At 35.1% G+C, this 72089-nt stretch overlaps 4 protein-coding genes across 5 annotated transcripts; 1 reads left to right on the top strand and 3 right to left on the bottom strand.

The window, feature by feature from the left end:
- Nucleotides 1-32416: 32416 nt before the first annotated feature.
- Nucleotides 32417-42853, bottom strand: LOC128237389 (uncharacterized). The gene is made up of 12 exons (XM_052952887.1): nucleotides 42673-42853; nucleotides 41547-41657; nucleotides 41167-41235; nucleotides 40807-40906; nucleotides 40567-40683; nucleotides 40027-40121; nucleotides 39716-39837; nucleotides 39067-39290; nucleotides 34059-34169; nucleotides 33629-33685; nucleotides 32955-33067; nucleotides 32417-32599 (listed from the first exon to the last, which is right to left on the bottom strand). The coding sequence occupies exons 1-12, from the start codon at nucleotides 42742-42744 to the stop codon at nucleotides 32474-32476; spliced, it is 1317 nt and encodes a 438-aa protein (XP_052808847.1). The 5' UTR covers nucleotides 42745-42853; the 3' UTR covers nucleotides 32417-32473.
- On the bottom strand, nucleotides 35826-38541 carry LOC128237388 (uncharacterized). Its single transcript, XM_052952886.1, has 2 exons — nucleotides 37736-38541; nucleotides 35826-37598 (listed from the first exon to the last, which is right to left on the bottom strand). Exon 2 carries the CDS (start codon nucleotides 37588-37590, stop codon nucleotides 36133-36135), a length of 1458 nt encoding a protein of 485 aa, XP_052808846.1. The 5' UTR covers nucleotides 37591-37598; nucleotides 37736-38541; the 3' UTR covers nucleotides 35826-36132.
- A 91-nt stretch (nucleotides 42854-42944) lies between the features above and the next one.
- LOC128237390 (putative protein 2) lies at nucleotides 42945-54315 on the top strand. Of its 2 annotated transcripts, none has more exons than XM_052952888.1 (5): nucleotides 42945-43095; nucleotides 47792-47925; nucleotides 48555-48648; nucleotides 48873-49004; nucleotides 51624-54315. In XM_052952888.1, exons 1-5 carry the CDS (start codon nucleotides 43009-43011, stop codon nucleotides 51792-51794), a joined length of 618 nt encoding a protein of 205 aa, XP_052808848.1. In that variant the 5' UTR covers nucleotides 42945-43008; the 3' UTR covers nucleotides 51795-54315. The 2 variants fall into 2 exon arrangements, with proteins under 2 accessions (XP_052808848.1, XP_052808851.1); XM_052952891.1 differs by having other exon boundaries at nucleotides 48873-48992.
- Nucleotides 54316-56079: 1764 nt separating this feature from the next.
- LOC128237608 (uncharacterized) lies at nucleotides 56080-56457 on the bottom strand. Its single transcript, XM_052953196.1, has one exon. The coding sequence runs from the start codon at nucleotides 56455-56457 to the stop codon at nucleotides 56080-56082; it is 378 nt and encodes a 125-aa protein (XP_052809156.1).
- Nucleotides 56458-72089: the final 15632 nt, after the last annotated feature.

Below are 72089 nucleotides of genomic sequence, written 5' to 3' on the forward strand. Positions count from 1 at the left end.
TGTTCTTTTTTTCGTTGTTTCCAAATTTGTTTTGACTGAGTTTTTACTTGCTGATTTTTATTCTTTTAACTTTCGTTTGATTTTAATAATCTCATTGTGTGAACTAACACATTACTAAAAGGAGCACTCTGTATTAACTCTTCGTCATCAATTGCTGTAAATGGTAGTGTGTCTTGATGCTCATCAGGCTGAGTTGTATCTGGTGTGGTTGGTTTGAACAGTGGTGCAATTACTTCAACTGATGACACCGATGCTGGTACAGAGTGTTGTTGTTGTTCTTGTGGCTGTTGCTGTTTTTTTAGAAGTACATGAAGAGGCATAATGACCGTACTTCCTGCACTTGTAGCAAATCCTCATAAGTGCTTTGCAGAAATGTGTAGATCCGGAATAAAAAACACTGCAATGTCCACATCTTGAAACCTGTTCTGTATTTCTTTTGTGCCATGATGTCCATAAGGCACGTTTGTTTAGGGGAATGCTTGGCTGTGAGCGTCCGGGAAAGTTACCTCCGTGTTCTGCACCATATTTTATGCGACAGTTCGGGGCATGGCATTGTGCGCCTCACACCCGCAACACGACATTGCTTGTGTCTGCCACATAACTTTACTCCGACAAAAAGGAATGTGCAGTGCCATGTTGTTTTCACGTTTTATTCCAGTAACAAATAACAGAGTATTATGAATAGTTAAATTAAATATAGAAGTCTAATTATTAGGGATGGCAACGAGTAGTAAAATTAATACTCGAGTACTCGGACAATCGTTCGATCGAGTACTCGGGTACTCGATTACTCGGAAAAATTGATTATGTGTTCGCAAAGACAAGATTGTGTATACATGTATCGTTAATGAGGTATATTGTGCGTTGGTCGTATTATTGGTCATTTTCACCTTTAAAGTAAACTTTCAATACGTATTTTAACATAAAATGATATAAAAAGAAAACAAATGTTGTTTCAGGCTTTTAATTTGTCTTATTCGTTTCATTTTATACAAGTTTGCACTGCAGAAATGAACAAAAATTAATAGCATACATAAAAATAGTGAACGAAATTCAATACGAAGTTCAGTTGTTTACTCTACAATTTTCTTTTTAAATGATAGTTTTTCGTACTGTTTTTGTTTACCTCATTAATATTCATAATTCTTGATTTAAAATATCAACCAATCAATTGTGATAATCATTGCAAAATTAGTTAAAATACGCCCATTAAGAAATCAATTCTCGATACTCTTTCGCTCGTTAGCGTCCATTGTTTGGTGAAAGGTCTCTAATTGGTATACAATAGAATTGTGTAGGTGAAAGTACCGCTTTCAAAACTTTGCTTATTGACATCAGTGCTAATTTGAAATAGGGGTCCTTTGTTGACAGTTTACAACAACTGTCAACTAATTGATTAAGGTCAATTGTGTACACAGTGGGGATTAGAGGGACCTTAAATTGTCTTCTTGGCAACTAACCAGATCTGATATTTTGTCTGTAAATCGTGTATTAGGTGATTTTTATAGATTTTTTTTTCCGAGTACTCGAGTAGTGATTTGGTACTCGAGTACTCGGGACGTTCGATCGAGTACTCGAGTACTCGGGTACTCGTTGCCATCCCTACTAATTATTAACTCATTCAATTGAATTAAGTCACTTGGAATGTTCACACAGTTTAAGATGCACACAAAGTATTAAGCACAAAGTTCTACACAGAGAGAAATAGAGTATAATGTCCTTCACAAAGTTACACAAAGTTGTTACGTTATTGATAATTAAATCTTCCCTCTTTAAATGAAAACATTTATGTGTTTATATACTCCTAAAATGAGATACAGAGTTTGATAAAATATGACAGGTGATGAATGTGATGATCAAAAATGAATATATTTGTCTTTAAGCAAAATAATGACATAATAATGTCAATTACTGAAAGATCATTTAATGATTATTTAGACCCTGTCTCAAACTTAGAGATGTAAGAAGTGATAATTACTTAGGTGTCCTATAAGAAATATCTCAGTATTTGAGGAAATGCCATTAATATCTAATTATGATCTCCTGCATAATTGCAATTATGTTTTACTTTTTATGTGCTAAAAATCGAACATTTAGTAGGCTGAAAATGAGCGGCATAATAATCTTACCAGTATGTGGTACTGAGAACATTCATCATATTCAATCTCACAGATGCAGTGTTGTTACTTGCTATTAACTTATTTTAATGAATTTAGAATGTTTGTAACTTGTCATAAAATCACAATTTAAGAAAAGCTGCTATAATTATTGGCCAATGGAAAATTAACATCTTAAACCATACCAAGCGCTGAGGCCACTCTTGAGGTCACACATGTAAATACATAGGAAAATGAAGTTAAAGAAAGTAGTCCTCATTATGGGATCTCCTGAACCTTGAACTCTTTCTTTTAAGGTGTCATCACAACCATGTAATAAATGACCTTGTTACACAAAGTATATTGAATGAAGTGTGTCAATGAAGGAATGTGTTACACCCACCTGGGTTCAGTTTTGATTGGTGGCTATTGGTTTTCTTTTATCGGCCAATTTAGCTACAAATGTTGAAACCTCTCTTAGGTTTACATCGACTCCAGCTCGCATATCTACCATGTGGTATAGCTGGTTGGCCGAGTGTGTTGTCTGTATTTTAGATTTCATGCAATTAGTACTTGCTTTGTACTGCTTGACAAGACTTTATCTATGTGATAAATATTGGGGGGACTGGATTTATATTTGGCTTTTACGTGATTCTGATTTGAAGCAGGATCATTTGGTGACAATCTATTAACAATGCATCCTTTTCTGCTATTTTCCTGTCATAATTTCGAGGTCAATCTCTGCAGTTTCTGAGTGTGGCTGTTGATATTTTATGGAATAAGAGCATTACTATTCGAAGAAAAGGTGGACTATACTACTCGCCCCAGCGTCGGCTTCGGCGTCGGTGTCGGCATCTAAATTAAGTTTTAGGGCAAGTTGGGATTTTCACTTATAAGTCCAATACCCTTCATTCAATTGACTTAATACTTCACACAGTTGTTCAGGGCCATCACATGATGAGGTTAGATAACTACATGTTATTTTTTACACAGATTATGGCCCCTGATTGACTATGGAACTTCGGTTAAAGTTTTAGGGCAGGTTGGGATATTTATAAATAACTTCTATACCCTTTGTTCAATTGACTTAATACTTCACACAGTTGTTCAGGACCATCACACAATGAGGTTAAATAACTCCATATTATCCTTAATACAAGTTATGGCCCCTGATTGACTTAGGTTAAAGTTTTAGAGCAGGTTAAAGTTTTAGGGCAAGTTGGGTATTTCACTTAAATCTCCAATACCATTCATTCAATTGTCTTAATACTTCACACAGATGTTCAGGGCCATCACATAATGAGGTTAGATAACTCCATATTATCTTTTATAAAAAATATGGCCCCTGATTGTCTATGGAACTTGGGTTAAAAATTTAGGGCAGGTTGGGATATTTATTAAGAACTTTTTTTACCCTGATTGACTATGGAACTTGGGTTCAAAATTTAGGGCAGGTTGGATCATATACATTAAGAACTTCTTTACCCTTCATTCAATTGACTTAATACTTCACACAATTGTTCAGGACCATCACCCAATGAGGTTACATAACTCCATGTTATCCTTAATACAAGTTATGGCCTATGATCTTTTAATTTCTTTTGAAAGGCACATTTCAATATTCCTTACCACATTTTAATAAGGGTTAAACAATTATTATTTTTTTATTAACCAGGTTTTCACATAGTGAAACCTGGTTATTAGAATGGCGAACGTCGTTGTTCGTGCGGGCGGGCGGGCGGCGTCAAACTCACCTATGAAACTGAATAACTTTAGTAAGGTTGACATATCATGACCAAACTTGGTCTATAGAATGAGTTTATGGGTACCTTTCATGGGATTGTGTTTGGGGTCCCTAGGGTCAAGGTCAAGGTCACCATTACTATAAATAGAAAAACGGTTGAAACTGAATGACTTTAGTTAGGGATGACATATCTTGACTAAACTTGGTCTATAGGAAGAGTTTATGGAGACCTTTCATGGGATTGCGTTTGGGGTCCCTAGGGTCAAGGTCAAGGTCACTGTTACTAAAAATAGAAAAACAGTTGAAACTTAATGACTTTAGTTAGGGATGACATATCTTGACTAAACTTGGTCAATAGGAAGAGTTAATGGAGGTCTTCCATGGGATTGTGTTTTGGGCCATTAGGATCAAGGTCACCGTTACAAAAAATAGAAGAAACAGTTGAAACTGAATTACTTCTGCCAATCATTAAAAACCTGGTTTTGTCACATTGCGATTCTTGTTCACTTTTCAATTTGTTTTGTTTTATTGTTTTTGACAGGCACATATTACATTGTTATTGTATTCACTTTTAAGTCAAAGCAGGGTAGTCGAGCGCGCTGTCTTAACGATGACTCTTGTTCTTATATACAATAATATCTTTTAATGATAATGGTATGGAAATGTGACCATTTTTTACATAAGAAAAAGTCAGCGGAGTTCACATCTCCTTGATTTCAAAGGAATTAACACAGAATTAATTATTGAAAATACCTTTATAAATTGTATCTGAAATGTACAACACAGCTGCATAATTATGATAAATTTATGCATTACAACTAATTAGACGCATACGGAATATCAAGATTTTACCTAGACTGTTCATTAATTTGTGTACTACTAAATAACTTTTTACTTAAACATTACATGAGAAACACAGAAATTCTTTGGTAGTTGTTGAAATATCTGAGAGTGCATTAACAGAATATTTATGAAACCAACAGAAGCATTTGTCCCTTTGCACCATTCTTCTATTTCTGAGCATAGCTCTATTTTTGTTTTTTTTGTGAATTGAATTTTCCTCAAACTGTAGTTTCCTTTTTTCCAGTTTTGGAGTTCCTTGATTTTTATGCCCCCTTCGAAGAAGAGGGGTATACATGTGTGTATTGCTTTGCACATGTCGGTCGGTCGGTCGATCAGTTCGTCGGTAGACCAAAGCTTGTTCAAGTGATAACTCAACAATGCCTTGAGTTATGGTCATCAAACTTAACATGAATATAGGGCCTGACCAGTAGACGACCCCTATTGATTTTGGAGGTCATCGGGTCAAAGGTTAAGGTCACAGTGACCTTTAATGGTAAAAAGATTTGAAAGCTTGTTGAGTAACTGAACAATGCCAAGACCTTTCATCATCAAACTTGACATGGAGGCTGGGTCTGACTAGTAGATGACCCCTATTGATTTAAGGGGTCAAAAATACTAGGTCACTATCTCAAATTCTAGCTTTGCAAAGGTTTACCGTATTGGCGTCTTGTTTAAAAAAAAAAAGCATGTGCAAATCCTCTGGTTAAGGAACAATTTATGCCAATGCGATAAGGGTAAACACTATTTTAATTTACTGTTGTTCAAATATATTGGAAAACTGGTGGTACTTTGTCAATGCCAAGTTGATTTTTATTAAGTAGAGCAAAATAAACACCAAATACATATTTACTTCCATATCATGGCATTCTGCAAGACTATACCATATCATACTACCAAATTCAACTTACAATTTCAACCTCCACTATCTCTCTGGTCACACGAATCTTGGTAACTCTGAAAATACAAAATCAATTATTCTTCTAAAAAAACAACATTGAAGTATCTATTAAGTATACCATAATAAAGCTACAGTGTGACAAGATGTATGACAGATGTTGTTGTATTTTTAACCTAGAAATTAACATTGTTTACACACTGATTTGTAATGAAAGAAATTACATGCATGCAAATTTTTCATTTAAAAAATGTTGAATGAAAAAGAATGGTATTTTTCAAAAGGCAAACCTGTATTTAACCAATAAGAATATAAATACATTTGCTCAGAAATATTGTCAGTTGTAGTTCGTGGGAATGTCCTTTGGGATGTTTCTCTCAAGGCAATGTTCACAATCGGGGCATGGTTGACAGTGTCACAAGGAGACCGACTCAACACAAACACAGCTCTTACCACTGTAGAGCACTGCAACATTCACATTTAAGGAATACTGCAGCCAAGTATGAAACATGCTGAGCAGGGATGCGGAACAAGGAAAAGGAGAGGTGTGAAGCGATAGTGAGTCAAGTTGTTAAACGATTTGGATCCGAGATGTTGGAACAATTTTGATCTGAGATGTAGATGTTAATCTGGTAATATTTCTTGTTTTTATGATATTTTTTAGATGTTAAATGCTTTAACCCGGAATCCCGATCGGAATAACTACCCACTTTTGATACTGAACAATTTGTACGTGAAGGATTTGCCATATCAAAAAATGTAAAAAAAATCCGTAAACGTACAATTATTTGGACTAGGGCCAGTGGCAGCAGAGCTGCGGGCAGTTGTTGTAGTCCCTGTTGAGCTCCTCGCAGTTGCTGCTGTGCTATGAGCAGTTATAATGCGCACAGTTGTTGAATTACTTCGTGCAGTTGTTGTAGTCCTTCGTGCAGTTGAAGCTATAGAAACATTCTCCACAGGGAAGCCAGGTCTCGATCTGCGCACAGCTGTAAAAAGACTCCTGTGCGCAGTTGCAGTAATAGGACCCACTGGACTTTGGATCTGAAATAAGGACAAGTAAGATTAATGTGACTGTAAAAAAATTATGTTTTAACTCAGGCAGTTATATTCTTAAAATGATGTCTGAAAAGAAATGATTATTAAATCTTTGTAAACTAAATCAATCAAAACAGATTATCTATATAGTAATTTATAAATATTATAAAAAGTTGTATAATTATCTTACCCTGCTCTGTTCTGCCGTTTCAATTGAACGGGCCGTACAAGTATTGGCTCCTTCTTTGAGGACCTGACTTCCTCAATTCTGCAATCTCAGCTCTCATCCAATCCATCTCAGAGTGCCCTCATCTGTTCCATTGTCTGAATCTCCTCTCTCTGTTTTCGGCATTTTCACTCCAGCCTATTCCTCTCCATCTCTTTCTACTCCTGTTGCATCTTATACAAACAAGAGCAGGATTTTATAAATTGGTAAAACTTATTTCAATAACAATGAGTAAAAATTCTATAAGCTTACCGAAAATTGAAACAAGAGTGAAAATGAATTAAAAACTGATGGAACGAAATCAATACTGTACAATGTTTCCATGTGAGGTGATATCATGACAGCTGACCTTGGACAAATAACTGGGCCAATATGAAATCACCTTATTAACATTGTTATATCTTAAAATTGTTGTAAAAAGAAAAGTTGTAATTAAGCATTCTCAGGAGTTTAAATGTGCTTATAATAAGTTATCATTGACAAAAAAAGCCCAATTAGACCTTACATGTACCTTGTTGTGTTTTGTCACTCTGGTCTTACATGCCGGTCTCCATCTGATCTCAAGATTTGTTAACTTAAGGTGGGCTACCGTCTACATGACTTCAAACTTTATTGGCCGAAGCCCGAGCCTGAAAGCCTGAAATTCATTTAAAAACAGTTTAATCATATTCTAACACAGATACAAATAAGGAGGCATTTAACCTCAGCTTTATTTACAGGGGATCTTGTTTGAAATACCTATATTTCAAGAACTACTGAATTTTTAAAGTCAAAAATATTTTTAACCATGTAAAAATCTCATAAGACATAAGGTAGTAACCGGAAAACCTAGAGAAAACCCACTTGTCCGGTTTGGTGACCACAAACCAAATTAATTTAAGGTAATTTGTTTCATAGTATATAGAAATGTGATCGAAAAATTTCATTTCATGAAGAAAGCAATTTAAGTCCTACATCAGGGTAATATGATGTACTCACAGTTTGGGCAAGTAAAGGGTTGAAATGTTGCAAATATATAAAATCATCCACAAGTCAACTCCAATAAACACTTTGTTAATCAGGGAATAAAACCAGTAGCAGAATTCTATAACTTTTACATACCTCTGGAGCAGTGTATTAAGTTTCATTTTCATGGCTTGAATGGATTTTGAGTTTAGGCCAAGGTTAATTTTGCTTGCATAACCACTCCCAACACCCAAGTTTATATTACTACCACAACATTTCATTGAAAATCGGCCAATTATTACCTCGTTTCTGAACTTATATATGGGTTTGTGCTCAACATCCAATTTGAGTCCAATGGTCATCAACTACCGACCGTACCAAGTTTGAAGTTACACCTGATCATCCAAAAGTGTGAAGCCGACCAGCTCAACAAAGTATGTCTGGTATTCTTCACAAGCAAGAATGAATACACGGGTGTTTTACAATGTAGTTAATTTCTCACCCTGACTGCTTCACATGCCGAAAACAATCCAGAAGCTCATTGCATAGATTCTCGGAATCTCCGACTTGGAGTCTGTGGTTGTTGCGCAATCTGCAAAAAAAGAAAACTGTAAAATTGATTTTGTGACAGATCTTTTAACAGGTACTTACCTCTTTCCAAAGCAGAATGTCCCATTTGTTAAATGTATAGATGTTTAATAGATTAACACAGTTTGGAAAGATACATGTTATTAACTTAGTACATTGATAAATTACTCATTCTAAGTTGTGTGGTCCTTAAAAATTGTCTTCAGATTTTATCATTTGAGAGGTTTTGGATGACAAATTGCTAAAATTTAGTACAAGGTGTGTTGGTCCAGTTTAAATCATTATGTACAAGGTTTGTGGGATAACAATTGTCATACTTTAAATGTCAACATGATAATCCACAAACCTCAATCATTTATCATACATGGAGTCATGTCATTATTATCTAAGTTCAATGTATCATTTAGTTTTGATCAACACCAACAAAATGATATATTTTTCACAGTAAGCAGACTCCTGTAAGAAGGGTTGACTTGTCATATCATTCATGCATCTCAAGAGAATGACCCATTTTGATTAAGCAATAAGTGTTTCCCTCTTTAATAAACCCTCAAATGATGTTAAAATGAACACATATTGGAGCATGCATATAAATACAAATAGGAAAATAGGATTAGAGCATCGAGAACAGTGATAACACAAACCAGTTTTCCCGGCTGTACGGCCAGTCCACCGCACAAGGTTCCACTAGTTGATATACCACTGTAAAATGGTTAGTTGTTTCAAAAGTTGAAGTAGCAAAATTGTAAGTTGCAAAATATACAAGGGAATAACAGCTTTGTACAATGCGTAGTTTTTAATAAACAAACAAACTTGTAATTTATCTAGCAAGATAGGAGAAATCCTTTGAAAGTATTGCTTAGTGGTTTGATATGTATCATGTTATTTTGATATTACACCTATCACTGTAAAAGAATGTTAAATGAAAGAGTAAAGTCTTGACACCTCAACAAAATACTTGCCGAAAGAAAAACACAAGTAGTTGTATGTGTTTGACAGATGTTATATAAATTTGAACAATCATAATTAGATATTAGCCCTTGTAATTTTATTAGTTGTTATTTTAGTCCAAGGAGTCTGCTGAAATTTTTTCTGGTATTTGAATGCCATATTTGTCCAGTGGGTGTAAGCCATCCCACTTAAAAAACAAAACTTCTTTCTGTTAAGATTAAGGATAAACAGATATTCAGTTGTAACCGGGGCTCTTCGGGCTTGAAGTGTGGATGGAAGTGTATGTTTTAATCTCTAGGAAAAGGAAAAACTAGACTTATAACTCTTTCAAGTTTTTAATTTATTCTCTACAACCCCCCTTTAAACATCTTAAAGTTCTCAATTTCTTCTTTTAAAGGGTATTATTATCTCATTGAACAGTCACAAGAGAGACCTGTTCAGGTGCAGATCATCCTTAAATCCAGGAAGTTTTCAGAGACCCTTATTTTCTTTGGGAGGCTGCTCCATACCAGACTGGCCTCAAAGCGGAAAGGTTTTTTTTCATATTTAGTTGTTCTTACTTTTGTATCTCGGATTAAAATTACATGTCTTAAAAATTACATGGTGTTGAACATATTCTGGTGAGATACCAAATAGACATTTGTAAGTTTCAATAGCAATGTAACACTGCTCAAATGTTATGTTGGCTATTGAACTCTATGAAGATTTTTGTAAGTTGAGGTGTAATGAGATCCACTATATCTGTGGTAAAAATAGCACAAGCCCATGAGTCTTGCACTGGTGAATTGCATTATTGGCTTGATCAAATTCTATATTAATGTATACTGAATCTTGTTTTAACCATTTGATGCCAAGCACAAGTACAATAACTTTGTCTCCTTTCTTCCATTAAATGAACGAAACAGCTCTGGCATAAAGCATGATCTGTGTGTTTTTTAGTCGTTATCTTCAGAGACAACTAAAGACATCACATGATGGCATAATTGAAAGTGTGTGCAATTTTGGGGGCATTTACTATTTTTTATACCCCCCTCTTGAAGAGGGGTATATTGCTTTGCACATGTCAGTCGGTCCGTCGGTAGACTAAAACTTGTCCAAGTGATAACTCAACAATGCCTTGATGTAAGGTCATTATACTGAAAATAGGGTCAGACCAGTAGATGACCCCTATTGTTTTTAGGGCTCATCAGGTCAAAGGTCAAGGCCAGTGACCTCAAATGGTAAAAGGATTTTAAAGCGTGTCCGAGTGATAACTCAACAATGCCTAGACCTATGTTCATCAAACTTGACATGGAGGCTTGGCCTGACCAGTAGATGACCTCTATTGATTTTAGGGTTCATCAGGTCAAAGGTCAAGGTCAGTGACCTGGAATTATAAAAGGTTGTCTGATTTGTAATTTGACAATGCCTGCACCCATGGCCCTCAATCTTGACTTGGAGGTTGGGTTTGACCAGTAGATGACCCCTATTGATTTTGGGGTTCATTTGGCCCAGGTCAAGGTCAAATTGACCCTGAGTGATAACTCAACAATGCCTTCACCCATAGTCCTCAAACTTGACTTGGAGGTTTGTCCTGACCAGTAGATGACCCCTTTTGATTTTGGGGGTCATCAGGCCAAAGGTCAAGGTCACATTGACCTTGAATGATAAAAGGTTGTCCGAGTGATAACTTGACAATGCCTGCACCTATGGTCATCAAACTTGACATAAAGTTTGGGCCTACCAGCAGATGACCCCACTTGATTTTTGGTTTCGTTGTTAAGGTCACAGTGACATTAAACATGAAAAAGTCAACAAAGCTTCTCCCAGTGATATCTGAACAGAGCCTGGACCTATGATCATCAAACTAGACTAGGGGGTCAAGCCTGACCTGTAGATGACCCCTTTGAATTAAGGGGTCATCAGGCAAAGGTCAAGGTCACAGCGACATTGAACGCAAAAAGCTTGTCTGTGTGATTACTTGACACTGCCTGGGCCCATGGCCCTAAAACTTGGAGGTCCATGCATATTTCATTCAATTGTCCAAATAATCCTGACAATATGGCGCTCAGGACGTAATTGAAAGACGTTAATTGTTGAAGAATCACAACAAGAATTACATACTGTGTGAAGTATCTCTCAAGGCAAATAAACTGATATAGAAAGGTTGGATCGAGCTCCTCTTCGAGGATATACCACATCTTATGCTGGATAAAGGACAAACATGAATATGAAAAAGACTGAAAAATTTTACTAAATTTAAGCAGTTCAAAAGGGTTCTTATAATGCTAAAGTCATTTGTTTTTAGGCTGCAATATACAATCAAAGGTTTCTGTTACGTAGGAAATCTGGTCCATTTTATTCTCAGCATGCAGAACTTCAACAATTAGATTTAGCCACTCATGTTCCAAGCCTCATGTTAAGAAATATTCTATGGACAAAAGGTTAGAACTATTTTAATATACAATTGTTCAATTGTTTGCAGACTGGTAGTACTTTTGTCAATCCTGAATTGATTGCTACATAATAAGCATAATAAACACCTCATATATAATTATTTCCATATCATACATGTAGCATTCTGGAACTATACCATATCATATACGACCAAATTAAACTTACAATTCCATCCTCCACAATCTCCCTAGTGACAAATATCTGGGTAACCCTGAAAATACACAAACAAATATTCCTCTGAAAAAATACTGAAGTTTAAAGTAAATATAATAAGCGACAGTGGCAGGTAATAATATAAATGTATGACCAAATGTAGTGTTTTATCACCTTGAGATTAATATTACACACTGATTTGTAAAAAAAGATATTACATGAATTATTATTGTTATTTTCAAAGGTTATTCTGCATAAACTTGAGGGTGTTTTGACCGTACATACTTAATAATTACAAAATTGCAATAATAAATCAAATACAAGGATTCCGACATATTTGAAACACCTCAAATATTTCACTTTTATTTTACTATTTTTGGTACTTTAAAACTGCACTTACAGTCATATTAGCATGTCATTCCAATTCAAAATTTATTATATCTGCGTCTACCACGTAAATCCCAGTTATATATATAAAAAAAAACATAAAAACAAGTGGATTTTCCCATAACATCATAGTACATGAAAATACTTCCTCTAAGCCCAAGACAGTACAATTCCTCTACTTTTTTTCTTTATTTAAGACGGACCAGATAAAATGAAAGGTATCATCAGCTGATGAAATGACCTTAATTGCCTTTAAAGACCCTTTTCCCCATATCTAATTTTGTTTAATTTATTTGATAATTTTTGCTACATGTATCACGGTTTTGTCTCACTGTTTTTCAGACTCGCGTTCACGACTGGTAAAACCTGTACTCTTTTAGAATCGGTTTATGACCTGTTTTTTTTAGTTATGATGCATTGTTATGCTTTCATGATTAAAATGAATATAATAGCATTATTTAAAAGTTGTTTTAGTACTGATAAACTTGTCACCAACGTATAAAAGCAAAGTTTTGGCATTTTAATTGTGCCCCTTATTAATTTTAATAGTTGTACATGATGATGATTTGGAAACAGCTTTTCCCATTTATTATGTTTAGTTAACGTTATATAAATATATAACAGTCATCTTGATGAATAATTTTATTTATACATATACGTGCACTGTTCGATTCTGTAAACCCTAGAGATTTGATGACACGGCGTGTTGTTGATATGGAGTCTGACCCCCCTTTTCTAACTAGGTCATTGTTGACAGTCCGGCAGAACTGAAGCCCTTCCAGGAGTAGGTTCTTCTCTAGTTGGTCTGCAGCCTCTTCACTCATGGATGCAAAGCTCTGAACGGTCACACTAGCTTCTTTGTTGTAAGGCACAAACTCGCCTTTTGCGTACTGTCTTAACCAATACCTTACATTCTCTCTCGATTAGTCATTGCCAAGTCTCCTGAAGTCTTTAACAATCCTTGTACATGTTAATCCCTCTTTGTGCAGGCGTACTATCTCCAACCTTTGAACATGAGTTTCCTTCATATCATTGTCGGTTCCTATCACAAGTTGTGACACCTTGACACCAGAAAACTTTACTGTATGTTTCGTAATCACTATTATCGTGAAAGAATATAGGACCAACAAAAATAGGTGCCTGTTTTCTATGGTGAACAACAGACTGACATGTTCTTATAACTGGTGGCTTTGACATGCATGTTACAGAGCATAAATGTGTTTTGTGGATCGCTCAAACAGTTTGACCAGTACAGCACATATTTTTGATTTCTGATATTTACTCATCGGTATACATGATAATACAAGGGGGTATCAGGGGTATCATTAGATGCTGGGCATTCAATTTCATCATACTTTGATTTTAGGACATTCATGATCGCCTTTGGTTTGTCCTTAGAAAACAAATCTTTGATCTCATCTAGGACATAGCTAGGAACTCTAACATATTCTTTAACATGTAATCCATCTTCATGTGGACCAATACCAGGAAAGTCTCCGACATATTCTACAAGGGCAACAGAATTGGACGCATTATTTAACCATGTGATATGCTTTTTGTGATCTTTATTGAGTTTGAGGGTTTTGTAGTGTCGTTGAACCTCTGCTATCTGATCAGACTCTGGCTGAGTGTCCAAGATTACAAATACTCAATTGCTTTTGACTGTTTTCCATTTCTGTTACTGACCATCTTTGTAAAATCATTGGTCATTGTTCTTCCTTCCAAAAAAACAGAATTGCTTCCCCTGAAGTTGAATTCCACACCTCGGTCATCAAAAAAACCTGTGTTTTTTCTCCCTCTTTTATGTGTTCGCCTGTGCCAAAAAAGCTTCGCTAAAGCATCGCAAAAAGATGCGGTATTGGCCAAAAAAACAAAGCTTTAGCGAAGCTTTCAATTTGTTAAAAGCGCAGCTTTTTGCACATAAAAGCGCAGCTCTTCGCAAAAGCTGTGTTTTTGTTACATATATGAAAATTTAAATAACAAGTAGGAACATATCTACATCAAAGTATTTTCCTTGCATAATACAGAATATTAAACAATGTCAAAGCACTAGTTCAGGTTAAATTGATGAAAACAGAACAAGTAGCATATTTACATCAAACTGTTACCAAAGCACTAAAACCAAAATATGAAATAATAAGTAAGGGTCAAATAATTTATCTAATTGAATAACACAGAAGTTAACATATCTACAAGTTAACAAAAAAGTGTCAAAACACAGACATGTGAACAACCATCTAACCAGTGACCAAAAGAATAGAAAAGGGGTCAGCAAAATATATTTATATATATATATATATACATCAGCTTCTTAAATTGTGCTGCAGAGAAAAGTGTTCAGTCCACAATGAAATAAACATTTTCTTTCATCCCAGGAACATTTTTCAAAACTCTTTTTTTGTCTTCAAAGAGAAAGTCGATTTGATGTCAAGAAACCCTTCTGGTAATGATCCACACAGATCGCCATCAATGCCAAATTGTTTAGCTGGCAAAAGACTAGCAGTACCAGCAAAAACATCATCACACGACGAGTTTTGATGTTCCGGTGGTTATGTTGGCTTATTGCCAACATTTGTTACGCTACTTACATCAAGAGAACGTATGTCAAGATATTCTGTTAATACAGTTGAGCTCAATAGGAAATCATCCTGCTTTGATGTATCAACAACATCACATACATCATCATCTCCAACACCACCATAACCAACATCAACATCATTAACTACGACTACATCAACCTCATCATTCTTCAAATCACTTTCATCAACACTCATCCTGTAGCATGATGAGTGATTTTTTTAAAAACAATGGTACATCATATTGAACAGTGGTATTCTAGAAAGACTGGGAGTTTTCATTGATGACCCGCTCACATACCACTTTTCTTTGCTGACACAGACATATCCCACATTTCCACTCAATGCATTTGATGTTTGCATATCTGGCAAAGGTGGGTAGAGAGACCTGATCGGCAATTTTCAGACAGTACTTATTGCCTGAATGTGGACAATCTCTGAAAACCCACCAATTTTTACAGCATCTTTGATCAGAGAACTAACATCACTTGTCATTACATGAGGATGTGTCAATAGGCTATTTATGCCAGAGTTCTTGTTGTAGAATTTCCGGATGAGATCTATTGCTTGCAAAAAGTGCAGAACGAGAACGTCGCTAATTGTTTTCAAAGGCATAACGGTCTGTTTTACTACTGGACAGAACCTGTCTATTATTTTTGAAGCCACTTCGTTGAAGTATAAAGGATCAAGAGCTATTTCATTGTTATTTGACATTGGTCTTTTGGGTAGACGTTCAACATATGTATGGAGAAGTTTAATTTCTGACTTGTTGGCCAATAACACACTACTTTTTGATTCTTGGTAGTCTTTAGTCTGTAAATGTAATTTTAACAATTTAAAAACTAAAACATGTAAGTCATTATTGCGTATTAGGCCATCATTTTTTTATTATCTGATTTACAAGATTTTTTTCAAAAATGTTGAGTCGAGGGGGCGAAATAAAAATAAAAATAAAAGCTGAAAAAGTGAGCAGTAGTACAAAAAAATAAAAATAAAAGTACCGAGAGGGAGCATAAAATTTATTTTCATTTATATCATTTTCAGCCCAAAATGCCTGTTTATAGAGCTATATATCATGTATATGCATGTTTTGTGTCCATAATAACCACAGAAATGTATAATAAAACACTATTTTACTTCACAACATTTGCTCAATATATGCTTTTTTTCAAGTCTTGTAGATTGAAGCTAGATTAAGATTTGGAATGGATTAACAATTGAATTGTACAAAATAAATTGAATGTTTTGGCTTATTGTAACATGAACTTGTAAAACAAGAATGACATTTCAGATGAAATACTCGCTAACATCAAGTTAAACAGCAGTCAAACAAATATTGCAAACTATTTGATTTTACTTAGGTTGTAATGCACTATTACCAATAGTGAATGGTAAACTTTCTCTTATTCATAACAACTCAAAATTAATGTTCTATGTAGCAGTTCAAGGTGACATAAAACATCAGCTATTTCAGATACAGTAAAACCTCCCTTAAAGACCACTTCAATAATAAGACCACCTCAAAATTAAGAACACAATGTTCAAGTCCATTTTCCAAATTTTGCTCTTTCATTTAAGGTCGTTATTTAGGCCACCTCAATAATAAGATCAGTTGTAAAGGATCCCCAGGGTGGTCGCAAAGTGAGGTATACTGTATATTGTAAGTATTGTAGCAGTATAAATACAGACTTTGTGAAATAACTGAACATAATGACATCAAGTTCTCACAAAGTGGTCTACAATATCAACCAACAGATTGGTCATAAATGTTGACCACACATTCAATACATACACAGTAAAGTATTTTACTTCACTTCAGATATGTTAGTGTACAAAGAATGAAACAGAAAACTGTACACTGAGAAAGTTTGACAGCATTTAGGTAAAAAGCTGCTGAATAAGAGACAAAAAGGTCTGCATTATCTGAAGTGCATTGTTAAGTACTTGTCATACTTACTGAGTCATAAGAACATTTTAATAGACTGTCTAGATGGTAAACGGTTTTTAAACCTATTGAAACAAATATTGACGTCCAGATTTCAGCACTGTTGGCACAATTCATATACAAGTCCACCTTCCACAGTCTAATCTCTTATTACATGTTATAGAACTTACTACATGTCCTTGCAAAATAAAAATCTTCACAAACAAACTAGAGTTTGTTTATTTTTTAACTCAGACAAGCTAAAATGATGTTAGAAAATTATGAAGTCATAACAAGAGATGTACCAAAGCCTTACTATTGGTATTTTGACTAGAATAAACATTGATACATATACATTTTGTCATTTTTTCAACATATTAACAAGATTCCCCTGTTATACTGAGGATATAACATTAAATGCTATCAGCAAAAATAATATATTCTCATTTTATATATACATGCATGCATATATATATATATATATTTATTGTGCTAACGGCCGCCGGCCTATACACAAACATATGTACATATACAAAGAATCATGGTCAGTGTTTATACTAATATACATACATTGTACAACAAAAGCTTTTCACAAAAGAAGTTTGTAAAAACAATATTCATATGACACATGCCTAACATTATCAAATTCTAATATGGCAATTACCGTACATGTACCATAAGTTTACATTACTGTTGCATTGTCATATTCAAACCTTCGTTCTAAGTATTTGTCAGATTACTATATCACACATCCAACATACACAAATTTAATTATTTGATGTCTTGTCCAAATATTGTTACTATGAGATGATTAGCTATTCACTCAATATAATGGGAGTTAATTCTGTTAAAACGGTAAAGAATAGCTAATTTAGGTTATGTGGACAAATAAAATTGAGTCTATGTCACCACAGTGAGCACGACAGATTCTGCTCTAGCTTGACAAATACTTGGTTCGATTACGTGCCTGGAAATAATTTTTAAAATATACAATAATACATTATAGATCAATATAATAATTATAATCAGTTACATTTACATGAAAATGACATGGCAATCAGAAGACCCATGCTCAATTCCCGGTAGCGCCATTGACCGATTTTTATGTGGTCTACAAAAAATGACTTTTTTAAAAACATTCAATCATTGTTAAGTTGGAAAATCTTTCAGTTGAGAAGAAACCTAAACATTCTGTAGTTGCTTCAATACTGTATGAATTGTGGATTGGTTTTGTTTGAAATGTAATGCAATGTCATGCATCCCATTGATCAGTTGTTTCAATTACTCGTGATACCAAGCTCCAAAGTCACCATGTGAAATGTACCAAAAAGAAGAGACAAACGTCTCTAGACTGCCTGCATGGTGCACTAAACTGTATAGTACAGTTGATGTAAATTTATAATTGTAACTGCGCCACCATCTTTTGCTTGTGGTCTAGACAGCATTAATTGCACGTGACCCAAAAAGTGGGAAAGTAATGATGTCATCACAGTTAGTGTGTAAATCCAAATCACAAGTCAAAATCTGTCATGAAGTTTGATAAACATGTAAATAGAAACAGTTTTACATGAAATGGCTCCATCATCTTCTTTGATATGTTTTTTTTTTTAAATCAAAAATGAATCCATTCAAATGTCCATAAACTCGTCACTTTAAATAATGTTATTCATAGCCCATCGGTATTCAGGGTCATCAGTACCGTATATTCATCTCACTCTCAGCCTAACTCGCATTAATTTGGGGAAATATTACTCGTAGTCGTTGCATCATTGTTAATCCCGATAATAAATTGCGTTTTGTAAAAAGTTTCAACTGGAATATTTCTCTAAATGAAAAGGCGTGTATTTTTAAAATTCAATTACCCGAAATCATTCAGAACCCAGAACGGCGTGTTTAAATCCGTGTCCGCATCATCCCCGGCCACACGCTCGATATGGACGTCTTTGTCTGCTAAATAAGCAGATGCGAACTCCGACAACGATTGGTTAAGGTTGATGGCCTGGATCGTCGATGTTTCTGTTTTGTTGAGGATTGTTTTCACTTTAAAATAACAAGCAGCTGACGATGCCGCCATTGCAGACGATATTCAGAGTCACCTCCCTTGATGGTTATACTAAAACACGGCATCGATGCTCGAAATGCGGATATGTTTTGCGAATTCGTTAAAACTAGTCGAAGAATGCATTTTTTCTTTCTTTTGAAGCACAGTTGATAGACGAAAAACTTAACGTGTAATTGGCAGACAATAAAGTTAGAATTTTTGCAACATTATGCACAGGGCCTATGTTTAGCACAGAGCGTCGTGGAATAGACGAGTTCAGGCTCCGGGCTTTACCACATCCTCACCGCAATCGAATCTCCTCGGCCAACAAGCTGCAATGTTATCTGTGTAACGGAGTCGTTCGGAAATTTCCGTGGGTTGTCGACAATGACGTCGCCGTAGCAGCTCGGCGATCACAAAGCTGTAGAGAATGTCGATGGATAGCCGAATGTCAGCTTCGAATCACCAGGGAAACCCGTGACATAGGTTTAATACTCGGAAATGAAGTCTGCGAGTTGTTTTTTAATGATCATGTAAAGCTAATTTAATTTTTCCAAGAAGTTATTTTATTTTATTTGCTCCCAATTTTTCGGGTCGGCGGGCAAAGTAAAAATAAAACAGTTCATGATCTCTTTTATTTTTATTTCATTTTAGCAAAAACTTGGGTCGGCGGGTTTGTAAATCAGATTATTAAAAAATGATGGCCTTATATAGAAATATCATCAATAGTTAAATAAATTTATATTTCTAACATTTTAATGGATTAAATAAGATTGATTTCTGATTTGGATTAATGTTGATTTTAGGAGAAGAGTTTTCTGTCATAACATGTAACTCAAGAGACTGTCCCCTCAAAGGTCTGTGTTGGAGTCTTTGACACTAATAATAATTCAAGGAAGTCCTTGTTCACCATTTTTAAAGTTTTATTCAAAAGCTGGATAACCAACATATATTTATAACACAAAATGGATTGTCCACAACTGCAACTTAAAATGATTATCTTCGGAGGTCCTAACTATATGGCTGTCAATTCGTGACTGATTAAAGCAAGTTACAAGTTTTAAAAAAAGCTATAGAACATACAAGGAATTACCAAAGTGCAACAAACATATTAATAAAAACAGTATAGGAACAAGTTATTATGTAATCAATAATAAACATGTTGCATTTTATTCACATGTCCATAATTAAACAATATTTTGTAAATCAATCTTTTTCAAGAGTTCTGTCCAAGTTAAATCATAATAGTTCATAGATTATAATAAATTGTTGGTTGATAGTTGTTGGACAGTCATCAATCACATGGCTACTTGTCTTGCAAATTTTGAGTTTTACACTATAGAAAAGTTAAATTTATTCCTACCTAGCTTGCCCTTGGTTGCGGTTATTGTTACGATTGGGTCTTCTGCTCCACTTCTGGGGCTGACCATGGTAGGAACCTTGCTGGGGCTGAGGTGTGAAGGTCTGCTGTCTTGGTGACTGTGTTGTTGCTGTTGGTGAGGCTGATGATATTGGTCGGCATGTTGTGGAATCCACTAATGTTTATTATGGTGAGGCTGATGAATTGGCCCTGGCTGCATGGTGCCTTGTCCTTCCATAAGCATGTGGCTCATCATGTCAGAGTTTTCAGTTTGGAGTCAACATTATTTACGGTTGAGACTTCAACAGTGTCAACTGATTTTTCTGCCCTTATGGTTGCTTTTTGAGCAGCATCTAATGTGACGAAGTCCTGGGGTTGTACAATTTTACATAATGTAAAGGTTAGACCATCTACAAACGTAGCAATGAGCCACTCCAAAGGCATACCGTGGTCATTGGTGGCTCGCCATCTGATTGATCTTTAGACCAAAACCTGCATCACTGCCATCAAATTGCTTGAAGGCTTAGATTAGCTGGTACTTGTTTTCGCGAGTTTGTCCTGGAAGTGAATGGTACCATGCCAGAGTTTGGCCTGCCGAATAGAATTGGAAGGTTGATTTCACCCTTATCCTCATTGTTATTGTACAGGTTAGTACAAATGCTTAAAAAATTCAATTAAACTGGATTTTTTATTTTTTATATTCATTTCGGCATTAAAATTTTATGCGCATAACATACGGTCATATCAGAAAACATAAAAACTGGACTCAATAGGGTCAAAAATATATTTAAAGTTAAGTATGTTTAATACTTCACCTTTTGCTGTATCCTGCATGTAAGATTTACTACACTAAAAGGTGTATCGCGAATGAAATGGGTCGATATTACTACACCAATAAATAGAATATAGTAATATTTTTTTAATTTTTTTTTTATAAATGCTAACAGCTAACCGTATTCAATTACATAATGTTTCCTGAAAATATTTAATGTGTCCTGTGTTTTTGTAGTGCACTATGTTACTGTGGTAGTCTTTATTGAATCAAATGTCATTCATTTTAATTCATTTCACACTTTGTCTGACAAGGTTATTAATCCGTTTTCTCTGGGCGTAGAATTTTTTTTTTTGCTTAGTAGTTGGTCTTTGAAGCTTCCCCTCGTTGTACTGTTATGTATATGAACTATACCTTTTCACATCCATTGTGTTTCAGTTGGTTTATGTATATTATTAATTTTGCAACTTTTCTGGGCTCCGATGTAGATGTTATGTAGTTACCCCCTAATGTAATTATTGTGATTAGAAATTGAGTTGTTCGTTGATGAAGCTGGGTGATGATGCCTTCATTTCACCTTTTCCGAAGAACTGTGCCTATAAATTTCTCATTTGTTACATCCAGTGCGTTTTTGCTGGTTAATGTTTATTACATATTTTGTGATCTTTCTGGGGTTCGATGTAGATTTTATGTCGTTACCCCCTAATGTAATTATTGTGATGTTGGGTTTGAAATTGAGTTGTTCGTTGATGAAGCTGGGTGATGATGCCTTCATTCCACCTTTTCCGAAGAACTGTGCCTATAACTTTCTCATTTGTTATCAATTTCAATAAAATTTGAAATGTAAACCGATTATAAAGCATATTCCATTACAGGTTCCAAAGAAAATGTTTTTAAAAATATGAGTTATGAGTGGATTTCAGTTCGATTTTCGAAAAATTGCTATTTTTTAACTCATTTTTTTGACAAATATCAATAAAATTTGAAATATAAACCCTTTAAGAAGCATGTTCCAATATGTATACAATAAATTGTAACACCCTGTTTTTGTAATATTGGCCAAAAAAGAAAATGTCGCCAAACTTTACAGTTTGACGTTCAAGTAAAGAATGATTAAAGGAAAATATAGTAGGTTAGTCTTGTGCGGTGAAGATATAGATATTGACCAATGAAATTGTGAATTAAATATATAGAACCTGTTGAAGTTATCTCCCCATACGGAACATTGTACATGCATGATGATTACATGAACTAAATGAAAGAAAATTACAGGGACTGCACAAGTGACAAAACAAAACGGACTGCTTGGGTGGAGTTAACCTGGTTACATTTGTTTTCAACATTAATGTCTGAAAATTGTGTAAGCTTACTAAAAATTTAAACAAGAATAAAAAGGAAATAAAAATGCTGATAGAACAATATCAATTCTGTACAATGGTGATTTCATTTAGGCCGAGTTATTTGCCCGCAGTCAGCAGTATTGGTCTTTGCCCTTCAGGCAATACAGCTGACCTCGGACAAATATGGAATCTTCTTATAATAATGTGAAGATATAAAAATGTTATTAATATCTTCACAATTGTTGTAAAATAAAGCTTAAATTAAACATGCTTAATTATATAATGTGCTAAAACAGCTAAATCATGCAAAACCCTTGTTACTTAAAGTAACATTGACAAAAATATCCAAATAAGACTTTACATGTACCTTGTTGTGTTTTGTCACTCTGGTCCTACATGCCAGTCTCCATCTGATCTCAAGATTTGTTAACTTAAGGTGGGCCACCGTCTTCATGACTTCCAACTTTATTGGCTGAAGCCCGAGCCTGAAATACATTTTAAAATGTTTTAATCAAATTCTAACACAAATACAACTGGGGACCCAATATACCTCAACTTGACTGACAGGGGATCTTTTTAAGGAAAATTGTGATTTATTAGGTCAGAAATATTTTTGACAATGTGAACTTCTAATTAGACATTGATTTCAGACAATTTATTTCATATCATATAGAAATGTGAGATAAATCAGTTTATGAAGATCTCTACCCCATTCGTCACCATCAGATTCTACAAAAGGTATTGGTTCTTGCTGATGACGTTGCAGTTGGCGGTGTTTAGGATGATGACGATGATGACGCATGCAACGAAAAAAAGCTGCCATATTGAAAATAATCTAAACATATTTGAAATTCTATACTTAAAAGCTGCCGTGTCGTGGTATGATTCTGTTTGTATACTGTGTGTCTTAGTGATATGAACCATCTGTAGGTCAGGTAGTAAGTAGATCGTTCAAGGGTCACCGGAATACTCTTGTGTTCCGCTCATAACAAGAAAGTAGTCCCTCTTTCACACTAAATTTTTCAGTTCTTTTGTCTGGATGCAGGCATTTGTAAATCACTTTTGCATTGACTATGCATACTTGAAGTAAATTGCAAACAAACAGTTGTACCAGCAGGTAGAATGGCAGGTTTCCTTTCTTTGCACGGCGATTCAGTCTGGCATGCCATCCCTCAACATTGTTGTTTTTTCGATTCTTTTGGGTGGGTTTCATGGATATTTCATTTATTCAACAATATATATAATATACAATAAACATCATTAAAATTAAACATTATACATGTGTAGCATACAATAATATTAATCAAGATTCATTATATGAATATTATATGTATTTATAATTTTGCTAGAATATCCATGAAATTGAATTTTAACAAATTTAGAAAAAAGCCAAACCAAAAAAAGGCAAGTATATCAACATCATATTGATTTTGGAAGAGTCAACGTAGTATGCTTATGTTATAAATCAATAAGTCACTAATGTTATAGTCGATGACTTGTGTCGTTGACAATTCAGAGTAGAATGATCAATTTGTATATGTTAATAAGGGCGTGTGCAATGAAGCGGGAAAAGGAGAGAAGGGCATTATCAACCAATCAGTCACTCTCAAAAATATTGATCAACTCGCATAACGAGTATTGAGCGCTGACGCAATCGGACATCGATGGATATGAAGGACAGTAACGCATATAGGACTATAGCCGCATAGCATGACTCTAAACAAAATGAGACAACAAATTCACAAATGATACAAGACAATATACTAAACGAATCCATACCAAACACAAAAACGGATAAATTATGGAAATATGCACCTTGCTACATAAAAAAAGTAAATCTAACTTTAGTACTAATAGACTAAATGGTAATGCTGGAATCACCGTTGATCCGTTTTTGTATCCTATATTCTATCAAACGTTATATTTCATGGCAATCCCAAAATAAATGTACAAGCGTTTCTGCACAGATTTCACAAAAGGAGCTTAGTTTTTCAACAATTTTCATTTTATATAACAAAGAATTGGTTGGTTATATTCTGTGGACTACTCGTGTTTGCAACCATTGAATATGAGTCCTTTGTACAGTTAAATACATAACTATATACAAATTTCTCATTAATATTCATATTTTCGTACAATAACCATTTTGCTGACTTTAAATTAGAACATCAATTTTGTTAACAAGTATTTTGTATATAAATATCTTAACATCCTCAACATCATTGTTTGTATGGATGTAGTCTAAAATAATAGACGTGTTATACGGGATTCTTCCAATCCCTAACGTCTAAACGGGAATGTGCAAAAAAACGGGGGTGTTTTAAAGATATTAATTGTTTTAAGTGAAGTATTTTATGGTTGAAATTGATCATAAAGAGTTATATTCATATTTTACCATGTAAGTGAAATGTTATTTTGCACTAAACAAGCATTCAATGCATTAAAACAAGTTGTTTACCTTTTCAATAAAACGAAAGTTGACTGACACAGAAAACAATTATGCGAAGGGGAACAACTCGATACAATCGTAATAACTCGGCCTCCTCCGACAAAGCTTCGAGATAGACCTTGTTGCACAACCGTAATAACTCGGCCATGGTCGAAATGTTCCGAGCGATTTAATACTGATCCCTGAAAGCCTTGCAGGTGCCCTTCATGTATATATTGTTATGTTTTGACAGAATGAAATGAAGAAAAGCCGTCAAACTCATAATTATAAGTTGGATATTTATTTTTTGTGTACGAAACTAATGTAAAATAACATTATCTGGTAATATTTCTTGTTTTTATGATATTTTATTGACGCCATATGTTTTAACCCGGAATCCTGATCGGAACAACTACCCACTTTTGATACTAAACAATTTGTACGTGAAGGATTTGCCATATCAAAAATCTAAAAAAATCCGTCAACGTACAATTATTTGGACTAGTATGGATGGAGTGGCCGTAGTAGCACTCACCATGAAGCAACCGACCACATCCCACTCTGAATCCATGTGGTGTTGACATATCGAAGGAAGGTGTCCATTCGTCCGTCATTGGCATCATTCATTGTGTATTCAGATTCATAAACTTACAAAAGTGATTGAAGAGTAAGTTTCATGATGCTTTTTGGGAGCAAATTCTCGCTTTATTTTTATTTTTGTCATCCCAGTGTTGAGGTTCATGCCATTTGTGAGAATTTTGAAGGCCTCTGACATGTGTGCCTTTTATACTCACGTGAAACCTGTACATGATCCAGAGCTTGGGGACGGAAGCTGGTGCCAATTGTGCATATGTATTCTGCAGAATGAAGTCATTACTGCATGCATGTTGATGGTTTTAGCTGGATGCAGAGAAAGTTACTTAGTTTAAACATATTTATTTTACAACGATTGTGAAACAAGTTATTACAACATTATATTAATCACTCTCGTTGGCACGATTTTACGCGAGAGTGTGGTCTTGTGTTGTGGGGGAAACTGGAGAACCCGGAGGAAACCCACTTGTCCGGCTTGGTGACCACAAACCGAACTCACATGCGCCCAAGCCGGGAATCGAACCCGGTGAGAAGCGAGTGCGCTAACCACTGCGCTAACCGGACAACCAAAAAAAAGTTACTGTTGAGCCATGCCGATATTCAATGTTTTTTGGTCATTTGCCCTTGTCCTTAACTTCTTTCATTTTATTGTCCTCAGCTTTGTGTTTGTGAATGTGGCATTTTAATTTTTTTTTACGTATTATCTCCCATTTCCTCATTTTCAGTTATGAGCTGATTTAAAAGGGTTGACATCAATACATTCTCAAAACCTTCATCATGTGTTTCCATGTAAGAATAAGTGAAGTTTGTTTTTGGAAGTATCAGCAGTCTCCAAATCTGAGGTCGATTCCAATTTAGCCTTCTGTCTGGATGGAAGAGTTTTAAAGATTATATGAAGATCAATTTTTTCTTGCTTTCTTTGGTTCTGATAAGCCTCATCCTGCTCTTTAGCCACGGTGGCTGTGACAGCTGTCTTGAGAGGCTCGTTTAGGGGAAATACATATTAAAGTTGAAATTACTTTCGTAGAACAAGATAAAACATATGTTTTCTGGCAGAAGTTGAAATTACTTTTGTAGAACAAAGAAAACATTTGTTTTCTGCAAAAAGCTGTGTAGTTTGTGCTGCTTGTTGCAGTCAACTCTGTGCAATTGGTGCTTACATCATGTACATGAACCTGAAGTAGTTGTGTATTTTAAGCAACCAAAATCTAGTATTGTCAAAAGTCGCTCAGGTAGCTAAAAATATTTTTGTTTTGAAGCCATGTGTCATCACAGTGCAAACACAGTAAACCATATACTCTGTATCAAACATCTTTATATAGTGAGCTTGATCATTGTTAACCTGACACTTTATCAAACATCGTATAAAGTAATCAAGCATCTCTATAAAATGGCCAGCGACATTGATCATTGTTAATCCAAACTCTGTAACAAACATTTTATATAGTGATCTTGATCATCGTTAACCAAACTCTACATCAAATATCTTCATATAGTGACCTTGATAATTGTGAACCATAAACTCTGTATTAAACATCTTTATATAGTGAGCTTGATCATTGTTAACCTAACTCTGTGTCAAACATCTTAATATAATGACCTTGATCATTGTAAACCAAATTCTGTATTAAACATCTTTATATAGTGAACTTGATCATTGTTAACCACACTCTATATCAAACATCTTTATATAGTGACCTTGATCATTGTTAACTACACTCTATATCAAACATCTTTATATAATGACCTTAATCATTGTTAACCACACTTTATATCAAACATCTTTATATAGTGACCTTGATCATTGTTAACCGCACTTTATATCAAACATCTTTATATAGTGACCTTGATTATTGTTAACCATACTCTGTATCAAACATCTTTATATAGTGACCTTGATCATTGTTAACCAAATTCTTTATCAAACATCTTTATATAAAGAGCTTGATCATTGTTAACCTAACTCTGTATCAAACATCTTTATATAGTGACCTTGATCATTGTTAACCACACTTTATATCAATCATCTTTATATACTGACCTTGATAATTGTTTACCATACTCTGTATCAACAATCTTTATATAGTGACCTAGATCATTGTTCCCATAAACTTTGTTTCAAACATCTTTATATAGTGACCTTGATCATTGTTAACTACACTTTATATCAAACATCTTTATATACTGACCTTGATCATTGTTAACTGGACTTTATATCAAACATCTTTATATAGTGACCTTGATCAATGTTAACCACACTTTATATCAAACATCTTTATATAGTGACCTTGATCATTGTTAACCGGACTTTATATCAAACATCTTTATATAGTGAGCTTGATCATTGTTAACCACACTCTATATCAAACATCTTTATATAGTGACCTTGATCATTGTTAACCAAATTCTGTATTAAACATCTTTATATAGTGAACTTGATCATTGTTAACCACACTCTATATCAAACATCTTTATATAGTGACCTTGATCATTGTTAACCACACTCTATATCAAACATCTTTATATAGTGACCTTGATCATTGTTAACCACACTCTATATCAAACATCTTTATATAGTGAACTTGATCATTGTTAACCACACTCTATATCAAACATCTTTATATGGCGACCTTGATCATTGTTAACCACTCTCTATATCAAACCTCTTTATATAGTGACCTTGATCATTGTTAACCACACTCTATATCAAACATCTTTATATAGTGACCTTGATCATTGTTAACCACACTCTGTATCAAACATCTTTATATAGTAAACTTGATCATTGTTAACCACACTCTATATCAAACATCTTTATATAGTGACCTTGATCATTGTTAACCATACTCTGTATCAAAGAAAATATGAAAATAATGTTAAGAAATTTGATTTTGTCATGCTTTCAACAAGTTGTAAATATAGATAAGGAACTTGTGAGTGTTTTTACATAAAGGCATTTTTATCATCAGTGCTCAGCCAGTGGAAGAAATAATGACAAGTGTTTGTCCAAATCTTGAACTTGGATATTAGACTTTTTTCTCATTGTTAGATTACATTGTTAATTAACAAACATTTTGAAAAATGCCATCATGAACAAGCAGCTTAATTGGCTAAATGCTATAATATACATTTCATTTTTTTCCATGTACCTATTAAAAATTATATGCTTTTATTTCAAGGTGATTAGCTCTTTTCTATGTTTTTATATGTTATGTAAATAATGTGTTTATCATAGCGGCCATAGCTCATGGAGCTAATGTTGCATATACCCCACTTCAAATAAATTTTCTTATTTCAGATAATTGTTAATGTTTAAAAGGACTCGCTTATGATTTGTTGAATGCTCTTTTTGTGTATTACGAAATAAACTGTTGCATTAGGAGTGTAAAACCAAAAGCTGGAAACTTTCAGCGAATTGTGATATTTGCTCAAATATTGTCTTTGAATACTACAAATTTCATTAGTGTTAAAAATGGCTTTGTTGTTGCGTGTTTGATAGATTGACATTATCACGTGATAATATTAATGTTTTGTTAAATGGTGAAAATATCCATCATGTTTATTCAAGTCCTCATGGCCTAGTATGCCTCTGTTTCAGTTTTTTTCTTGACTTCCCAAGCGTAGGTTTATACCCCAGTTAAACTAAAAACCTTTTCATCTGTTTTTGTATTTGATCATAGAGTAAAATAATGATAAAATAAGCGTTTTCAAATGCATAAACTGGAAAACTTGTTTTGGGGATAGGGTTAGAGTTACTCTATGCAAGACATCAAAACATGAGCGATCTCTTTAATATAAATTATGGAACTGTACTATTATAATATTGTTAGAAATTGTATTGCCATTTTCACATTTACTATAGTATCAAATGTGTATTATTATGATCTTTTTGAGTTATTAAACAGCAATTACAAAATGTTTTGTTCTTATCATGACCAAATGGAAGGCATACATGTTTCAGCAGAAAAGCTTGTTGTATTGACAGAAAAATATTTGGATATTGTTATAGCCTTGGTGATGCATTTGTTGGTGTGCTGTGTTAAGCCTTGACCATAACTCAATAGCTGTTTAAGGTATTCAACTGAAACTTGGTACATAGTGTTATAAGAGGCAATTTTAGGAGGCACATGTATATCATGGCCCGTAACACTTGCTTAGATTGTTGTTGAGTTATGTCCCTTGTTTAATTGAAGAATAATGACAGGACGGTGTCCTGTCTGCAGCACTCAGTAAGTGTACCATCAGAAAGCTTGAAGGTGCTCAATAGTAATTCCCATCTGTCTTTTTGTCAGTCAGTCCATCAACATTCTTATGTATCAATTATTTAAGTAGTCATCAAAGAAACTAATAATAATATAATTGTACATTTAATATGCCCCCTTCGAAGAAGAGGGGTATAATGCTTTGAACATGTTGGTTGGTAGGTCGGTCCGTCGGTAGACCAAAGCTTGTCCAAGTGATAACTCAACAATTCCTGGACGTATGGTCATCAAACTTGACATGGAATTGGGTAAATTATGGTAAAATGATTTTAAAGCTTGTCCCTATTGATTTTAGGGGTCATCTGGTCAAAGGTCAGGGTCACAGTGACCTTGAAGGCGAACTCCACAATTCCTGGACCTATGATCATCAAACTTGACATGAACGTTGGCCCTTATCAGTAGATGACCCCTATTGATTTTGGGGGTCATCGTGCAAAAGGTCAATGTCGCAGTGACCTTGAGCGCGAAAAAGATAACAGCTTCTCCCAGTGATACCTTAACAATGCCTTGACCCATGGCCCTCAAACTTGAACTTGGGTAGGGCCTAACCTGTAGGTGACTCCTTTTGATTTTAGGGGTCGTCGGGTCAAAGGTCAAGGTCAGTGTCTTTTTTTATCTGCAAATATCTGTCATCTTCTGAACATGATTAAAAACTATACCTTCTATCCTCACACTGAATGGTCATAATCTTAAAACTGCCTCAAAGGCATCGTGAATCGCACAACAAAGGTTAAGTTCTCCTGTCATTGATTGAAAATCTGGTATAAAAGTCACAAGTCAATATGACCCCTATTGATTTTGAGATCACTAGGACAAAGGTCGCCGTGACCTTTAGGTGAAGAAACGGTTTCCGCTCAATAACCAAAGATCCTTTGGGTCAGGAACTTCATACTTGGTATGCTTGTTGTTCATGACTAGTAGATGACCCCTATTGATTTTGAGATTAAAAGGTCAAGGTTACATTCAGGTAAAAAACGATATGTTGGCAGTGACCTTAAGCTTAAAAATGATTTCTGCTCAATATCTAAAGAACACTTGCACCCAGGAACTTCATTCTTGGAATGCTAGTTGGTCATGACTAGTAGATGAATCCTATTGAGTTTGAGATCACCAGGTCAAAGGTCAAGGTCACCGTGACCTTGAGGTGAAGAAACTTTTCTGCTTAATAACTGAAGAACGCTTGCATCCAGGAACTTCATACATGGTATGCTAGTTGGTCATGACTAATAGATGACTCTTATTGATTTTGAGATCAGTAGGTCAAATGTCAAGGTCACCATGACCTATGGTGAAGAAACGGTTTCCGCTCAATAGCTAAAGAACGCTTGCATCGTGAACTACATACTTGGTATGCTAGTTGATCATGACAAGTAGATGACTCCTATTGATTTTAAGATCAGTTGGTCAAAGGTCAAGGTCACCGTGACCTTGAGGTGAAGAAACGGTTTCCGCTCAATAATTAAAAAACGCTTGCACTCAGGACCTTCATGATGGCCCCTATTAATTTTGGGATCAGTAGGTCAAAGATCAAGGTCACAATACTTTGAGGTAAAAACGGTTTCCGCTCAATAACTAAAGAACGCTTGTACCCAGGAACTTCATACCTGGTATGCCAGTTGATAATGACTAGTAGATGACCCCTATTGATTTTCAGGTCAGTAGGTCAAAGGTCAATGTGACCTTGAGATAAAACAATGGTTTCCGCAGATTAACTAAACAACACTTTGGCACAGGAACTTCATACTTGGTTTGCTAGTTGGTCTTGATTATTAAATGACCCCTGTTGATTTTGAGTTCAGTAGGTCAAGGTCAAAGTGACCTTCAGGTAAAAAACAGTTTGTTGGTCACCAGTCACACTTCTTTAGGCTCAACAACTAATGAAAGCTTGGACCCAGGAACTTCATACTTGGACCAAGGAACTTCATACTTTGTATGCAGGTTGGTCATGACCAGTAGATGACCCCTATGTTTGTTCGTCTCCAGTCCAAATTTCCTGTCCATCATTGATTATTTCTCACCTACGACCACACAATGGGGGAGACAAGCCCTTTTTCAAAAAAAGCAATCTAGTTTTTTATTGCCTATGACAGGCACACGTTACATCATTAATGTATTCATTTCTAAAACAAAGTGGCATATAGTCGAGCGCGCTGTCCTTAAACAGCTCTTGTTTTATCTTAAAGTGGGATAAATGTGCCTTTTCATGAAGATTTGACTCTAGGTAAGCTAATAGGCCAACTTAAACCCGGTGCCAATACCACAATGGTTGAAAACTCATTCAACGATTCAAACAGAGTTTTGTTTGCATATGTGAGAATGGCGCCATTTGGAACACTTCTGCTATTTTCCACTGAAGTCGTTAAATTAAAGGTAAGGTAAACAAGTCACTGAACGTTTTGTTGTAGTGAATGTGACAATAGAATAACAAAAAAACATTCAAAATGACCATCGATTGTATTGCTTAACGCCAATGAGCAGCTGCCAATAAATAATAAATAAAAAGTACCAGTAACTTCAAAGATGTACATGTATCACATGAAGCATCCAAAAACGGAGGAGTTTTTCAAAACCTGTGTAAAATCGACACAAACTACTGTGTTATTGATTTCAATTCAATTCGTTTTAGAAGCATTATCACCATTAAAATTTAATTTAGAGGATCCATATTATTTAATATTTAATATTCGGGGGGTGAAAGCGAAAAGGTTCTATCTTCTTTTTTATTAAATGTCACTTAGAACCTTTTCGCATTCACCCGTTGAGTTGAGCCGCACCTACTCCCAGACCTCACTGATGGACAAATAACCTTGTACCTATCTAACAAGAGTCATTCGGCCATCACCTTCCAACACAAAAAAGGAAAACAAATAAGTAACATTAATTTTTATTTTCTTGCATCTTGCCTATCACAGCATCCCTGAGAAGCTCATACTCGCCTAGATGATTGTAGATGTGTGCTGATATCCTCACATACAAGCGGCCCTGTACACTCTTGACAGGTACCTGTAACAAGTAAGAAGTTTGTACATGGGAGTCATAGAATGATTTCCAATGCCCATGTAACATTAACACGCTTTATCAGATGGGAATCTGTTGTGCCAGTATTTGCAAACAACCGAGCCGTACAGAAAACCCGAACCATTTCACACCAAAGCTATTATTTTTTCCGTCAAAAGAAACCTTATGAAAGATACAGAAGTATTTCTTCTGTGAATCTACAAAGTTCAGGTTTTTATACCTAGATAAACGATATGCGTATAAATCTTAATAACAATGGGGAACATTAATGAACTCCCATTTAATAACATCTTATAAATTAATTCATCGAATACAACACATGTTTCTACGCATCACAAACCTCCATATTATACTGGTGGTAGAGGTCGTTCTGTATTTTCTCGGCGACGGAGTAGTCCGCTGGTTTCTCCTGGGCGTACAGCGATGGTGGAAGGCCTACGAGACTCATGCTGCCTAAAACATAGTTGAACACAGTAGCTCAGCATCTCAAGAAAAAAACGTCTTTATAAATTGTACTGTTAACTTTTGTATTATTAGTTGATAAACCGGGGTTTGAAAATACTGCCAGCTGGCTTTATTTAATAGGATGCATGGAAACTACAAGGACAAACCCAGCAACCTATATGATGTCATAATTTGTTTTATTGTTTAACGGCACAGGCATACACAAAACATGCATATCATTTATTAATATACATATATATTGTTGGCAACTACCGCCTTCGAACAGTCAGTTTCATTGGAGGGTTACGATTTACGTGTTGCCAAATTTATACTTCTATTAAAAATGTAAGGAGTTGAGTTAAAAGTTAAGAGTAATCTGTCTGAGAAATGTTTGCGTGTTTTATCATTAAAACTCACAGACGGCATTTGCGTTGACATTACCCACTCCATGGCCACACAACCTCCTTGAAGAATTAACCAAAGGCATAGAGTGGGTCATGTCAACGGAACTACCGCCTGTGTTAATACCCATTACATGCTTTACAAGAACAGTTGTCTTAATCAGCTTACCAAACATGTGAGGCGGGGCCGCAAGTTCTGTTCCCCAGGCCTTGACAAGCATATCTCCTGAAATGTTCCCGTACAGATTGGAAGAGTGATACACAGTATTTGTATGATACATATTTGACAAGAAATACAAAATTAATATGATACTCACTAGTAAAACCTCATCTTCTGTGTATATACGAATAATAAATGAAACGATGACAACTTTTTTTAAGTCATATAACAAATTTCCTAATTCGAAGATAGTGTCCTAATTTATATTGCAACAACGAACAACGATATACAGCCATAAAATACTGCTTGACATTTAAAAACAAATATACCACCATCGTTCAAACGAGATTTCCGCGTAGGTACTGAAGTTTTAGTGTACGAACCAAAGCTCGATCAAACGCATGAGGATCTGATAAAATGTTACATTAACAAAGCCTACCAGCCTTTTTAGCCAAGTCATGGGTGTAGTTGAGTATGGATTCTACTCCCAAGGTTTCCCAGAAATCTAACACCGTATGGAGAGCCAGGAATGGGCTGTAGTCGTGCAAACCTGTATCGATATACATAAAAAACATAAAACACGGATGTCCAGAGAGCACGGATGCCCTTATATGCAGCGTAAGGGCCAAAATTTGGCCCATATTTCATAAATGTGCGATTTTATGAGTTCTACAACATAATAACATCAAATACCTTCCTGAAATATATCATGAGTGTATTTAAGTGACTAATAAATTTTAAGCTATGAGCGACGCAATTTCAATAAGTTCAAAATTGCCAATTTCTGCTACTGCACGGGCCAACCAAGGGCAAAACTCTGCTTGTGCCATCACGTGCAAACCTTCATCGCCTGAACAACGTTCACCAAAGGTATATGACTCGAGGTGAAATAATGTGTAGTTTTGAGCGAAACAAGTCCAAAACAACTTTTGCTAATTCAAGGACCATTACTGTGGATATACTGTGTGCAGCGGCAAATAAAGCCCCTGGTGCACAATTTTATCACCTGCACAACATTTCCCCGAGTTTAATGACTCTAGGTGCACTAGTTTCGGAGTTTTTTAGCGCAAGACGTCCATAAATGCCATATTTGCTAAATCGAGGGCCATTACTCTAATTTTAGGAAATGCAGCAGGAAACTAAACCGAGGTGCAAAACTTCAATACCCCCAACATGCCTCTAATATTCATGGCTCTAGGTAATATAGTTTTGTAGTTTTGAGTTGTAGTTTGAACGACACAAGTTCGCATAATACGGACTTACGGACGGAATCACAAACGGACAAGGGCAATTCTATATGCCCCCCCCCCCCAATTTCTGTTTGGGCATAACAAATTATTTTAAACATAAAATCAATCAGGGTAGGGCTCCACCACACTGTAATTCGTATGCAGCTTCTGGAAGACAGATACTTTGCAACCCACGTATGAAAATAGCAGTGTCCTTTTGATTGAAACTGTTCAGTGCAAAACTGGCAACACCTTCACAGTTATCGTGATTTTTTCCAGAACTTAGAAGTTATATCCAACGACCCAGAACTTATAAGTTATATCCAACGAACCCAAATGACCAGAAAATAGTGTCTGCAGAACAAAAGAACTAACATTCCAAACCGTAGAGCAGTGTGTCGTGAAATAACAGCAATTATAATCAGGGATCCTATTAGTGGTCAGTTATACAGTAATAAGAAAAGTGACGTCACATTAAATAAAATGGCAGTTTTGTAGCGGTATTCGGTATATATATATACACATCTATATGTATACTTTTTGTTTCGATTAGTAAGCGTTTATGTTTTTTGTGTTGATACAAACTACCAATATCGGAGATTTGATCTAGGTATGTTTTATTATGTTTACTTCGTTTACACTTGTGAAACCAAAACAATTACCAAAAAGTATACTTAAAAAATAAAGTGCTTGAAATAGATTGACAATATGCGACTGCCACAATACTGATATGATGAGGCATGTTGATAAAACAACTTAAAAATTATAATAGATGTTATTTTGATTATTATTATTATTATCATCATTATTATTCAACACGCATTCACTTCGAAACCCAACTCAATCACCGTTAAACATATATATGCACATTTTACTTGATTCAACAAAGTTATAATACCCCCCCCCCCCCCTTCCCCTTAAAAGAAACGGTGAATGAATGTTTAGGAGGAAATAATGCAAATAAATTTAACAAGATCTCTAGTTTATTTTTATTCACATCACAATATAAATGTTTTATCAACAATGTTATAACCACGTTTATGAATAACAAAGTATGTACAAATAAATGTTACGATTAAAGTATATTGTATATACAAATAAAATAGTACATTTTTTGTACTAATATGAACATGAACCAATTATGTTAAAATACTACAGTCACATGGTATACGATATAGCAATATTATTTACAGCACAATTAAAAAGTACATTGCAAAATACCCCTTAAGACAAGTTTATATAAGTTCATATTCAATGTTCGCATGTGTTCCTTTAAAATATCTTTTAAAACGAAATCTGCACCCCAGCCCTTGTCACTTCCCGTTGCTCAGAGCTGCTCGATTTTCCATTCTTCCAGGCGTAATCGTATCTTGAAACATTTTTTCTGACCGCTGTCGAAAGCTTGTCATCCTTCAAAATCACTCTTCTGATGTAAACTTTACAATTGTTTTGAAGACATTTAGACAACTGCTGCTGAAGGTTACCCCCCGAAAAAATGTTTCGTTCCCATCTTTTTTCCGAACAAAATCCACGGCGACACATTTTTCTGAATACCACATACTTTCTGCAGCGGTATTTTGGCTGAATGGCAACCTCATAAATAGCAGGGACTTTGGTTTGGTCGCCAAACAATTCTTTAACTCGGAAACCGCAAGCTTTTCTAGGGATGCAGGTTTCTTCTTCGACCTTCAGTGTTGACATAATCAGTTTCCAGGGGCTCCAATTCAATTCCCTTAGCAGGAAGTTGTTTTCGGGAACGTTTTCGCGTCGCAGCTTTGGGAGATTTTTATCAGCAAACTTATCAAGACTTCTTTTGGGTTTCCTAAGACGTTTTAGTGGGGACTTGGCTCTGAAAGCAGGCACTTTCATTGCTCCCACTGCCTTCTTTGTTTCAACAGCCTTCTTTGCTGCCACAACTTTCTTTGCTTCCGAAACTTTCTTGGCTGCGACTGCTTTCTTTACTCCAACCTTTTTTGCTGCCACAAATTTCTTCGCCTTCGGAAGCGGCTTGTCAGACTTCGATGACGTGTCTGAATCAACGTCCATTGGGGCCTTGTCCCTCAGGTCTCCGAACAGCTTATCTAGGTCTTTGTTCACTGTCCCGCATCGAGCTCGAACCTCCTTCTCATAAGAAGTGAATAGATCGTCACTCTTCTCACGATAGCAAACGGTCATTAGAAAGTCGAAAACATTCTTGAAGTCGCTGAGCCTCAAATGCTGACCTCCGGTGCGCTTAGCAATATCCCCGTAGAAATGGTCTGCGCCGTAGCTTGCGCACTGGACACTGTAAATGCGGACGCCAATGCCAGCCAGAGCATCTGCCTCTTTTCTCCAGTCCAGTTTCAGCTTGTTTTGGGGATAGTTGGGTTCATGAGGGTTACAGTCGCCAATCATGACGAGTGCCCTCTGTGTGCCCGGTGTCCAGGACAATTTAGTGCGTACCTCGTGTAGGACAAGCTCGTAACATTCGTCGCTGTCGCCACCGCTCGTTGCTTTCACCTTTTGCACAAAATCCATTAGTTTTGCAATGTCAGTGGTAAGATCAACGTGTTTCGTTATGTAGTTGTGCTTGTCGCAATAATCACCGTGCGCGAAGATACCAATCCGAATACCGGGGATGTCAGCCTGCAGCCTCTGTGCCATATCGGAGACGCGCCCTCGAACTTCTGCGAGGCAGCTCGACATACTCCCCGTCGTGTCGAATGAGAAAACGATCTCCATGTTACCGTTCGGTAGAGCCATACCGAAGCCTTGAAAAAAGAGGAACACCCGGTAAAAATATTGCATACACGTATGTTAATCAATGCATGAACAAATTTAAAACCAATAATAAACACATTTAAATGTTTATTTTACATTCAGTCGAGAACCATTTTAAGAAGCATACCTGATGTTATATAAGGGGGAGCTACTGTACGCAAAATTCTTCGAAGCTGTTTTTGAGTTATCCGTTTGTATATTGACACATTGGTTTATCACACTGAAGCGAAAGCGCGGTATTTATACTGCCGCATTGAACGAACAATCGCCAACGCGCATGTCCGTATCGACTTCGTGAATAGACTTGTAAGCGGTAAACATAGCATCAGTGACGTTATATTTCACAAATAGAATGCTCTAATAATAGTTAATGTATATTTGTTTACAAGTGACCTAGTTATAGTTGTAAATTTCATTATTTAGAAGGTAGCAGAGAGCTGTATATATATTTCCTTGAAAATGATAACGTAAATGTACTTTTTGTTTCAGATTCATTTAATAGGTTGAGAAACCATATCAATATTTTTTTGTTCTGCATGATAAGTCCACTTTCATAAAATAATTTCAAAATAAGCATTGCGGTCAGTCATCTACTGTGTCTGCATAATAAACACATACTTTCGATTGTTCGTGTTGTTGTTGTTGTTTTACTTTTGTTAGTTTTTAATAATTATTTTGAAAACAGTAGTCAAACAATGATGAACAATTGTGCTCCAAAAGAAGAAAAAATGCCATTTTGGAATGTTTTTTTGAAAACAATTTTATTTTATATCACATTAAATTGAGTATTTATCGTGATCAAATTTACCCACAAACAATGCTTTAGTAAGATATAAAGTAAATCAAATAAAATGCATTGCATTATGTCAATATCAGCGATAGTGTGGTGCTGTTGTGTAAGTAATAGATAATGCTCATTAAATATTGAATGAGAGAATAAGAGCACTAGTGGATCCAGAGGTGGCGCAAACAGAGGGGGCGCACCCAGCGCCCCCCCCCCCCCCCCCCTAGAAAAAATGGTCCATGTTTACTGTCTATTTCAGCGTAGGAGAAGAAAAGTGATAAAATGCACTCTTTCAGACAAGACATTGTAAAACTTTTCCCCAAAAACCAAGTTGTTAACTTTTTTAACCAAATTAATTTCAGTTTGGAGGGAAGGCGCAAGTCAAAAGGTTATGCCCCTAAGTTATGCCCACTCTAATGTCAAGTCCTAGGACCGCCCTTGAAGAGTAAGACAATTTGAAAATGGTTAAGTAAAGAGATTAATCATAGTAATTTAATATATTAAAGAAAAAAAATAAACAAATCAAAACCTATTGATTATTAGGTTTATAATCATTATATCAGATACAAACTTAAAAGCATATTCAAATTGATAGAAAATATATGATGACATTAAAACGGGAAAAGATGTTTTCTTGTAATAATAAGAGCCAGATAAAATAAGTGTTCACTTACCAGCCCATATAAACTCTGAGTTAAAACCAGACCCAAAACCATGCGAAACTATCAAGGGCCGAGTTTTTTCCTGCAATTCTCTCCTTACATACATAAGGGCAGTTCCTTTTGGGGCACACAGCCATTTGTGAGCATTAGTTACATAGTAGTCAGCATCCAGGGAGCTGATGTCTAGATGAAGGGAGCCTAGAGCATGGGCTCCATCAACCAGCACTGGTATGTGCCTGAAATTGGTTTCAAATATTGCATGTCACTCTTGAACAGAAAGATCCTTGAGAACCAAATACGTGTTGTCCAATTAGCACAGTGGTTAGCGAACTCACTTTTCACCAGGGCAACCCGGGTTCAATTCTCAGTCTGGGCCCAAGTGAGTCTGTTTAGTGGTCACCAAGCCGGAAAAGTGGGTTGTCTCTGGGTACTCAGGTTTCCCCCACAACACAAGACCACACTCTTGCGCAACATCGTGCCAACAAGAGTGACTTAGTATAAGTTATCATACCTCTTTTCATAATCGTTGTAAAATATATAATGCTTAAACTAACCTAATACAGAATTTGCTTTGGTCATAAATAGGTGCATCATTGGATACAAACTGTTTATGATTCTGCATATATTGTGTAAAGCGCATTGGATCGGTCATTAGACTTACTTTTCATGGCAAACTCTGATGATATCTTTGATTGGCATAACGAAAGGTGTATTACTGGAAATGTGGTCAAACACTGCCAGTTTTGTGCCCGCCTCTAGGTTTCTCTCTACCAGATCAACCAACTGTAATAAAAAACACATCATTTATATTTGTTAATAAAACTCGTAAAATTTGAAATGTTTAACAGATTCTGCAAAACGTATGTTTTTATAATAATAATTATTACTTTAATACAGGTATTTTTTACCATTTGCACAAACAGAAAAGCATTGTTCATTTAAATAACTCTATGCATATGAACAACCACCCACCTGCTGCTCGTCTGTGATGGGGAAGTCCACGGTTGCCTGGCAAAGATGAGCTCCAGTCTGCTCACAACACCAGGATAACATTTTCTTAACTGCGCCTGGAAAGAAGAACACAACCAAACATACATAAAATTCATTGTAATAATATATATTATATTGATATAAAAGGTTGCGTTTGATGACTAACATGAAACCTATTTAGTAACTTGTCAAGGAAGTAACTTGAGTGACTACAAAAGGAAGGTGACAGTATTTGTCAAGGATGATAGATGTATTGAACTATTGAAAACTAAACAACAAAAATCACTTCTTCCATTCCCGGCCATTTCTTCTATATCAATTCTATTACTTTCAAAAATTATTTCTTAAGTGAGCATATGTGTACCTTGGGTACATATCACCTGGTTTACATTATGTCCTTGCATTATGCTAAAATTCCATGAAAGATGCATGTAGAACCTCTTCATAAAACCAAGCTCGAGGGATTCTAATATATTTAAAGTTATATTTCTTATACAGTATCATACACATTGCAAGACCTACCGTATGTGGTACTGAGGCAGAACAATTTTTCCCCAGGCCCCAGAGGCACACTCTGTATGACCGTATTGAGCGCAGTTGTAGCATTCTCCACCAAAACAAGGTCACGGCGATCACAACCTAAAACAGTGCATCTTGTCATTCTTGAATAGTTTAGGGACCAAGATTAATCACATTTGTAAGACAAGAAGAATTCAACATTTGTCCTTCGAAAAACATACCCCCAAAATATTATTACAGTACCAACAAACTGTGCGATCCTCCTGGTTACATAGACCAGCCTGGGTAGTAACTCACGATCATAAAACCTCAGTGGTTGTTTTTCCACCCACACCTGGTACTTCTGTGAACAACAAGGCCAGGGTGGTTATAATAACACAAGGAATAAATACCTTTTTAATGAACTTTATGGTAAGGTATTGTATAATAAGCCTCTGACTGTAAAAAGTAATCATACTTGACACTAAACATCAATTATCCACATGCCTTTCATAAAAGACATCTCTCACTAAAACTTTTAAACGTGTACAATTTTGGACAAAGAAATGTTAATATTACTATGGGATTTCTTTAGTTATGCATTTGTCATTATAAGTACCATACCTGGGCTGTCTCGAGAGCTTCTCTCAAAACACCACCGAATGCTCCATGATTCAGAAATACACAGTCTTCCTAAAAATCACAAAACTCAATCATAGCCTCAGCATTCAGTTTTGTATTTAAACCAATCTACCTAAACTCTAAGTTCCTTAACACTACCTAAGATTCACCCCAACTATATGTACATGTATACCTCCAACTACCCACATACTCCTCAGTTTTTATCACTACCCAAACCAAAAAATACACCTCATACCTTCATAATAACACATGAAGATCAACCCAAACTTGCCAGATAAATTCATGAAACCCAACTGAGTAAACATGTAACATTAGTGTTAATATATAGCACACATAATACAATATTCTTCTATAGTTCTTACCTCTAAGTGAAAATGTTTATTCCTCATATCTTTCCCAAAGTGTGGTGTTTCAGTTCTGTATTTATCAAATTTTGGACAAGTAAAAGGAGCTGGTGGTGGTGTATATTCTTCCTGTAAAAAACATAAAATTGTTAAACATTCATCGAGGAACTTATTGGTGACATGATGTTAATTATAAGCCCAATCAATGTAGCGTTTAAGAATGTGCTTTAAAAAAACCCTCAAAGCCCACAGTCGATTCTGAAGACATATTTCATATTAAAAGCAACTTACAATAATATTCAGTACTTATATAATTCAATGGCCAATTCATCTGACACAAGAAAACATGGTGTTTATTTATTTCATCTGTAAAAATATGGCCAGTTATCACTTCTATCTTTAATCCTTTTATATATATGTTTTATTCCTGTAGAGTAGGGCCTGGGGCAAAGCACTGTTCATACATTTTATAAGTGCCACATTATTTTTACCTATACAGGTGTTGAGCAGGTGTGTAAGCGACCCAGTATCTCTGTTAGGAGAGCAATCACCATTTAAGAAAGCTAGTGCCAGTCTGGCTGAGCATATTTCTCACCCTGTTACAAAGGGGGCCCAATGAGGGACTGTGACTGTACATTATATGTACTCAATATCGTACCAGTGTATTCGTCGAGATCATTTTTTCCTTGTAATCCATCCTGGAAATTCAGTGACAAATTCCAACTTGGCAGGGGATTATGTCACAGTATCATTACTAATACAAGTGTTGAGCAGGTGTGTAAGCGGCCAGGAAGCTCAGTCAGTAGAAGAGCACTCACCATGTTAGGGAGGGGTAGGGGATTCAAGCCCGAGTCTGGCAGCACATTGTATTCTCCTTGTGACATAAGGGACTGTAGACAGCATACATTGAGACTATCACCTCTGATAAGTGCTTTGCAGAACTTTAACATTTTACGATGCCTTGGCATTCCACCACAAACCTCTGCCTCAGGAACGTGATTTATAATTAAGAAAAAAACTCAAACTTCAAAGCCATCCCCATGTTCAACCTATCTTGTAGGACAAACATTGACACATGCTCATTTTTCAGGTGCATATAAATGTAGGTAAATGCTAGGAAATAATAATAATAAATTGTAATTACATTTGACAGATCCAGCAGCTCCTGTACATTTGAGGCATGGAATGACCCAAAGTCCCTTTTTACTGTAGACATTATCAAGTTACTTTAATCTTTTAGTTGAGCTGAATATCTGATGCACTAGATTTTGTCTCCAAAATTGACATAAACCAAACATAACATCACAAGCTTTGTTCAAAATCAATGGCAAAAATAGAAACAAGGGGAATAACTAGACCTTTTTGTACAAATCCCTTTTTACCGTTTTGTCTAGATTTCTCAGGATAGGGCAGCGGTTTATGAACTGTCATAAGTTATGAAGATCTAAATAAAGTCAATAAGTTGTTTTCTCTAACCGTAATGATGGCATCACTTACTTTTATGGGCAGTCATTCATGTTTTGTATCAGCCTGCATTTTACTTTCTGTACTCATATCACAATGCGAGGTAAATTTTACGATTTCCTGTAATTTTATTGGTGAAAATATCTGGGTGGGGTAACATGTATTTATTTTATTTTTTAGAGTTAGGGTGACTTGTACCTTGGACCAATTATCTTACTCCCAGCTTGTACTAAACTTGGTGTTATAGTTACATTTATGTTAACGGTAAGGGTTAGTTTTAGGGCATCAAATTGTTACGGACCAAGGGTACATAGAATTACCGGAATCTCCCTAACTACCAAAAGCCACCGGAATCTACCGGAATCCCCTGAGAAATAACTTAAATTTAAAACTTAATATTGTTTTAGTTTATATAAGTGTTTGGAGGTGTTTTAATTATTTACTACCCATTATATATCATTATGAGCGTATGTACGTACATACTATCTGAAAGGGTACGGGGATTCCGGTAGTTTTCATGTCAGTATACAACGACTATAATGAGTATAAGTCTGTATTTAAGGAATATGGATAAGGATTCCGGTAGTTTACCGCTGATTATGTTTTGACCAAGCTACCGGAATCCCCTGTGAATTAGTAAAATAACTAAATTTCAATACTATTTCAAGTATTTTAATGCTTGAATATAGAATGAAGTAAGAGTTTTAATCTAAAAGTGACAAGGATTCCGGTAGTTTACCGCTGATTATGTTTTGACCAAGCTACCGGAATCCCCTGTGAATTACTAAAATAACTAAATTTCAATACTATTTCAAGTATGTTAATGCTTGAATATAGAATGAAGTAAGAGTTTTAATCTAAAAGTGACAAGGATTCCGGTAGTTTACCGCTGATTATGTTATGACCAAACTACCGGAATCCCCTGTGAATTACTAAAATTAGTAAAATAACTAAATTTCAATACTGTTTCAAGTATGTTAATGCTTGAATATAGAATGAAGTAAGAGTTTTGATCTGAAAGTGACAAGGATTCCGGTAGTTTACCGCTGATTATGTTCTGACAAAACTACCGGAATCCCCTGTGAATTACTAAAATTATTAAAATAACTAAATTTCAATACTATTTCAAGTATGTTAATGCTTGAATATAGAATGAAGTAAGAGTTTTAATCTGAAAGTGACAAGGATTCCGGTAGTTTACCGCTGATTATGTTCTGACAAAACTACCGGAATCCCCTGTGAATTACTAAAATTATTAAAATAACTAAATTTCAATACTATTTCAAGTATGTTAATGCTTGAATATAGAATGAAGTAAGAGTTTTAATCTAAAAGTGACAAGGATTCCGGTAGTTTACCGCTAATTATGTTATGACCAAACTACCGGAATCCCCTGTGAATTACTAAAATTATTAAAATAACTAAATTTCAATACTATTTCAAGTATGTTAATGCTTGAATATAGAATGAAGTAAGAGTTTTAATCTAAAAGTGACAAGGATTCCGGTAGTTTACCGCTGATTATGTTATGACCAAGCTACCGGAATCCCCTGTGAATTACTAAAATAACTGAATTTCAATACTATTTCAAGTATGTTAATGCTTGAATATAGAATGAAGTAAGAGTTTTAATCTAAAAGTGACAAGGATTCCGGTAGTTTACCGCTGATTATGTTATGACCAAACTACCGGAATCCCCTGTGGAGCGGCCAGACCCCAAACTCCTGCAGGCACTCAGGGCTTTCCAGCCCCACCTGGTCGTCATTATCCTAGGGGGGGAAACGACGTATCGGCAACATCATCTCCAAGACAGATCGCCGGAGATGTTCTACATCTAAGGGATGTACTCCTGGACGCGGGCGTACAAGAAGTGTACCTCTGTGGCATCACAGAACGCGGTACCTTCCCGAGGAGCGTGGACTTAACCCACCGGAGTTTCAACGCCCAGAGGAAAAAGATCAACGAAATCTTTAATGACAGCGGCAGCTATTTGTGTATGAAAAATATAAGATTCCCTAAACATTATTTAAAAGATTTAGTTCATCTTGATGAGACAGGGTTGAAAAAACTATTTTTCCTCATTCGCGTGGTTATGTTTTGAATTAAATGTGACTTGTTCTTATTGTTTACGAGAAATAAATTTTCATTTATATCGGTGAATTTGTTTTCCCCATTCAACATAAATAACATTATAAAGGATCAAGAAACAGATTCTGTCCGACATCCATCTATGTATTATTGGTACTCTATTGTCACGTGTTAGCGGTCTTCCCTTCCAGCTACAGTAACATCATTCATATTGAAAAAAGAAATATATAGATAGAACACGACACAAATATACAACAAAATATCATTTTCAAAAACGTAATTCAAATACTCCTATTGTATTCTACGTTAAATCTGAAAAAGAAAACAGTATTGAAATTTAGTCATTCTGTCTCACAGGGGATTCCGGTTGGGGATTTGGTCAAATCGTTATAATCGACAATCCGACCTGCAAACTACCGGAATCCTTGTCACTTTCTTTATATGGAAATATGATTATAAAGGTGTACCTCGTAGAACATTACATATATTAAAGCTTAAAAATACCCCAAACAACATTTACGTAATGTTTAATTAGATTTGGGTACCAAAAATATTTCAGTAAAGTTTAATTATTATTTCTCAGGGGATTCCGGTAGCTTGGTCAAATCGTTATAATTGGCAATCCGACCTGCAAACTACCGGAATCCTTGTCACTTTCTGTATATGGAAATATGATTATAAAGGTGTACCTCGTAGAACATTACATATATTAAAGCTTAAAAATACCCCAAACAACATTTACGTAATGTTTAATTAGATTTGGGTACCAAAAATATTTCAGTAAAGTTTAATTATTATTTCTCAGGGGATTCCGGTAGCTTGGTCAAATCGTTATAATTGGCAATCCGACCTGCAAACTACCGGAATCCTTGTCACTTTCTGTATATGGAAATATGATTATAAAGGTGTACCTCGTAGAACATTACATATATTAAAGCTTAAAAATACCCCAAACAACATTTACGTAATGTTTAATTAGATTTGGATACCAAAAACATTTCAGTAAAGTTTAATTATTATTTCTCAGGGGATTCCGGTAGCTTGGTCAAATCGTTATAATTGGCAATCCGACCTGCAAACTACCGGAATCCTTGTCACTTTCTGTATATGGAAATATGATTATAAAGGTGTACCTCGTAGAACATTACATATATTAAAGCTTAAAAATACCCCTAACAACATTTACGTATAGTTTAATTAGATTTTGGTACCAAAAACATTTCAGTAAAGTTTAATTATTATTTCTCAGGGGATTCCGGTAGCTTGGTCAAATCGTTATAATTGGCAATCCGACCTGCAAACTACCGGAACCCTTGTCACTTTCTGTATATGGAAATATGATTATAAAGGTATACCTCTTAGTACATAACATATATTAAAGATTAAAAACACCCCAAACAACATTTAAGTATAGTTTAATTATTATTTCTCAGGGGATTCCGGTAGCTTGGTCAAATCATTATAATCGGCAATCCGACCTGCAAACTACCGAAATCCTTGTCACTTTCTGTATATGGAAATATGATTATAAAGGTATACCTCTTAGTACATAACATATATTAAAGCTTAAAAACACCCCAAACAACATTTAGGTATAATTTAATCAGATTATGGTAGATTCCGGTGGATTCCGGTAATAAGGGGATTCCGGTAATTCTATGGACCGACGGACCAATTGCAAAATTGCTCCCTGGCCTAGGCTTTGCCAGCAAATATAGATAATTCAGCAATGAGCTTGAACCACCCCCCTCCCTCTTTAGATATGCTTTTAAGCAAAATTTAATGAGTAATCGGTTATCAATAGGATAGAATGCACTATGCATTAATCATTGTCCCTTTTTCGTACACATACCCTCAAATTAGTTGCAAGCTATTTGATACCCTGATTTGGTACTCAATGGGAAACACTATAAGTAAAAATTGGGTGTATTCCCCCTTCCCATCATCAGAGATAAAGATAACGTGCATAGTTGCGTATATATATATGCAATTATAAGTAATAAAAGACGCAATTATTCTAAAAATTGGCACATTACAAAAGGTACAATGAAAGGCAGAAATGCAAGTTGATAAAGATAATCATGTTGTGAATTAAAAATAAAAATTGGAAACTCAATTCGTCTAAATTTGGTGGACATATTTAACCTCAGTGAAAGATAGTCCGTTGTTTCCGTGCTTGTTTGATCATTTTCCAGAAGCAAATCAAAAATAAACGGATGCCTCAGAGTAATTGACTATCTATTAGTATAAAGGTATTTTATTTAGTATAAGTAAATACGATGCTTTATGATCAAAGGCATGCAGGCGGAATATAACAAGTTTTTTCTGCAAGATTTCCCAAAACAATGTCAAAAGAAAGAGGACAAAAAAATTCAGTCAAAACTCAATCAAACACGTTGACAAATTATTTGTATCCACCACAATCTGAGACAATAGTTTGGGAGATCTTAAATGAATTAATTATTAACAGGTTTTAAAAAGGGCAAGTTGCTGAAGAAAGGGACAGGGTGTAAATTGTGAAAATGGCACATTGTGTTAGGCTGTGGATAACTTGAATATTATAAAATTGACAAACGAACTTCTAGCGACTTTCTGAACAATCTGGCCACTGTAAGAAATGTGTTTAATGGAAGTGTTGTTACATTGACATTGTTTTGTGTTTTTGCTTAATAATGAATTATTTATCACACACTATTTTTGATTATTCACAGGGTGCCACCTCAACAAAGACAAGTTTTGAGGATGCTAGATGCAAGTGTGTGTGCCCGAAATTTCAGAAGGATGCTAACAGCACTGTAAATGAACGTACGGTCTTCATAAGTCCCAATGCTGACCCTAACAATTGGTATACATCTTTTTTATCCTTTATATAAGTTTTATTAACGGATATTAGGATAATATTCTATGGCATATTCTAGTTTTGGGTTTTGACTTGTGGGGCCGGAGGGAATGAAACGGGTGGTTTCCACTCAATAACTTTAGTAATAAAACTGTGTGCAGGGGTTTGTGGGGTGAAGTCATTGTTACTAAAATAGAAAAAAATATTTCTGCTTTATAACATTTATCATCCTTGATGGAGTAATGATGAAACTTTGTGTGGAGGAAGTGTATGTAAAGACCTAATTTGAGATTAATCTATTGCTTTCAGGGTCAAGGGCACTGCTACTTTAAAAAGAAAATGGTTTCTCCTCCGTATTTTAAGTGTTGATGGATAGTTATAAAATGTTAGAGTTTATGTAGCTTGGGATTGTATGATTGTTACTAAAATATAAAAACAACATTTCCATTCAGTAGCTCAAGTTCGATTTAGAATCATACATTAATGAAAAGTTTTGTTAAAGAAACTTATGTGAAGACATACCTTAGCTTTGCTTTTGGTCAATTGTGTCAAGGTCGCTGTAACTAAACACAAAAAGATGAATTTTGCATTGCACTTTTCATGTTTACAATTGTATATATTTATCTGTCTTTCAGCAACTGTGACTTTGTGGTCGGTGACAAGATTGACTCCAAGTTCTGTGCCATGTGCCAGTGTAAATATGAAAACAGAAATACAGCTACAATTAAGGTAAATGTTGCTTTATCATATCTGCGTATGTTTTTTGGAGATGCCTTAGTAAATTCCTGTAAAGAATTATATTTTAGAAATTGCATGTTGATCAAATAACAAGCGTGAACAGAGTCATCACTGTTTTGCCTCATTAAGGTACTCATTTGTACAATGTAGTTCTTTGATATGATATATATCATCATGGTTGTTCTTATCCAGTCCAAACCCTTCAACATTTACAGGTAGTTGTGATCATAATCATCTGCGTAACTTCGCTGTTACTGATCTACATGCTGTTCCTCCTGTGCCTGGACCCACTGATTGCCCACCGCCCCACCGCATACCAACAACACATGGACGAGGTCGTTAATTTGGTAACTTCGCTTACAGGCCGTGGATGCCTCACTTTCTCTAACACCCAGGCTTGCTACAAACAAATACCGATTATAGAGTTTTTATTGGCTCATGCTTGTTTAATTCTAATTGTGTCAAAGTTTAATGTCCTTGGAGTTGTTTGTGGTCATGAATGTGACCTTATTTGAAGGTCATGCATATAAAATGTCCCCACTCCCTACATTAAGATTTACATGTATCTAAATACATGATCAATTTAAATAAATTGAGAAATTCAAGAGGATAAACAAGTTTGTAGCCTGCTTGTCGATGTTGTGATATGTATAATCAAGGTTTCTGTTTTAATGCTTTTTATCTCTGATTAAACCATTTAACTAGAATGAACAAGACATCTGCTAGATTGTCTTTAAAGCTGCACTCTCACAGATTGAACATTTTGACAACTTCATTATTTTTTGTCTTGGAACGAGCCAATTTTTGCGAAAATCCATGGAAACCAGTTAAATAAGACTGCTGACAAAAAGTTAGATCGCAGATTTTTATATTCAAGTTCAAAAGTTGATGTTTTATACATTTTTCTTAAATTGTTAGTAACGGTTTAAGCCATTAAACATTAATTTTCGAATGGAAATATAAAAATCTACGATCTGTTTTTTTGTCAGCAATCTTATATCATTGGTTTGCAGATATTTATGCAAAAATTTGCTCTTTCCAAGACAAAATGAAAAAGTTGTAAAAACGGTATATCAGTGAGAGTGCAGCTTTAAATACACTAAATAGGAGCAGAAAAGTACACATGTAATGTAGTATTATGCAGTACATTACACAGGAGCATTAGTACGATACATGTACATGTACAAATACTGCTTATACATGTACAAATCTAGTACAATGTCATTCCAGAAACCTTGGTTAGTCATCTGCATGTTGTGGGGCACTAGTTGATCATTATATTAGTTACAGTTTATTGCCGTAATCAGAGCACGCATTTAATTTTTAACTACCCTGTGAAATATCCTATTGCATACTTTAGTATGGTAGAAGTTTTTACTTTTTAAGTAGAAATTAACCAAATACAGAGAAAAGAAATTCAAACAGGTATTTAGGAATTTGCATTCGTCTTGCCAGAAATTGAAAAAGATACTAACAAGCTGCTTGATATAACAACGTGGAATATCACATTTGTTACTCAATCTAAATATCATTTGTGCCTGTTGCGTACATTTTTTTTTGCACTTTACATCTGGCAAGTCAACCTTGATCTATAATGTATGTTGGTATTATAATGCAAAGCATGGACAACAAAAAAATCACATTGTCCAGCATATTCCCATGTTGTTCAACATCCTTGTTCTGCCATTCATAATCCATTCTTACAGTGAAGAGATCTGAGCGCAAATTGTCGGAAAAGAATGACTTGAAACAAGTTTGCACATAAACAAGTTTGCACATATTTATGTTATACAACAAGTTACAGGGTGTCATGCACACGAATCCAATCTCTAAGCCTGTGTGCAACTGATCCTATCATAGGATAAAGTCCATAAAACATAAAAATAAAGACATTCAAACTATCGTATTTTTATCGTCTCTAAACTGTTGATAGGATCCATTTAAGAGAAGTTTGAAAAAAAAAATGATGTTCAGGCCCGCGCCTTTAAGCCTAGCAGAATGCTACGCCACTGAATCGCATGTGGTATTTACAGAAGCATGTTTGCAGTTGATTAGAATAACATCACATGGGAGAAGTCAAACTAAACCTGTTTCTTATATATTGTTAGCATGACCTGAACTGACCTAAACCCATGTACTCTGCATTAACTTTGAGGCATTCAGTCATTGATTATATTTTTAATATCAGTGAAACTTAGACCTATTTTGGTTAACCTTTATTCCATAAGTGAAATCACTTGTGTACAGTCTCATGCTTCTTGTAGAAAACAAAAAGATTGACTCTTGTTCAACATGCTTAAAAATATATAGTGCATATGTCATTATGGCATATTTTCCATTATAGATATTTTTTAAAAGATATTTCAGAACTGAAGATGTAAATGCAAATAACAAATAAAGTTCTCTGAAAGTGCGGTTATTGCAAGTATCATTCATTGTTTTTAGAATAAAAATATAAAATAAAATAATAAAAAAATGTTTAAAATCAGAAATGGAATGGCACACAGTTTGAATGTTTTGACAACTTTTTTTTATTTTCTGTCTTGGAACGAGCCAATTTTTGCGAAAATGCATGGAAACCAGTTACTTAAGATTGCTGACGAAAAATAGATTTTTATATAATTTAAGTTAAAAAAATTAATGTTTTATGGGTTTTTTTTCTTAAACTGTTAGTAACTGTGTAAGCCATGAAACATTAGTTTTCAAATTAAAATATGAAAATCTGCGATCCGATCTTTGTCAGCAATCTTTTATCATTGGTTTAAAGATATTTACGCTAAAATTTGCTCTATCCCAGACAAAAAATAAAAAAAAGTTGTCAAAACGGTATATCAGTGAGAGTGCAGCTTTAAAGTACGTACTACAGGCTGACCAGTTATGCAGACATCTTGGTTTGAGATCACAGGATAAAAATAAGATAAAAATGATTTGTTTAAAAAACCAAACACTTGAATTATTTATGACAGGATGACCAGTCAGTAACCCAGGTGCCGCAGTTTGAAAGCGCGGGAACAAGGCCAAGACTCGGACGCCAGAAATCTGTCATGAACTACGTCTCTGACGAACAGCGGCGCTGGAAATCAACCGTTCAGGAACAGAGGAAGAACATTTATGATAAACACACAATGCTGAACTAGTTTATTAATTAGTTTATTGGTAAATGTTTGTATGTATAGATATGTATGGTACATGTAGATGATCATGATGTTATACATGAGTTGATTACTGAGTTGAGGAAAAATATGTTTTATAGATAAACACATACCACACAATTCCCAACTAATAATGAACAAGTTGATTTTAAAAGTACATGTATGTAGATGATCTTGATCCTGTTGTAAGCTGATTATGGAATAGAGGAATACTCTGTTAAATATACAAATACACACTTCATTTTTTGCTAATCATAATGCACTAGACAATTGTAACCACGGCCCCCGCCAAGTCGGGGGGTATATCGGTGAATTGGGCAGTGTTTTTACCTTCCAGGTGTCGGGTGAATGAGGTGGTTTTGTCTTCGTGCAAAATATAGCGGGGAATGGCCTTACATAGGGTCCCTGGGGTGCGGGGGTATTTGGTAGGGATTTTACCATCATTTCATCCCCGCAGGGCGGAGATTTTACCCAGAGTTGGCTGGACCGAAAGTCAAAGTCCCCGCTATTCCCTGGACCTGGGAGAGCCGTGGTTACAATCGACTGGTGCATAATGACTTAAGTCCATTAATTAAACTGGAGATTAATTATTATCATCCTGTTTGCCCTTCTTACAGTCTCCACTCCCCTACCCCACTCAATGTTTGTTATTTGACAATAATTAAATTCAGCCTTGGAGAAAATTATAGTTATGAAAGTCATGGAAACAGCACCAAAATTGAATAACAAATTAAATAATTTCAAAGCATATTCTACTCTTAGTTTGTGTTTTGTATAAATAATTGTTTTAATTTTATTTGTTTGCATGTTACTTCAAATCTTCTTTGTATATTGAATTATTTTATTTATACTGGTTTGCACATGGTGCATATGTTCAGAACTGTAGGAAACTACATTGAAATTGAATTGATTATGTGTGTAGCTGTTCCTAGGGAAACCATTTCTTTTCTTTAATATGATTTCTCTTTCCTCTCTTTTTTTATCCATGATTTTGTTGGTAGGCAACTATTGATAATTTACATTCAACCTTACATCTGGAGTCTGCAGAAATGTATTTCCATCATTTAAGGGCTGTATTTTATTTGATACATTCATTCATTATCACCTAGAAAAAGTAGAATCTTGTATTTTTTATATTATTAGATGATACTGATAGTCATATTTGAACAGCATTGGTAACATAAACATAGAAACAGTGATTATATTGTTTCTATAAAATCTGCACATAGGCTTAAATTACCAGAAGTAATTGATGTCTTAAATATTAAAATGTAGCTAAAACAAAGCTAAACTTTTCTGTTTAAGAAAAATATGTTTTCTTGAAAAATATTAAAAGTGTCTGTGATATAATCTTCAACTGGTAATGGAGGAAAGACCGTGTGCATCTGAAAGATTTACAAAAAATGCAGTTATTTTATGTTCTGCTATGATATTTCTCTTTTTATTTTTCCCCGTTTTCATAGTTTTATATTCACAAATCAGAACTGCTTACCTGGCAGGAAGAAAAACAAAATACCATTATAGAAATCATAAATCTCTTTATAAAACAAATGCCCTTCATAGCAGATTTCACCAATGAAAATCATAATGAAAGCATATACCGGGTACATTATCAAGTCCATTAATTTAGAACATGTAACTTCTCACCATATGATATATTTCTAAACTCATAGCATTGGTATTGAAATCATACCTCTGCTGAATCAAGATTAAGGTCAATTTATTTTTGTTTTTTATTCATTTTGAAGTTTGAAAACCTGCCTGTCTGATGGTGATAAACATACCTATATTCAATTTGGCATGGCCTAGCTAACAACATCTTTGGCATCCTTCTGTATGAAGTACATGTATGAAGAGTGGCAGTGTTTCATCTGCCCCAATCCTTGATTGTCTGCGGAATTATTTAAGTTTTGAGATAGTTACGATGATTGAATATTATGTGTCAAAATACAGAAATTTTAACTGTCAGACCGCACTTGAACTAAATGTATCACTAGTATGCGCAGCCTACAAAAGGCTCAACTACAAATGGCAATGCCGGGATGGGATTTCAATGGCTTCTTCAACCATGTTTGATCACCGACTGTTCTGGTATAGGGAGTCATTGTTGCAAAATTGCGGTATAAATGTGCTTTGTTTGTTTGATTGAAAAGCATGTTTATTTGCAAACAGTAGTAGTTTAAAGGTACTAATAAATGTGATTATAATAGATAATATAACTAGCAAGTGCAATAAGTTGTATGTTGTATGTGTTCTATTGTCAAGTGTGTTTAGGTCATGTTCACCTGTAGAACTGCAAATATCTGTGACTTGTCACTAGAGTCACTAGATATCAATGAAAAGGTTCTTGAAGTAAATGTACATACGTTATTTTCCATTCAGATTTGTATTAATGAACAACAAGGTCTTATTTGTATGATAATAAATAACATTCCATGGGATATGCTCCTTGTTGTTGAACTGTACTGTTGTTTTCTGTTTATATATATGGATTATATAGTATTTCTTTTTTAACATATATTTAAATGCATTTAATTGAATTAGAACTAACTTTAAAATGTTCTTTATTTGTTTTACCCCACCAAACAAAATTTGAGAGGGTATATTGGAGTTAGCATGTCGGTTAGTTGGTCGGTCAGTGTTGTTCAATGATAACTCGTGAAAGAGTTGACGGATTTTGTTGCACATGTTTAACACCATAAAATACAGGGCTTGCTTGACTTTGGTTACAAACCATTATTTTTTAACATAATTATGGCCCCTTTTCAACTTATATTTTTCAAAAAAATATGGTGTCAAGAAAGTTATTCAACAAGTTGTTGAATTTAGCAAAAAATGGGACACTTGTTAAACACCATAATTATTACAAACCACCAGTCTCTTACAGAGTATTGTCCCCTTTTCAACTAAGGATCTGCACACACACACAACAGTATCTTGACAAATACTTCTGACAGGGTCAACAGATTTGAATAGTTTTTGGTAAACATGTTCAACACCAAAGAATACAGGGCAAGTTCAACTTTGGTTACAACCATCAATTGAGTTACGACCCCTTTTCAACTAAGAATGTGCCTGACCTTTGGTGTTGAGGAGATATCTTATGACAGGTACATTGGATTTAAATACTTAATATGCATGTTTAACACTTTATAATACAGGTCATGTTTGACTTTCATTTGTAACAATCCTGTTTTGAGTTATGGCATATTTTCAAAAGCATAGTTTACCATTCCTGTGTCATGGAGGTGTTCAATACTCCTGTGGCAACTCTAGAACAGGGGTGTATGCTGTCATTGAATTTGTTAAGGAAATATGCTTTTCTGCATTCTAGCATCTTACAAAAATATATTCTGGATTCATACTTGTTTAATTCTATGTAGTCTATGAATAGGTAAAATACTCAGTGCATCTTAAAAACATATGATTTGATTGATATATTAACAGATATGCAGGAAAACTTCTTTTCTTATGAAATCAAAAAGATATATAACTTTTAATCCTTAAAAGTATTTGACTGATAAGACATAAACATAAAGAAAAACGAAACAAAATAACAAAATTAATAAAACACAACAAACTAACATTCAAAGTAATGTAGATGTAATAATTATAAAGATTTTAATAACTATTTGCTGTATTTAGTGATGTTGTTGAAATATACAGTTGTAAAACTATTGTTCTATAGATCTGAATAAACATGAAATAATTCAGCAAGTATAGCAGTGTTGTGCATTTATACTAGTAACTGGTTATTGCAAATCACTTTCAGTATGTAATGTTGAAACTTACAATAATAATTCATACACTTAACGCAAATCAATGAAACTGTTGAATGAAAAGAATGAGTCGAATACTGGATGAGAAAGCATGTGGCTTAGGTGAAATATTATAAAAAAATATGTTAGTACTGTAGAGGCAACATCCATAACGCTTGGTGAACAATGTAGTACCCGTGTAATCTAGGTGTCAATTTTGATTATGGATCAGTCCAATCAAACAGCAGGTTAGTAGGTCAAAAATGGTAACTGGGACTAATATGACATTCAAGGGGTCACTCTACATTCTATAACAAAGATGAATACTGTTTGAAACCAATTGAGTTGGTGTTAATATAGATAAAGTTTAAGCACAACAAGAGTACAAACACGACAGTACAAACTAACTTGCTATCTAACTACCAAAAACGAAGCACAAGCACAAAAACAAACATTATCAAACGCCAACCAGAAGAAAACATAAGTTTACACAATTTTAAAAATTCCACGTTTCATTTAGTGCATACGACACATGTGAGCAGAGAAGTATCATCAAGCGCCAATAATCCAACCACACCAACATGATAAAGTCCTGATGCTGTTTTGGCAAATTGTTTATCCGTTATGCTGTTATAGGCCTCCACATCTAAACATAGAGCAGCTGAATATCCAGAAGAGTTAGGCAGTGAAACTAGGTAGCCACTATATTGGTGTGTCCATCCGTCAAAACACGTCTTCTGTCCTGGCACAACGAGCACAGCACCTCCCCCGAACACCTCGCACGTGACACACCGGATAACCGGCTCTGAGATGGGATTGACCGTAGTGGCGTCCGACTCGGAGGAATCTGGCCGATAGGTGAGCGGGTGCAGAAGTGAAGCGAAGCCCATCACTGAAGTGGGGCTTTCGTCGGGTATCTTCGGCAGGCAGAGAGGGGACACTGGTCCCCCCGTGGTGTTTGTTGTGGGCCCAATAGTGTAACCTGGTGAAAATAGTTTACAGTTTTTGCTGAGTGTGAAAACATGCACATATAAGTTGACGTAGTGGCAATGGTTACACGGAAGTGGTATTTTGTCGTGTTTAAGACTTATATCAATTGGATAACCGTTGTAGTTTAAAGATGCACTCTTACTCCACAAAAAGATTAACCACAATTAATAATATTGTTTTACTATTCCAAAAAGGATAAATAAATGTCGAAAACAATGGTTCTTATGAAGGAAACCGAGTTTAATTTGAAAGAAATGAGCATTAAACACGGTATGTCTATCTTATGGGATTATAGTAGACCACAGTAAATCTTTTAGCATTCACCAATCATTTAATATTTCTGCGTTTTCTGCTATTAAATACACGGTTGTAATCTTGTAATCAATAATTAATATGTTCCATAAATACATTATTGAGTAAGTAGTTAAAGGTTTATCAGTCAAAATTGATTATGTTATACATGAGTGACATTCTAATTACTTTTACACTGAACGAGTTTTCCACAATACAAACGTGAGTGGAAAAGGCTGAAATAAAAGGTTTCAAAAATCTGTTTTAATTTAGTTTTAGTGTTCTAAAATGTTTTGGTGTAATAAGGAGCTGAGTACTTTTACGGACATATTTCATCAGAGATTTGTTGAATTTGCCTTGGAAAACGTCTTAAAACACTGCATGTGAACACGTCTTGTGTCAAAATGTTCCTGGCGATTAAATCAACAAACCATTGTTACTTCTTGATTTAATATTTTCAAATAAAAAATATATATGGTATAAAAATAGTACCTAAAATACAGTTTCTGGTTAGACAAATGCAAATGTCTTACTCAAAATAGAAGCAATAACTACGAAACTAAATAAAAGCACTGAAAGCGTTGAAAGGCTGTAGCCAACAAGCGTGATTTTACTTTTTTACAATTCTGTTTACAGGCAATTAATATATAGAAATATTTATAGTGGCAACAAACTGGAACCGATAAATGCCTGTCATATAAACCAAAGAATAGGTTATGTAAAATGATGATTTTTTTAAATTCAATTAGCTAGATTCATAAAAATAACTGAAAAATCTATATGTACTAGAATATATAAACAGTGCTTTCATCTGGCAAGTTTAATGCTATTGTAAAGTTAATTAAATGAAATCCGATGATGGCTGATGACGTTTTGAGTATTTGTAGTAGGTAGGTTAAGACAGGGTATTTTAGTCAACACGTTTCAATTTTCTGCGTAATTATCTATAAGCATTCATTCCCCTCGGTTCTGCACCAACATTGTTTAGAGTCCTCGACTAGCTTACAAATTCACGTTAATGTTGCAATCTTATAAACGTTTTTAAATAAAGTGGCCTTTTAATTTCGTACTATTTGAAACCGCATAACACCGGTGCATTAATTATTTTAATATGTTATGTCAAAAGTAGATCTGACGACACCTAGTTTCGATTTTCAGTTCTAAAGCCCTAAACAGTGTTGATAGGTAACAGTGACAATCATTTTGCTCCTAATCTAAAAAATGTTAGTCTTCATTTACTGTGTTAAGACCAAAGGCATATAAGACCAACGGCATATAAAAGAACGTATTGATTTTCGTGAAACGCTCTGATGTGAAATTTACCAAGTAATGTAAAAAGGAAACTTTACATTTGAAATGCACCATTTTTATTGCTTCAAGAATGTTTACCTTTGAAAATATTGTTCGCGTTTACCCCGCATGATGTGGCGCCCCATCGTGTGAACACTGCAATCACTGTGAAAACAAATAAGAAAACCATGGTAACAATCAGCAGTGGGGCTTACTTGGTCCAAGTGTACTTTTTCATGTAACTTTAATAGACAAACATTTATGCATAAGAAACATAAGAATGCAAACGTTTTCATCTCAAATACCAAATAGTTCATGGTTTGTGCTTAAATTGTTCCTTGGGGAGGAGGCGCATTTCCGAAGTTGCGCCCCTATAGCGTCAGATCCTGCACCCACCCCTGCATGTATGTGCTCTATTTGTAAACTGTATTTCCTGATATGGCATTGCCCTCATGATGACTCTCTTTGTCGATAATAATTGGAAAAGAACATATCGCACTGTCTTGTGTTACCTTGAGACAAATATTACATTTCAGGTGTTATATGCATGTATAACGATTCGTAATTTCACGGTATCGTCTTCAGGACATTGTTGACAACGAAGTTAATACCTGGAACGGGACCAGGTGCTGTGATTCTACTGCCGAGGTTGAGCATGGCGCCGGTGAGGGTGTCGTTGCGTACTATATCTTCAACGATCTTCTCTTCGATGTCCATCTTCAGTCTGAAAACATTGAACAGTGACACCCAGAAGCCAAAATTTATATAATACAAAATTACATTGAACTTTGTGGAATCTTGTCACATGTCATTTCAATAGACACCGTATATACCGTAAGCGGCAGCGATACTTCTACGACTTGCGAAACAATCGTGAACGAAAAAAATGCTTGGAAAACTGGTTTAAAGGACCATTTTATAAGATCAGATCATGCCGTATGTCCATTCATTCTAGTCATATGTTCTAATGGAGCATACACCAAAACACCTTTTAAAGGGGCTCACGTATGATAAAAAAGCTAAAAAAAAAAAGGAAATTGCCGAAAACTGACATTAACTTGACATCGATGTGTACAATGCATTGAAACTTACTAACTGAAGTACCACATAGTTTACAATATATTTAAGTTTAGCAGTTATTTCGTATTTTCCATTAAAAAAGATTACTGGGTATGTTTACCAGGTAGAATTAATTCCTTATGCGTGATTGGTTAGTCGGTGTTATCACGTGATATTACCGAGGTAGGTGTATAGCTTAATTATGTCACCTTATTAGAATAAGCCTTTGTAGCTCAGTGAGTAAGACGCTAGACTTCAATTTTTGCGACGCTGGTTCGAACCCGGTCTCCGACACATTTTTTTTTACATTTTGGAACATTTTTTTTACAATTATGATATAAAAGAGTAACACATTCTATCAGATAATTGTCCTGAGATTCGTTACAGAAAAAAAAACTTTTTTTTGGTGCCAATCTGTGACACAGTCCCTTTAAGGGAAGTTAATTTTAACGCAAAACATGTATTGCTATTTTTATAGGTTTTTTTACGGATAAAGCTTACGTTTTCAGCTGTTTTTCCGAAATCGTCTGGTTGTTTTTTATCATCATGACGATGATGCCGGTGGCGATCGAGATTGCCATGGAGATGAGGATGCAGGCAACGGCGGCCATGTACACTTTGGATTTCCGGGCAAATGCCTTCATTCTGATGACGTCTTCTTCTCCCGCTCCCGTCCCCGCTCCCTCCGTTTGATGTTTTGAGCCGAACAGGTCTTCCATAGCTGCGGGTTAAACCATTGGAGTTACTACCATGGTACTGTGAATGGAACCAGCGGTTTAGGATAGGCCTTAACTCTTGCAATGAGCCTATAGGCTAGCATACTAGTTCAATATTCTCTGACACGAAAATCGTAACTGGAAATGCATTGAACCATTGAGAAAACATGCAATATGATTGAGTTCTAAATTACCTCATACACAAACATGTATTACACTTTGGGGTATGTTTTTATCTAAACAAATTACATGTTTTAACTTTTGGGGTGCATTCTTGTTACCATAGATACATGGGTGTACCACATTACAAGACAGGTTTAATCTTCCCCCAAAAAAAACTTGTTTGACTACTTTTAGAGTGTGCATTTTGGTGAAGTGAATGCATATATGTTCTGCTATATTGATATGAAAAGAACACTTGGACAACTTTTCTTTTTTCTTTCTTTTTTATTGCGAGGGGTGGTGGTGGTGGTGTGCCCCCTCCCATCTTCTCACTTGATCCGCTATTGCTCGCTTATCCTTTAACCTCTGTATGAAAATCAACGGTGTGGGATTGATGCCGTCTGCCTAGTTAGAATCCATGGTTTTATTTCAACTATCATGGGATCATCCAGAATATCAATGTTGCGATGTTTTTTTCGCAAACTAGAAAATGTTGGTCAATGTCATTTTTACAAAATCTACATGTAGGCTTATGGTACTTTAAATAGTAATTAAAGTTTTCGGAGTGGAAAAGGGTGCGGCGACCCCCACTCTCCGGTCAATGTGCCATTTCATATATGTATTTTCAATGACCTGGGAGTGGTTCTTCATTTGTGACTTTAAGGGTCAACGAGTATGTGTTTTCATTACTGTTTAAAATAAATATGATTTCCTTCTTACCATTTTCTACCCGTTTTTCCTTCCTTACTTGTCCGGCGGGCAGCTCCACTTCTCCCATACCGTAAGCAATCATTGTGTTCAGAGCGTCAACTGTTAAAACAATAATAAAACAGCAGTGTGTAGTGTGTTGTAAGCACGAAGGTGCCACTGAATAGTGCAAAATATCCGCGAAATATCATATGACATTAATTCTGAATTCACCATCGCAAAAGATCATTTTTATATGTAGTCATTTTTTTTTTAAAACAAACAAACAAAATAATTATCTTTCTTATATGAGATTCACTACGTCTTTATACATTACGTCTTTTCCCTCAAATATTGCTTTGAATCATAAAACAGTTACCTGATTGTAATCCTTCTATGTCAGCAGGTGTCTGAATCCGTGAAATGGAGTTTGAGATAATGATTATTATACTGCAATAGAAGATATAAACACTCTTTCTGTGAACGAATAACGGACACGTTCACTAGTATCCATAACAACGCAAAGAAACGGATTCTTCTTCACAATATTCGGAAATAGTAGATAGAGTCTGGCATTCATAGAACTGTTAAGGATGAAACTGAGATGATCGTTAAAACCGCTCGTTGTAAATCTTTGCCCGATTTTGTTTTATCATATTTTTACAAAAAAACACAACATAATGCATTAAACAATCACTTTGTCAATGTATTCGGGAGTTCGAAGGCATTGGTGATAGTCGAGATAAATTATATGAGTAGTCTTAAAAAGTACGCGAAAAGCAATAAAAAATATAATATGCATCCGGAAAGACATTGTACATGGACATGTATAATAAAATTGTAATCCTCATATTACAACTGATGTCGGAATCGGAAAGTCGAGTTAAAATACATGTACAATGTCTGAAGGATGCATATTAATTATATATTGTTTTTCGCGCACTTTTCATCACTGTACTTCTCTCTTTAATTTCAAATAATTAGTTGAATAATTGGCATGAAAAATTCACTAAAAGAAAGAAAATCCCTTTGAAAAAGGTTGGGTATAAAAATTGACATTTTCCGTACCAAATCATAATAAAAGTCATCTTATCTTATCTTATCTTATCTTATCTTAATAATAACAACAAACAGCAATTAACAATTGACAGCTTATTAAATTCACGTATTAAATACGTAATACGTTACATATTAAACTTGATACTGTTTGGATAGACACCGTATGAACAATATAATCATTAAAAAGAAACACAAAAAGGTGCATCAAAAATAGCTCAAATTAATCAAGGATCAATAACAAACGTTCTCCCAGAATAAATAAGGTACTGCACGTTTGACACAAATTATTTTACTTTATTTCACGGAACCACTCCGTTAAAAATAGTAATAACCGTTTGAATTGCCTCTTTTGTAAATATTTTAACATTTGTTACCATTATTTGAAACCGATTTTTATCATTTGAAATAATTAAATATGCAACGGGCGACATTTAATTGTTGCACAAAGTTAAGACGTATTATTTACAAATTGTATTGAAATTTTGAGTGCATTTCACAAAACAATAACATTTTCATATTCCATATTGGCCAGTTACGGTGGCAGAGAGGTGACATGTGTATGTTTTTATTCATCTCGTGCGCACGACATACTAAGTCGTAAGCACGAGTTACTAAGTCGTGAGCACGAGATACTAAGTCGTGAGCACGAGATACTAAGTCGTGCGCACGAGATACTACGTCGTGTGCACGAGATACTATACCTTGTAGCTCTTGCGCACGACTTAGTAACTCATGCGCACGACATAGTATCTCGTGCGTACGACTTGGGTATGTCGTGCGCACGACTAAGTATCTCGTGTCACCTCTATGCCACCGCAGCCAGTCGTTAAATTTCCCGACTTTCTTTTCCGGAACTGTACGGAGATTTCCGTTGTTTTCCGTTGATGTGGATTTGGAATTTGTCCGGCCAGTCTTTTATACCCAACCTTGAAAAATCAAATTGATCTAGCAAAATATAGCAAAGCAAAACGATGCGTTTTTATTTCTAAATAACGGCACATGTTAAAATCTAACTCTTTTATTATCATTTTCAAAATTTAACAAACAAACAAATACTAAAACTTGCCGTTTTATTGGGCAAAACGACGAAACATGGTCCTGCCACAAGTTGATCATCTTTGTATTTTAGGCCTGGCTTTTGCCCCTCCCCCCGTATCTGGCATGCATCTGTTCACGTCAGGTTCCCGAGTAACGTAAAAGTATAAGTGTGGCAACACGTAAACAAAGTCTCATATTGAATAGTAATCGTACAAAAAGGGTATTTGAAGTTATTTATAAATACGTTGACATCTTTTTGCAGAAGGTAAATGTGTTTTATCATATTTACATTTATCATACTGTACACCAAGTTACTTCAAGTCCATCAAGTTACCTCATGTTCACCAAGTTACCCCATGTTCACCAAGTAACCTCATGTGAATCAAGTATTCTCATGTATACCATAATTACCCCATATACACCAAGTAACCTCATGGGAATCATGTAGCCTCATGTATACCAAATTACCACATATATACACAAAGTAACCTCATGTACACGATGTTATCTTATGCCCACCAAGTAACCTCATGTACACCAAGCAACCTCATGTAAATCAAGTAGCCTCATGTTTACCAAATTACCTCATATATACCAAGTAATAGCACGTAGACGATGTTACCTCATGCTCACTAAGTAACCTCATTTACACCAAGTAACCTCATGTACGCAAAGTAACCTCATGTGAATCAAGTAGCCTCATGTATACCAAATTACCTCATATAAACCAAGTAACAGCATGTACACGATGTTACCTCATGCTCACCAAGTAACCTCATGTACACTAAGTAACCTCATTCACTCACAGTAACATGTATCAATTATAAACTAAAAATGTGTCCATAGGACACGGATGCCCCTACTTCGGTTTTTTGTCACAGAAAATAAGCCATAATGATTTTTGAAGTATTTTTGGCAAAAAAGGGCCGTAACTCCTAAATGACTAAAGCGATTTCCATGACTATCGAACTTGATCAAGATATTATGGTCACAAACATGTGTTTAAAGTTTGGTGAGGATTGGACAAACAGTTTTCAAGAATTAGATCGGAAACAATCTTCGGGACGTATTTTTCAAGTCTTTTTTTGCAAATAAAGTGCCGTAACTCCTAAATGACAAAAGCGATTTCCATGGCTATCGAACTTGATCAAGATATTATGGTCACAATCATGTATGTAAAGTTTGGTGAGGATTGGACACATACTTTTCAAGAATTAGATTGGAAACATATATTTTTGAAGTATTTTTGGCAAAAAAGGGCCGTAACTCCTAAATGACTAAAGCGATTTCCATGACTATCGAACTTGATCAAGATATTATGGTCACAAACATGTGTTTAAAGTTTGGTGAGGATTGGACAAACGGTTTTCAAGAATTAGATCGGAAACAATCTTCGGGACGTACGTACGTACGTACGTACGGACGTACGTACGGACGTACGTACGGACAAGGGCAACCCTATATGCCGCCACTTTGTGGGGGCATAATAAAAAGTGACAATAGCCCCAACACGTCCCTTTAACTAGTCAGCGATACAATGTTAAGGAAAATCAATGGGCATGATACTATAAAACACAAGATTTGGTATTATACTAACCTTGTTCTACATAGTTTGTTCTCTTAGTTACAGACATTCATTGATAGTTCACGCCCTCCTCATGCGAAGCATCATCACGGTGGAGAACCCACTTGACTTATTTGGTAAAGTGCACGGCAACAAATGTCAACAAGTCTCGATTCAGGTAAGGTTTTTAAAGATAACTTTCTTAATATTTGGAGAATTTTTGTGAAATAAAGACCATAAACCCCACAATTAAGAGCTCTATCCACGGTAATAAAGAACTTTCTCTAATATCCCAAAGTTTTCCTGAAAATCTTGACCAACTGATTTCTCAGAGTTGAAATCTAAGGCAAAGTACACGGCTTTTGACAAATCTATCGCTTTACTTCGTGTTAGCCGTAAATAATTCATACACACATCTTATTTTAAGAAAATTTTATGTATTTTAAAGTTTTCAGCGTGTATTGTTGAACTTCTTATAGTTATTTCCAAGGCGAAAATGAACTAAAACCAAATTGATAAAGTACACGGACATTTTAGGATGATAAAGTACACGGTCATTTTAGTTTATGTTTAAAAGTAGAGTGCGGTTTACAAACTAATAGTTATATAAGCATTTTCTATTCGTGACGTCAGAATGTATAGTGTTTAGTTTTTATTTAAGTTGTATCAATAAATTTTGCATTATAACGCACACCTAAACAACTAAATATTTAGAAATCATATTTAATGAGGAGTTGAAAGATAGTCTATGGGATAATTTAAGAGAAAGTCTGCCATTATAAGTTCGATTACTTTTGAATATACAGATCAATACAGAATCATACATACATTTCTTCAAAAATCAGATAGTTTTACTTATAAATTATAATCTGGGTCGATAGTTTTACTTATAAATTTTAATCTGGACTGACTGCGAATAAAACATATCAGTAGTTAGCGACCCGTTTGTGGTGATTATAAATTTCATGAATGTTCCTATTTTGATGTGATATAAAACAATAAAATAGGCACATCACAATTAGTTTATACATATTTCCACATTTAAAGCATATTGTTCATACCTTTCAGTTAACGCTGAATCTTTTATTTGGTTCAGTCTGAACAAATATTATCTGATCTACATCAGTAAAACTGCGGTCGTTCGAACAATACAGACAGGAATTCATTGTAAAGATGGACGCTCGGAGTTAGATGGGAAACAGCAAGGAGGAATGAGAGCACACTATATTACCAACTTACAGGCTAGGACTAAGACTTGAACATCTAGATAAGAGCTGAGCATGGAACATTAGAATGTTCTAGACTAAAGGCTGAAATGTGATTACAAAATAATTGTGTTTCAAAGCTTGCTGAATTATATAAGATACATGCAGTTAAGAGTTTATTGGACATCAATTGGAAAATGACAACAATGCATCTCTAAACCTTGTGAAAATGTTTTATGCTCAATCCGTTTTCATATTAATTTTACACAGCAATTTTTTCAGTACTGTAAGACAAACGAACATTTTGAAAGAGCACCATTTGGTAACAGTACGTTTTGCTATTTATCTTAATAAAATGTTAAACTCATCAAAACGTTATTTTAACTCGGCAACATACTGGAATGCACTTCTAACTAGACCATTGTGATCTTTCAATATGTCCTGATTAGGTGTGTTTCGCCTTAACGTGCCTTCTGAGTCCAGATTTAAACTTGAATCCTGAGCGACCTGTAGACATTTGTGACGTGTCATTCCCCTGTGTCTAGTAGAAATCTGGTCACTGAGATTGGTCGTGTAACCCAATTTGAACCCACACACATCACAGGTTAGCTTCAATTGGCCGCTTTCGCGTCTTTCGTGTATCTTTAAGTCTTGCAAGAGCAGTTTTGCCACAATATTTGCAAACGTGCAACTTTGTCTCGCCGTGATTGCTGCACCTATAAAAAAGTCATGTACTGTCACAAGTTAGCGAGAAATGCTGGCAATGTCAGTACTTGAATATAATTTTAAAAACAACACTATATTGCTGCTTCGCAATCAGTGTTTGATCGTGTAATCAGCATCATAAAACTAAACGACCCTGTCCACTGAAACACGAACCACATTATTATGTGAAAAACGCAACCCCTAAAAATACGTTGAAAACACAGTCAGACGACGGCAAATCTTAACCTCTTCACGAGGGGAGTCATAATAAAAGTATAACTGTTATTCTTATTTCTCTGCGAAAAAATAAAGCTAAAAACTAACCTGTGTCTGTGTAAACACTTTCCCACAAAAACGATGGCAATTGACCAGAATGCCTTCTATCGTGGTCTACTAGATGTTGATTTTTTATTTTGAAATGCCATTCTGCATTCTTTGCATATAGAATCATATTCATATTCTGAAATGAAACAAATGTCACAAAATCATAAGTCTATCAAATCAGCTAGCAATCGAAGACATTAAAAGTACAAGAACACTTTCCTTTCTCAAAATTGACAAAATGAAGAGTTATTAAGCAGTTATGTGTAACTGTTTACCATGTATAATGAATACAAACACGTTTTACATATACGATACGAAAAAGATTAGGAACCCCTTTACAAAAACTTCAAGCCCTTTATATGTCAATTGCGAATATACTGTTAAAATACGGGACTGAATTTTAGTGTTATAACACATGTTTCCATGATTCATGAAAATGAGCCCATCATTTAGGCGACGCCGTCGGTTTAACTGTTAAAACGCGTTCATTCTTTCATTGCCACTCCATTACAATGAGTCTTTTCAAACATGGAGCAATGTTCAATAATGAATTTGAAGAATAGAAATAATAAATAAATTTATAATAACTCGTTTTAACACCAGTCAGTGAAATAATGAATATATACACTGAAGGTTGTAAACGACCGTGTACTTTATCAAACCTAAAATGTCCGTGTACTTTATCAATTTGGTTTTAGTTCATTTTCGCCTTGGAAATAACTATAAGAAGTTCAACAATACACGCTGAAAACTTTAAAATACATAAAATTTGCTTAAAATAAGATGTGTGTATGAATTATTTACGGCTAACACGAAGTAAAGCGATAGATTTGTCAAAAGCCGTGTACTTTGCCTTAGATTTCAACTCTAAGAAATCAGTTGGTCAAGATTTTCAGGAAAACTTTGGGATATTAGAGAAAGTTCTTTATTACCGTGGATAGAGCTCTTAATTGTGGGGTTTATGGTCTTTATTTCACAAAAATCCTCCAAATATTAAGAAAGTTATCTTTAAAAACCTTACCTGAATCGAGACTTGTTGACATTTGTTGCCGTGCACTTTACCAAATAAGTCACGTGGGTTCTCCACCGTGATCTTGCAAGGTCATCAATTTTTCAAAGAATATGACCGCAGTATGGTAGGTTTTCACGATTAAATACTGCTTTCAGTGTGTTCCAGCAGCGGACCCTAAATTTAACCTAGGAATAGGGCAGTTGGTGATTTTCGATCGGCGACCAGAATTTTTCTTAGATAATAAAATGGAAATAATTTTCTTATATTTTTACTTTTTTAGTCAATATCAAAACGTTCAGACAGACAAACAGACAGACAGACAGACATATTTTTATGATTAGTACAGTGTAAACGCTACAATGTAACGCTACAATGTAAACTATCAACAACACATGTCTACAATATATTACGTCAAAGGAAAGACTAGTTACTCAACCAGGTTTTGTAAAAGAGAATGGAGTTTAAACGAGCGACCTAATTGTAATGGCAATTGTTGCCCTGTTGTATGTTTGCCGGTACTCTCACATAAAAGACACAACATGCCTTTTATTTTAAATTTATTTTGAAGATAAACAAGCTCAAACTTACACAATAAAATCACAAACTAAAACTAGAAAGCAATATCTTCTATTTCAGTCTTTTGTTTTCTAAAGTGTTTTCCAGAATGAAAGTATAATTTACATATTTTTTTTGTAATATATAGCTGATGTTTCAAATCTTATATATGGGCTCCGGCAATAAACAAATATTGACTTTTGAACAGTGTCAGTTTCTTTGGGTTCTAAAGTGTGTATTCTCTTCTATCAACCGTTGTCCTGAAACCAAAATAAAACAGGTTCAACTTTCCATTAGGAATGCATTTAATAAAACATTTCTAAACAAATGGTCATACAAGCATCTTTAACTTTAGTTTATGTTCATATTCGATGTCAAGATGAAATATCCCTTTATGTCATGGCAGTTCAACTGAACAACGACATGATCGCGGAAAAGTACAACTTTGCCCGAATATAGTTTGTGCGATCCACACATGCTATCGGTACCAACCACCGAGCCTTGGTAAGATGCACATATCTAGCACCTTCTAGCCCTGACTTGCAGCTTGGACTGAAGTATTCCAGCATCATTTTGTTATAATAAAAATAATGCACCAAACTCACCATGACATAGTTGTTGCATATACGTGTCTGGCATGGAAGTATACCCAAATAACAATACACAACTCATAATATCCTGGCTACATCTACTTGTCTGGAATAATCTGATCGTGCCTCTCAGCTGATAGAGAAAAAAATAAGTATACTCTACTGCCTTAATTCAATCTTATTTCCCAGCCACAAATTAAGAATAGTTTTCCAAAAATAATAATACCAAGCTAACCATATTATCCTGGTTACATCTGCGTGTCTGGCATTTTCTAGCCTTGGCCTTTCTCTCGGCGAGGAAGTCTTCTCGAATGATTTCAGCAATCAGCTGGTCCTCCGACTGAGTGTAAGTAATCTGAAAGGAAATCATCTTTAGTAATATTTTGAAAAAATCAACATAGTTTTAGCATACTGATTATAGCATTAGATTGCTTTCAAACTCATTTTTCGCTGGATCCTTTATGATTTTGCATGAACGTTGGTATATAAATCATGTATACTACAATAAACATGTTAGAATGTTGTTGCATGGAATATTAACACAGTCAATTTTTCTATCAGTCTCCTTGACCAAAACCATTTTAGAAATTACAATCGAAATTGGGGCACAAATGCGAATATAAGAAGGGTCGTTCTTTGATTAAATAATAATTACTACATTTATGGCATTAACTTTCGTTCCCTCCTCCACAGCAGACGCCTCACTCCTGTTATCTTGTTGGTCATCACTAGCATTAGCATTAGCAAGTTTCCAATTTTGCAGTTTCCTCGCTTTTTGTTTCCGTTCGTTGATGAAATCATCATGGAGTATACCAGCAATGAGTTCCTTTTCACTTGCCGTATAGGTTACCTACAGAACATGTAATGTATCAATAAAATCTGACGACGAAATAAACAATAAACTTTACTCGGTCTATGTAATAATTATTATTTTACTGATAATAACCTTTGCATCCTCCTCCCTAGCAGACGCCTCAGTCCGGTCATCTTCTTGCTCATCTGTCTTCTCATCCTCGGCTCTCCTGGCAAGTTTCCAATTTTGCAGTTTCCTCGCTTTTTGTTTCCTTTCGTTGATGAAATCATCATGGAGTATACCAGCAATGAGTTCCTTTTCACTTGCCGTATAGGTTACCTACAGAACATGTAATGTTTCAATAAAATCTGACGACGAAATAAACAATAAACTTTACTTGGTCTATGTAATAATTATTATTTTACTGATAACTAACCTTTGCGTCCTCCTCCCTAGCAGACGCCTCAGTCCGGTCATCTTCTTGCTCATCTGTCTTCTCATCCTCGGCTCTCCTGGCAAGTTTCCAATTTTGCAGTTTCCTCGCTTTTTGTTTCCTTTCGTTGATGAAATCATCATGGAGTATACTAGCAATGAGTTCTTTTTCATTTGCCGTATATATCACCTTCAGAACATGTAATGTATAATGTAAATAAATATAATCTGACGTAAATGTGCTCAATATACTTTTTCAACAACAATAGTGACACACCCGAATGCATAAATTTAGTTTTTATTTTATGCGCTGTGAAACTGGCACTTCAAATTTAGCGGTTTGTAAAGTGATACTTTTACATTGATTTGTATCGGGGATCTATTGATGTTGTCGAGACTTAAATCTTAAATCAGACTCCACCGGGGATTAGGGCGGAGTTAACACCACCACTACGCAAGGCATCGAACATCGGAATGTCAATTTCATTTGAAAAAAAAAACAGAAGTATTTAGTGCCAACATAATTTAAACAAGAGTTACCGCATCGTCGGGTTGAGAAGCTTTGCTCTCTCGTGTGGTCTTTCTCATTTTCTTCTTGGCAGGCCCACATGAGACCTGAAACCAATAAGGACATCAGGATAAAGTTTTATAATATATACTTAGTTAATGCTTACATACCAATGAAAACAGTTACGGATACGTGGCGCATCCAGCTACTTACACATTTCCAAGCAAACTTATATGTCGAACAAACGCATAAAACTCACCACCCCAATTAACTTCGAAATGATTCAGTAGTGACCCCGTTAGACTTCAAAAAGTAAATAATGCCTTAACATACTGCTTTTGAGGATCCTTTTGCCTGAAGTGGGGGTAGCCGTCTTGGGGTGACGGCAAGGTTAGAAGGCTTATCGTCAAAGGTGACGTCAAACGCCACACCGCTTATGGCCACTTTGGCATCCTGACCTAAATGAGTAAGTATGACGTCCAACATTAACCAACTTTTATCTTCTCAATCAATTTCAGTAAAAGGTCATTTAAAACCGTGAGCTTTTAAAAAGTTTCAGAGTTGTTTTAACTGCATGGCGTGTTGCTGTTTATTCAACCTATTTTAAAGGAACTACTCACTAAAATTATAGATATGATATAAGTGTTCATTGCTAAGAAACAATCGCATGGTCGGCTAAGTTACCGTGCAAGTGTCCCGGGGTCATGGGTTCGAACCCGGGACACAGGTTTTGTCCATGGTTTGTTTAATAAAAATGTTTGTATGCATTGGTATCTAGCATCGGATGTAGGAAAATGTATTTCTGACAAACTTTGCATAAATTATATCATTATGGATAATTTGTTATCATTGGCGTTTTGTTAACATTCATAAAGTAAGTTAAATGGACTATTACATATACATTTCATATATTATATTCAATATTAAAGATACAAATTGATTTAAATACACACCTTTGTCAAGGTCGCCAACCATTGCTTCGCCCTTCTTCAACGCCTCTTCCATGTCGCGATATTTCACCGCTCTCGGCGATGCACGGAACTGAGTATTTGACGAAATAATGACAGAAACGTCATCGTTACTTTGGCTCGGATCAGGAGCAACTTTGTTACTCTTTTTCCCAAAACAATTTCCCATATTTTCGCTAGAAATTGATTTTATTGACGAAAATCAAGCAAAAGTCAAACTGTCAACAAACAGTTACTACGCGTCTTTTTTGGAATGACGTTGACGTCAGGGAAACTGGGCGGTGTTAACATCTCGCGATAGGTGTATAACTAGGTGGGTTTTTTTCTGATGTTTAACCAGTATCATATTATTTTTCATTAACCATTGTTTGTTATTATACGATTCTGAAAATAATGAACCGATTGATGTTGTACAATCGATTGGTTATTTATTTTGCTGTTTTAGTTTTGATGATTCAGCAAACGTCACATTTGACGTCATACGATGTGACGTTTATTAAGCTGTCGTGCCTTTTATTTGGTTTATAAGTTATTGTTATGAATTTGATTTGTATAGGAAATAGTTAAACTTAAT

This window comes from Mya arenaria, chromosome 6 (assembly GCF_026914265.1).
Source record: "Mya arenaria isolate MELC-2E11 chromosome 6, ASM2691426v1".
In the NCBI taxonomy this organism is placed as follows: Eukaryota; Metazoa; Mollusca; class Bivalvia; order Myida; family Myidae; genus Mya; species Mya arenaria.

Excerpts from the sequence above, each read along its gene's own strand:
- LOC128237388 (XM_052952886.1), bottom strand. The coding sequence starts at position 37,590 with ATGGCTCTACCGAACGGTAACATGGAGATCGTTTTCTCATTCGACACG.
- LOC128237608 (XM_052953196.1), bottom strand. The coding sequence starts at position 56,457 with ATGGGCTTCGCTTCACTTCTGCACCCGCTCACCTATCGGCCAGATTCC.
- LOC128237390 (XM_052952888.1), top strand. The coding sequence starts at position 43,009 with ATGATGGCATCACTTACTTTTATGGGCAGTCATTCATGTTTTGTATCA. Across the intron at positions 43,096-47,791 it reads TACTCATATCACAATGCGAG|GGTGCCACCTCAACAAAGAC; the intron begins GTAAATTTTACG and ends GATTATTCACAG. Across the intron at positions 47,926-48,554 it reads AATGCTGACCCTAACAATTG|CAACTGTGACTTTGTGGTCG; the intron begins GTATACATCTTT and ends TCTGTCTTTCAG.
- LOC128237389 (XM_052952887.1), bottom strand. The coding sequence starts at position 42,744 with ATGTCTACAGTAAAAAGGGACTTTGGGTCATTCCATGCCTCAAATGTA. Across the intron at positions 40,122-40,566 it reads CTGCCTCAGTACCACATACG|GCGCAGTTAAGAAAATGTTA; the intron begins GTAGGTCTTGCA and ends TCTTCTTTCCAG. Across the intron at positions 34,170-39,066 it reads CTCAGAGTTTATATGGGCTG|GTTTGCACGACTACAGCCCA; the intron begins GTAAGTGAACAC and ends ATATCGATACAG.